Source organism: Zootoca vivipara, chromosome 12 (genome assembly GCF_965207765.1).
Source record: "Zootoca vivipara chromosome 12, rZooViv2.hap1.1, whole genome shotgun sequence".
Taxonomy (NCBI): domain Eukaryota; kingdom Metazoa; phylum Chordata; class Lepidosauria; order Squamata; family Lacertidae; genus Zootoca; species Zootoca vivipara.
This window is the reverse complement of record NC_142595.1, coordinates 45,040,825-45,101,772: the sequence shown is the minus strand read 5'-3', so window position 1 is coordinate 45,101,772 and position 60,948 is coordinate 45,040,825. Positions and strand designations below refer to the sequence as shown.

Below are 60,948 nucleotides of genomic sequence, written 5' to 3'. Positions count from 1 at the left end.
AATCCCGGGGCCGAGCAAGGATGGCACAGCCGGCAAGCCACCTGATCTGCTTGCTGACCCTCCTGTGGCGCAGACCTACCCAGACGGGGGCAGGTAAGGGGCACCAGGTGCTTAGAGGGAGGCTTCGCACGAGGCCACCTGGGCTGCGATCCAGGCACCTCTTACTTACATGCAGCGCCGAGCGCACATCAGACCACGCAATGTAAATGAGCCGGACCGAAGCCCCCCCCCCCCTTAAGAAAGATTGACAACTCTGGGAAACCGGGGGGCGGGGGCGGCTGAGAGATATTTGCACCATGGCACCCGATATGCTTAAGACAGCCCTGAATGGAGTAGACCATTGTGGTTAGGAGCCAATGATAGCCTTATCCTCCATGAATTTGTCTAATTCTCCTTTAAAGCCATTTAAGTTGGTGGCTATCGCTACCTGTCTGAAGAAGGCCGGGTGAAATGTACTCGGAGTCGAGAGTGAATTTCATGCTCTTTATTCAGCTCATAGTCATCAAGGAGAAGAGGAGAAGAAGAATGGCTCTTTTCCCAAAACCATCTGCTTATATACATTATTTACACAATGGGCCTTGCGTGATTGGCTACTTCAGGGCTACACCTGTGGGCCAATTATATTGTGGATTGACTTCTGCCTGCAGCCTGATTGGCTGCTCCAGCAGGCCAATCAGGTTGCGGATTCACTTCCACCTGGAGTTGGATTGGGTAGCTCCCGCTGTTTCTGAATCCTATTGTTCTAGGATTCAGCTCAGTACATAACACCCCTCCCCTCTAAGTTCCAGTCCTGCCCGGGAAGTTGCATTCGTAGTCCCCAAGGTCTGCTGGCCGCCTCCGTGTGCGTTGTGGCCTGGGGTGTTCCTTGGTCAGGGGTTCTGGTTCTGGCTCGTGTTCCGAGGCTGCTGGCTGTGCCGGGGCTGTCTGGTCTGGCGCCACTGAACCACTAGGTTGTGGCTCTGGTTCCGGTGTCCTTCCAGCCTCGGGGCGCCCCTCTGTGCCTACTGCTTCTGCTTCCCCTGCCCACCCCTCTCGCTCTACAGGCCTCACTGCCCTGCTGTCCCCTTGGGACCCCTCTGTCCCGCTCTCCTCCCGGGTTCCTCCTGGGAATCGTCGCCGTAGCTGGTCGCAGTGGCGGCGCCAACATTGCCCCCCTTCCGTTAGTACCTCGTACGACACGGGACCGGTCACCTTGGTGACTGTGGCGGGTACCCATGCTGGGCCTGCCCCAAAATTCTTTGCGTACACTGCGTCCTGGGCCACAAATGTCCGGGGGTTCCTGCCTTTCCCCACCACTACCTCATCCTGAGCTCTGTCGGGGTGAAGTCGGTCCAGTCTAGTTGCAAGGCGCCGGCCCATTAGTAGTTCAGCTGGGCTCCGGCCCGTCGTTGTGCTTGGGGTGCTGTGCTGTGCTAGAAGAAATGCGGCAAGGCGGTATTCCCAGTCCCCTTGTGTCATGCGGCGGAGGCTGTCCTTGGTGGTCCGCACCATGCACTCCGCTTGGCCATTGGTGGCAGGGTGGAATGGTGCTGAGCGGATGTGGCGGATGGCGTTCTGCGCTGTGAAGGTCTGGAACTCCTCTGACGTGAATGCGGTTCCATTGTCCGAGACGAGGGTGTCAGGGAGCCCGTGGGTTGCAAAAAGCTTACGTAGTACCCGGATGGCTGCCGCCGTAGAAGTGGACGGTACCAGTGCGACCTCCAGCCATTTGGTGTAGGAATCCACCACTATGAAGAATGTTTTTCCCTGGAAGGGGCCAGCGAAGTCCACGTGCAAGCGTGACCATGGATGTCGGGCGGACTCCCAGGGCTGGACTGGGGCCCTTGGGGGATCCGGGCGGGATTCTTGGCAGGTCTGGCAGTGTTGGACCCAGGCCTCTATCTCTCTGTCAATCCCCGGCCACCACACATAACTCCTGGCAAGGGCCTTCATCCTCACTACCCCTGGGTGTGTCTCGTGTAGGGCTGTGAGGACCCTTTTGCGGAGGGGCTGGGGAACAACAACCCTGCTTCCCCATAACAGGCACCCCTTGTGGGCCGACAGTTCATGTTTGCGGTTTGTGTAGCCAGCGAATTCTGGCCCGGGTCTGCTGCTGGGCCATCCTCGCCACACCCAGTCCAGGACCCGGGAGATGACCCTATCTTTTGTGGAATGGTGCGCAACTTCTTGTGCCTGAATGGGTCGGTCGGGAAGCAGCTCCAGGGTCATAACCTCTTGCGCAGGCGCTGGGTCGGGGCCTGTTTCTGGTAGTGGTAGCCTGCTGAGGGCGTCTGCGTGGCCCATCGCCTTCCCAGGGCGGTGGATTAGTGCATACTGGTAGCCGGCAAGGAAAATTGACCACCTGAGGACACGTGGAGACAACACTTGGGGGGTCTGCTTCTCGGGGGCAAACAGGCCAAGCAACGGCTTGTGGTCAGTCACTATGGTAAAGGGCCGCCCGTACAAGAAATCATGGAATTTTTTTACGCCCTTCACGATTGCCAGACCCTCCTTGTCAATCTGTGAGTAGTTTCGTTCGGCTGCAGCAAGCGTCTGGGAGAAGTATGCCACCGGCACCTCTCTTCCATCCGGGAGTTGGTGTCCCAGGACAGCGCCGATGCCATAGGGAGAGGCGTCGCATGCCAGCACCACTGGCAGCCTCTCGTCGAAGTGTGCCAAGACCGAGTTCGAGACGAGCAAGTCCTTGACTGCCTGGAATGCGGCCCTTTGTCGCTGGCCCCACACCCAAGGGGCCCTTTTATCTAGGAGTCTGTGTAGGGGCTCCGCTACCGCTGCCTTATGCGGAAGAAAGGCATGGTAAAAGTTCAATAGTCCCAAGAATGACTGAAGTTCGGGCTTGCTCTTGGGCGCTGGGGCCTCACAAATGGCCCGTACCTTGTCACCGGTTGGATGGACCCCTTCTGCGTCCACCTTAAATCCCAGAAAGTCCACCTGCGGCACTCCCAGTAAACACTTTTCCCGCTTCACCTTGAGGCCCGCCGTCTGGAAACGGTGCAGGACGGAGCGGAGGCGGTCCTCAAATTCCTCTGGTGTGGGCCCGGCGATCAGTACATCATCGAAGAAGGGGGTGACGCCAGGAATCCCTTTAAGGAGAGAGTCCATTAGATTCTGGAATATGCCTGGTGCCACGCTAACGCCAAATTGCAGCCGCTTTACTCTGAATGCCCCTCTGTGCGTCACAATCGTCTGAGCCTCTGCTGTGGCTTCGTCCACAGGCAACTGTTGATACGCTTGGGCCAAGTCCAGTTTGCCAAAGATTTTTGACCCAGCCAGGGTGGCGAGGACATGGCTGACCACTGGCACTGGGTATGCATGGGCCGTGAGAGCCTTGTTTATGGTGCATTTGTAGTCTGCACAGATGCGGACCGAACCGTTAGGCTTGACGGGTGTGACAATTGGAGTTTCCCAGGGGGCGTTGGGCACCGGCTCCAGCACTCCTTGCTCCACGAGTCGGTCCAATTCCTCGTCTATGCGGGGTTTCAGGGCGAACGGGACCCGGCGGGCCTTGTGCCTGATGGGTCGTACAGCGGGGTCTAGCTGTAGGGCAATGGGGGGTCCTGTATATCGTCCCAATGCCCCATCGAAAACCCCTGGAAACTCTTTGCATATGGCGTCCACGTCCACTTGTAAGCTAGTGCGGTTCACCCCGGTAACGGCTAGCCCCAGAGGTCCAAACCATGCCAGTCCCAGTAAGCTAACGTAGGGGCCCTTAACTACCAGCAAGTCCAATTGTTGCTTTCGCCCTCGATATTGCACCCTGAAGGTCCCCACCCCCATTGTAGGGACCTTACGTTTCTGGAAGTCCCGGAGGGTGAATGGGGCCGGCCTTAGTTTGGGACCCCCATTAGGGCACAGTTCCCTTAATGTTCGGGCCGAGATTATGGATAGAGTTGAACCCGTGTCCAGCTCCATGCGGCATGGGGCTCCCTCTATCTGTACCTCTATATAAATTTTCTCTGTGCTGGGATGGGGCAACTGGAATACCTGGTAGTCCGTGATCTCCGTCGAGTTGCCTTGGTGCATGGTGCCGTGTGACCTGGGGCTCCTGGGTCGGTCATCTGATGCTTGTCGACGGGTGAGTCGAGCCCGACACACCCGGGCGATGTGTCCCAATTTTCGGCACTGCCTGCACTCTGCGTTGCGGAAACGACAGGTCCTCCTCTCGTGGTTCTCCCCGCAGCTTGCACAGTTCCCTCCTTCTCGTCGAGGCTGCTGTGGTGTGTGTGCTGCTTGAGTGCGCCGCTGTACTCGGTGTACTTCCTCCCTGTCAGATTCGGATTCGTCGGTGAGGTCTTCGTGGTAGACCCTCGGTTGGGATGGCGGGGCCGGTCGTGCCTCTTGCGTTGACCTCTCGGCGGCTTCGGTTGCCAGGGCTTCCTCCAGAGCAATCTGGAACGTGAGGTCTTTTTTGGCGTAGAGGCGTCGTTGCAAAATCTCGTCCCTCAGGCCACCGACGAGGCGGTCACGAAGCATGTTCTCCAACTCTGAGAAGTTGCAAAGCAGGGCGGCTTGGCGGAGGGAGGTCACAAACCCAGTTATGGTTTCCCCCGGGGCTTGCCGCTTTGCATAGAAGGCATTTCGGCAAGCTACCACCGAGGGCTGTGGTGAGAAGTGCTCCTTCAGCCGTTCCATTATTGTTTTGTAAGAGATGGTAGCGACATCTCTAGGTGCAAGGAGAGCCCGGGCGATTTCAAACGTCTCCTCTCCACAGACGCTGAAGAATGTCGCCCTCTAACACCAGCCAAAATTGCGAAAATTTGCAAAAAGAATTCCAACATATGCTGGAAATGTAATAAGGAAATTGGCACCTATTACCACTGCTGGTGGGAATGCGACGAAATTCGGAAGTTTTGGAACAATGTTTATGAAAAACTGAAAAAGATGCTGAAATTAACGTTTGAAAAAAAACCTGAATTATTCCTATTGAATATGGTCCCGAATAACATCCCAGAAGAGAAAAAGAATGTATTGTTGTATGCAATTGTAGCAGCTAGATTACTTATAGCCAGAAATTGGAAAGGAGGGAAAGTACCATCAATCTATGAATGGCAGGAAAAATTAGTAGAGTTTATGAATTTGGCCAAAATGACCGCGGTAATTAGAAACATCCCCAAACAAAAATATATGATTGAATGGAAAGGTGTAGAGGAGTATTTCAAAAAAGAAAAATTTAATATTGATTTGGTGATTTGTCTAAATTGAAAAAGAAGCAGGAAATTTTATTAGATATAATGATGTAATTAATGAAATAAAGAGTGAGAAGTAAGTTAAAGCAAGAACAGAGGGAAAGAAAGAAGGAAAGCGATGCATGAATAGTAGGAAGTATTTTTGCTGTATTTTTATTTTCTTTTTTTGTGTATTTTATGTATTATAAGTAAGTATTTTAGATCTATCCTCGTTCCTTTACTACTTAAGTCTTAATTGAAATATCGAAATTATGGTTTGAGTAAAGGTTCGGATTAAGATAGGTTATGTTATGTTAATTTCTTTATATTATGCTAATTTCTTTATTTTGTTAATTTTGTTAATTTGTTATTTGTTGTTTTGCCAATTTGTTTATTGATTTGTTAATTTGTTAATTGTCTATTTGATTTTGCTTTGTCTATTTTGTATCGTTGTATAATTGAAATAAAGTTTTTTCTTTAAAAAAAAAAATGAAGAATGTCGCCCTCTTCATGGCATCGTTGGTGACTTCTTTCGCTTGCAGGAGGAAGTTGAAACGGGCGGCGTACCCTTCCCAGTCTCCTGATGCTGGTTTGAATGGCGAGAAGCTGCTGTCGGTTGCCATTCTGGGTTCCTTGGGTCCTGGAGCTGAAGCCTGGATGCACGGTGCGATGCAGCGGTGCAGCGGTGCAGCAGGTGGCGGTGCTGCGGTGCAGTGCGTGGTGGCGGTCAGCTCAGCAGGATCCCATCCTCGTCGCCAGTGAAATGTACTCGGAGTCGAGAGTGAATTTCATGCTCTTTATTCAGCTCATAGTCATCAAGGAGAAGAGGAGAAGAAGAATGGCTCTTTTCCCAAAACCATCTGCTTATATACATTATTTACACAATGGGCCTTGCGTGATTGGCTACTTCAGGGCTACACCTGTGGGCCAATTATATTGTGGATTGACTTCTGCCTGCAGCCTGATTGGCTGCTCCTACAGGCCAATCAGGTAGCAGATTCACTTCTGCCAGCCGCCTGATTGGCTGCTCCAGCAGGCCAATCAGGTTGCGGATTCACTTCCACCTGGAGTTGGATTGGGTAGCTCCCGCTGTTTCTGAATCCTATTGTTCTAGGATTCAGCTCAGTACATAACACCGGGTCAACCCATCCATGAGGCACCTGGGGATGGCTGTAGGCAGGATTTCTGAATCAAAGATAGTTGGGACAGGATTACCCTTGAACCCCACAAATCTCTGATCCTCTCAGGTCTCTTGTGAGATCTCGCCAGAGCCTGGAAGCTGCCGCCAAACCCATGTGACACCAGTGAGTGAGGTCCCATCTGCACTATACATTTAATGCCACGCCAGACGTTTGGCTTCCAAAAATTGTTCAAAAACCAGAACACTCACTTCCATAGCTGCTAAGTTTTCCCTTTTCTCTCGAGGAAGCCTATTCAGCATAAGGGAATTTCCCTTAAAAAAGGGAGAACTTGGCAGCTATGCTCACTTCCGGGTTTCGATTGTCCGGGAGCCGATTGGTTTGGGAGTCAAGGCATTCAAGATCCAGGGTACGACTATATACATAGCACATACCATTTACACTAGTCGTGGCTTCCCCCAAAGAATTCTGGGAGCTGTAATTTGTTAAGAGCTGTTAACAGATGTGCGCTCAGCGCTCCCCTCACAAAAACAATTCTCAAGGTTCCCTGTGAAGGGGAATTTGTTTTAAAACTATTGCAACCATTGTAGTTTGGTGAGTGAAATAGGAATAAACTGCCATGTGAAAGCAGCCTTATATTTGGTCACTTAACTGGCTTCAAATTGTCTTTTTGCTTGCAAAGCCTATATTATTATTATTATTATTATTATTATTATTATTATTATTTTATTCACACAATGTACATTCTTTACAACAGACAAATCCAAAATAAAATCATATATAGCAAAATCATAAGTCTCATGTTTTCATTTACACTGATCTCCTCTCCGATACCTTTACTTGATATTTCTTGCTGCTTCTTTCCTTATTTTAAGTCTCTTAAATCCTATGCCAATCTTTAACAATTTCAATTAATTTTTTTAATTTATATTTATTGAAAGGGTTTTTTTGATACAAAATAGAAGAAAAACAATTTTACATAGCCAATACAAATAAAAACAACAACAACAAGAAAAAAAGAAAGAAAACCACAGAAAAAAAACACTTCAAAAAAAGAAAAGAAAAAAGAAATTAACAATTTCAATTAATACCTTCAACTCCCTCCCCCACAACCCAGTACTTCTCTCCACCCGTGTGTGATCTTCTTTGCCTACTATTATTTTTGTTATTGTTGCATTACTCACATTATTTGTTATTCCATCCTTAGTATAATATTATCCTATCTCCTTGCACCTTTTAAACTTTTGCATATTAATTTTTAAGCTTCAGCACCGACTTTTTAAATGTATTCCTTAACACATTCCCACTCTTTATTAATTTTTTTGATTAAAGCAGCCTCTGATTGATGCTGTTAATAATTTGAAAAGTTTAGTTCCCCATTCTAATAATTCTGGTATTTTGTCAGTTTTCCAATTTTTCGCCACTACGAATCTGGCTGCGACGGTTGTGTAAAGGAATACATTTCTTTTATCCTTGGGGATGTCACTCGATCACTAAACCCAGCAAAAATGCCTCTGGTTTTTTAAAGATTGAACTCCTAAATGTCTTTTTAAGCTCTTCATGTATCATAATCCAGAATTGTTTCACCACTTTGCACCCCTACCACATATGGTACATCATCCCCACTTCTGTTTTGATTCTTTTTGGTACATCTTTGATAGTTTTACTGGGGTAAGGTACCAGCGGTGAGGGTGAGGTACCTATCTTAAGGGCATATTTGTATATGAATAAGTATTAACTATCACAAAAGAGACCCAGGTGCTTGCTGATCAGAAGGTCGGCGGTTCGAATCCCTGTGACGGGGTGAGCTCCTGCCAACCTAGCAGTTCGAAAGCACGTCAAAATGCAAGTAGATAAATAGGAACCACTAAAGTGGGAAGGTAAACGGCGTTTCCGTGTGCTGCTCTGGTTCGCCAGAAGTGGCTTTGTCATGCTGGCCACATGACCTGGAAGCTATATGCCGGCTCCCTCGGCCAATAATGCGCGATGAGCGCGCAACCCCAGAGTCGGTCACGACTGGACCTAATGGTCAGGGGTCCCTTTACCTTTATCACAAAAGAATGGTCAGACTGCCCAGGTAATTAAATCAGTGGCCATTATCAGGCATTCTGGCAGGCAGGATTTCTGCTGTAGACTGCCTCCTTCTGTGATATATGTATGATGTTTTTTTTTTGGGGGGGGTGGTCTTGGGCTACAGGGTGAGCAGTTTCAAAAGTCTATATAAGGGCTTGCACACCATTGTTCAGGGTTCTCCTCCCGCACACCATTGTTCAGGGTTCTCCTCCCTCCTGTGTGGGATGAGTGGGGACCCTGTTGCAACAATTATTTGAATAAAGATCAAGCTTGCTAGCTGCATTACTTCTCAATATACTCTCGTTTGCCTCTGTTATTTTCTCTGACCGATAGGGAACCCACTTAAGGACTCTATATGGGCTCTGGAATACCACATAAAGGAAAGGGAGCAGTTTTTCTTATAACAATTATATGACAGTTGGGCCACCCAAGATTTGTTGGTCTGCTAAATTCTGCCTCTGGTCATGCCTCCCACTGGTGTGTGTCCCAAACAAGGTTGCACAAAAGGGGCTGTGGCCCTGTTATTGGAACCAAGTCCAGAACACTGTCCCTCCCAAGCCAATAAAGAAACAGCAGTTGGAAAGTTAAAAAGAGTTTACTCAAGGCTGTAGCAGTGTGTCTTGTGTGTAGAGCACACAAAGCATTCATACAATTGTAGCAAGCACACAACTGCATGATTTCCTGCGTCACTAGTGGCTAGGAATGCATGCTTAAGTCAGGTATTTGTCTACTTGGCTACAGAAAAGTTACTTCCTGATCCTCCCTTATCTCAAGCTCAGGCCTTGTAGCTTCAAATGTGGGGACATCTTGCTGTTCTGACTGTGGGAACGTGTTTCTGCAGGCTCAGCACTGTTGTGCTCCTAAACCTGTGCAGAGCTTATTCGCCCTGTGGAATCTGAATGCCCAAACTATCGTTCCTGAGAAGCGGCATGCCTGTCGAATAATTTCCTCAACGCCTTCTCCACTTCCTTGTTCCGCAGTGTGTATATGAATGGGTTCAACATGGGAGTGATCATGGTTTGGAACACAGCCAGTGCTCCGTAGGTGGAGGCACTTGAAGATGGACGCAAATATATAAAGACTGGAGGCGCATACTGGAGCAGCACCACAGTAAGGTGAGCACTGCAAGTGGAGAAGGCACGGCGCCTTCCCTCTGTTGTTCGGATTTTCAAAATGGCGGATGCGATGTAGGCATAGGAGATACATATGAGCACAAAGCAGCCGGCAGCCACGGCGCCAATGTTAGCCAGTGTGACGACATGATTCACAGCTGTGTCGGCACAGGCTAGCTTGAGCACTGGTGGTATGTCACAAAAGAAGTAGTCCACATGGTTGGGACCACAGTAGGGCAGACGGAACGTCAGGCTGGTATGGATAGCGGCATGAAAGGAACCCGTGAGCCAGGTCCCAGCTGCCAGACCAGAGCAGACCCTCCTGTTCATGAGTGTACTGTAGTTCAGCGGGCGGCAGATGGCAAGGTAGCGGTCATAAGCCATGACGGTGAAAAGGAAGCACTCGGTGCTCGCCAAGAAGTGGTATGAATAGAGCTGGGTGATGCAGCCTCCAAAGGAGATGGTTCTGTAGCTGGACCTTAGGAAGCCCGCCAAGACTTTGGGCACTGTGACAGAGGAGAGGCATGTTTCTATGACAGAGAGGTGGCACAGGAAGAAGTACATGGGGAGACGATGGAGTTGGGGTTCGAACAAGATGGTGATCAGGATGAGGAGGTTCCCCAGGACAGTCAGCATGTAGATGGCCAAGAAGATGAGGAAGAAGAGAAGGGGGAGTTCGGCTGTGTTTGGCAGCACCCCCAGGATAAAGACCATCACAGTGTGGTTGGCAGGGTCCATCTGATAGCACAGGAGGCAAAGAATAAAGCGAGCAATCAGAATCGAAGCGCAAGACAGGATTACAGGTTAACCGAAGGATGCAACAACATGCCCAGACCTTGAACAATTCTTAACTGAAACAGACTGCCTTCTCCTTCTTGACCCAGCCAGGTGGGTGTGCTCAGTCCAAGGTTTGAGGATATTAAATTATCTAGGCAGCAGTTGCAACATGCAATTTAGTGGCTCACTACATGGGACAGCAGCACATATATACTAAGACTGGCAGTCTGAGCCCTGCAGCTCCTAACAAGTAAATTAGTCGTTCAAATGAAGAAAGAAAATAATAATGGTCAGGCTCATTGCATTTTCTCTGTCTTTGTCTCAGCCTCTGCTCTTCACACGTTCCCTCTGTGTGTGGAAATGCCTACAGGTGTTGCATTTAAATGATAGTCTCATAACCTAAAACTTGGAGAGTATGCTATGGGGAGGCCACAAGCAGGACCTGAGTGCAACAGCACTCTTCTCTCCTGCAGCTTCCAGCAACTGGAATTCAGGAAGAGATATTGTTAGGAGTACCTGATCTCCAGGGTTGTTTAGGTATTGAACCATCATCTAGAGCAGTGATGGCAAACCTATGACATGCATGTCAGACATGACACGCAGAGCCCTCACTGCTGGCACATGCCCCACCAGCCCATTCGCGCTGTTATTGTTGTTTTCCCCCCATTTGTTTTCCCATTCCTCCTACAGCTTGTCTCCGCTACAGCTTGTCTCCGCTGTTAAAACCCGGATCCTTTTTGTTGTTGTTGTTGCTGGTAGCCAGAGATTGGTTTTTAACCCTTTCTGTGCTGTTTTTCTGGCACTTTGGCAGACTATGATTGGGTGTAACAGCGTTCATTTTTTAATCCATTCTGTGCTGGGTTTTTTGGCGCTTTGGCAGACGATGTCGGTGCTGCGTGTTAGTTCCAGTGAAGGTATTATTCACCATTTATTTCTGTTCTCTTCCCCCCCCCCAAAAAAAGCGCAGAAGCTTTGGGGCCTCCCCCCCAAAAAAGCAAAGCAACTTTTGCACACACACACACCCAAAAAAACCTCCCAAACTTTGGTCAGCAGCTCCCCCCAAAAGCTCAACAACTCTGGGCACTGTGTAATAAATAAGGGGTTTTTGGTTTGGTTGGGTTAAATAATTAGTTTTTGGTTTATGAAATACAGTTATATATTACAATTATACACTTTTGATATTTAAACTATAAATATCGTAAAATTATGGGTTTTTTCTCAAAGTACACACCACCCGAGTTATGCTCGGTTTTTTGGCGAATTTTGACACACCAAGCTCAAAAGGTTGCCCATCACTGATCTAGAGGGCTTCCCAGAAGGAGAATACATGCATATCTTAATAGAAGCATAGCTTTTGCATTCAGGTACACTCACCTCCAGTAAAGCTGCAGTGCTGTGATGAATGTAGGCATTGTTTTCAATGTGGCACAGTTCTTGAGTGCCCACCATTCTATATACTTGCACAGTCCAAACCACAGGGGGAAGGATAGGCTCCATTGGGGCCTGAGAGGCCTTTGGCTGGTGCCCAGGGGATATCAGGAATGCTCCCTCCTTCACTGGATGGCCCCAAGTACGGTGAGACAGGGAGGAAAACTCCCATTTCAGTGGGTGGGGTTGATGTTGAAGGTTTCACTCACTCATATAATATTTTTTTTAACCATTAAAGGAGAATGTCTAGCCAGCAACTTTCCATCCATGTGCATCAAGCTCTTCGTGGGGCTAAGTAGAGGCAGATCTTGGCACCTTAAATTTCAGCAACACCCTGAGTGATGCCAAAATTCAGTGTGCCCCCCCCTCCACCTCTCCCCTTCCATTCCACATCATAGTTGTGGCGCTCGCAAGGCTCTGTGCCCAGTGCGAAAAACTGTTCATGTTTCCCTAAACCCATCTCTGGTCTGAGGAGCATTCAACACCTGTTCCCCCTCCTCTCAATTTGAAATGATACAACCTTGAAATGAGAGGATGCGGTTTGGTTATATCCAGAATTATACTTGGCAAAACTGCTTGCCCCCCCCCCCCTTGCAGACCAGGAACAATAGAATATGCTGTTGGTTTTCTGAAGACCAGTTTTGAAATCTCAAAATTCCACAGTGCTCCTTATGTGAGGCTCTTAATTTATAAAGCCCTGTGCAAGTTGGGTCTGGAACAGCTTAAGAACTCCCTGAGCTCTTATCTCCCTACCTCAATAATTGAGATTACCCAGAGGGCATGGTTGTCATTCCTTACGCTACAGTGGCCCTGCTGGTTTCAATCAGATGTTGGACATGAAGGCCTCATTTGCACTATACATTTAAAGTGATATCAAAGCACTTTAAACAGCCATGGCTTCACCCAAAGAACCATGGTATTCCTACTTTATTGAAGGTGCTGAGCATTGCTGTTGTTGTTTAGTTGTTTAGTCGTGTCTGACTCTTTGTGACCCCATGGACCAGAGCATGTCAGGCACTCCTGTCTTCCACTGCCTCCTGCAGTTTGGTCAGACTCATGTTGGTAGCTTCGAGAACAGTGTCCAACCATCTCGTCCTCTGTCGTCTGCTTCTCCTTGTGCCCTCAATATTTCCCAACATCAGGGTCTTTTCCAGGGAGTCTTCTCTTCTTATGAGGTGGCCAAAGTATTGGAGTCTCAGCTTCACGACCTGTCCTTCCAGGGAGCACTCAGGGCTGATTTCCTTCAGAATGGATAGGTTTGATCTTCTTGCAGTCCATGGGACTCTCAAGAGTCTCCTCCAGCACCATAATTCAAAAGCATCAATTCTTCGGCGATCAGCCTTCTTTATGGTCCAGCTCTCACTTTCATGCATCAATACTGGGAAAACCATAGCTTTAACTATACGGACCTTTGTTGGCAAGGTGATGTCTCTGCTTTTTAAGATGCTGTCTAGGTTTGTCATCGCTTTTCTCCCAAGAAGCAGTAGTCTTTTTATTTTGTCTCTGCTGTCACCATCTGCAGTGATCATGGAGCCCAATAAAGTAAAATCTCTCACTGCCTCCATTTCTTCCCCTTCTGTTTGCCAGGAGGTGATGGGACCAGTGGCCATGATCTTAGTTTGTTTGATGTTGAACTTCAGATCATATTTTGTGCTCTCCTCTTTCACCCTCATTTTAAGTCCTCCTCACTTTCTGCCATCAAGGTTGTGTCATCTGCATATCTGAGGTTGTTGATATTTTTTTCCGGCAATCTTAATTTCAGTTTGGGATTCATCCAGTCCAGCCTTTTGCAAGATGAATTCTGCATATCAGTTAAATAAGCAGGGAGACAATATACAGCCTTGTCGTACTCATTTCCCAATTTTGAACCAATCAGTTATTCCATGTCCAGTTCTAACTGTAGCTTCTTGTCCCACATTTCTCAGGAGACAGATGAGGTGATCAGGCACTCCCATTTCTTTAAGAACTTGCCATAGTTTGCTGTGGTCGACACAGTCAAAGGCTTTTGCATAGTCAATGAAGCAGAAGTAGATGTTTTTCTGGAACTCTCTAGCTTTCTCCATAATCCAGTGCATGTTTGCTATTTGGTCTCTGGTTCCTCTGCCCCTTCGAAATCCAGCTTGCACTTCTGGGAGTTCTTGGTCCACATACTGCTTAAGCCTGCCTTGTAGAATTTTAAGCATGACCTTGCTAGCATGTGAAATGAGCGCAATTGTGTGGTAGTTGGAGCATTCTTTGGCACTGCCCTTCTTTGGGATTGGGATGTAGACTGATCTCCAATCCTCTGGCCACTGCTGAGTTTTCCAAACTTGCTGGCATATTGAGTGTAGCACCTTAACAGCATCATCTTTTAAAATTTTAAATAGTTCAGCTGGAATACCATCACTTCCACTGGCCTTGTTATTAGCAGTGCTTTCTAAGGCCCATTTGACTTCACTCTCCAGGATGTTTGGCTCAAGGTCAGCAACCACACTACCTGGGGTGTCCAAGACATCCATATCTTTCTGGTAGAAGACTCCTATTACCCCCAGAAAGCTACCATTCCCAGAGTGGTTTAACACACAATCCCTCTTCTCATGGACTACTGAGAATTGTAACTGGGAGAGGAAAGGGGTTTTCCTACCAACTCTCAGTTCCTTAAGGAATTAGAGTTCCCAGGATGCTTTGGAGGAAGGCAAGACAGTTTAAAGTGGTATCATACTGCTTGAAATGTATAGTTTAGATTGAGCTGGCTGCCATTGGATGAAGGAATCAAACTCAGACTATATATCTCAAATCGTAACAGAGTGGAAAGCAGGAAAGTGTTATAAATTAGGTGCCATGCAGGGCTAAACAAGCTAGGATGCATATCCGAACAAGTGACACACACTCTGTTAAGGATAATTGTTTAATTCACACTAAAATAGAAATTGCCTGTACGTCTATTACTAAGGGTTTAACATTGGAAATTCCATTGGAGTATACTAAGCTAGAAGAGTGCTCTCTAAGCTTCTAACTGAGTTGATAATTAACTGTTGGTGTTCTCTGCTAGCTCTCACATGAATGTTTAACCTTAAAACACATGTGATTAACGTATTCAATTGCAAATCTCCATTTTGAAACAGAGTTGCCTCTTGGGTTTTTGTTCCTGGGCAGTCAAAAAGCCTCTTCAGGAACTGCTTAGCTTTAGGCTGGATGCAAGCTATGGAAGAGACAGAGCTTTGATTTATTGCCCTGATCATAATTATGTTATATATTTAAGAAGAGAAACCTATGCTTGGATAAGAATATGCTTTATGGAATTAATTGGATGTATCATTGATTGTTTTTGTACCTATTTTGAAGAAGTTCTGGTTAGTAGAGCTGGACAATTTTTATTCCCAAAGGAATCAGCTTTTATATATCCAGTTGCTTCATGCATGTGCAATATTAAGGAAAGTATAAAATACACGGGAAGGTTCTTACCATCTTTTTTATTCAATAATTACAGAGAGAGGCTAGAGAACCCAGCCTCTGGAATAAATGTGCTGTCCTGATTGAATCTCTACGTGCTGATTCTCCCACTTCTTCATTCGTCACTTCTACAGGTGCTGCTACATGCCCTCTGTCTTTCAGCTCTTTGCTCTCCTACTTTTAAGGCTCACTGGGTTCTGGGAGAGGGGGGTCTGGAAGGCTTTCCAATGGCACCGTGTCCGTCAGGTGATGCCTCACACCCTACTCTCCCATTATCTCCCAACTTTTCCCCTCATTTACCTCTGAGCTGTGACCTCCCGGTTGTACATCTAAACCAGGGGTGTCAAACTCAAATTCATCGGGGGCCGCATCAGCAGTTTGGTCACCCTCAAAGGGCCGGTTGTATCTGTAGGACTATGTGTCCACTCTTTATTATCATAAATTATTGTCACTGCATTCAATTATTACTGTTTTTTTGTAATAATGTAAGTAATAACTAGCTCTGAAAGCAGAAACATAGTCAGAATAATGGCAAGTAGATATTATTGTACAATTTATTGAAAAATGATTTTTGTAACTGCACTGGGTGGTGGAGGCTCGCTAGGGTTTCCTGCAGGAGCTTTGCAGAGCTACTGGTACCTGGAGATGCTGGGGTCCTTCTGCATGCAGGACAGATGTTCTGCCAGTGAGCCACCACCCTTCACCAAAGGGACTGGCTGAGGTTGACTCACTGGAGCTGCTCTCCTGGTTCCAGGGTTTAAGGGCCAGAAGTATAAAGCAGCATCCTATGTTTCTGAAGAGAGGGAGAGGGAGGGGAGGGAGGGAGGGAGAGAGGAAGGAAGGAAGGAAGGAAAGAGGGGAGAGAAAGAAGAGTAGGAAATAAGGAAGGGAATAAAGAAGGAAAGAAAAAGAAAGAGGGAGAAAAGATGGAAAGGGAGAAAGAAGGAAGGAAGTAGAGAGGGAAAGAAAGAATAAGAATGAGGGAGAGGAAGAAAGATGGGAAGGAAGGAAGGAAAGAAGGAAGGAAGGAAGGAAGGAAGGAAGGAAGGAAGGAAGGAAGGAAGGAAGGAAGGAAGGAAGGAAAGAGGGAGCAGGAGGGAGAGAGGAAGGAAAGAGGGGAGAGAAAGAAGAGTAGGAAAGAAGGAAGGGAATAAAGAAGGAAAGAAAAAGAATGACGGAGAGAAGACAGAGATAAAGAAGGAAGGAAGGAGAGGGAAAGAACGAATAAGAACGAGAGAGAGGAAGAAAGAAAGGGAAGGGGGGGAGGTTGCCGCCTTGATTCAGCGCCAGAAAAGAGTGCGAAGGGACCCAGGGGCAAAAAGCATTTCCCGTGCAGCGTGAGGCAGCGGGTGTCCGTTTTAGCAGACGTGCGTGAAGCCTCAGAGTTGCACGTTCATGAGGCTGAGCCGCTGCTGAGCTCACGTTCATGAGGCTGAGCCGCGGCAGGAGGAGGAGGAGGTGAGGCAAGAGGAGGAGGAGGCGGCTTGTCGGGTCGGTGCCTGGCAGCACCGTACGGAGAGTGCCGAGCCTCTGGGACGCAGCAGTGCTCTGTAGCACTTTAAATCCTCATCCTCCTCCACGTGGCGCTGCTGGGTGTTTTGTCTGTGCTTCAGCAGCAGCAGCAACAGCAGCCGTTTCCAGGCACCGAGCCATGGCAGGAGGAGGAGGATTCAAAGTGCTACAGAGCACTGCTGCGTCCCAGAGGCTCGGCACTCTCCGTATGGCGCTGCTGGGCGCTGACCCGGCAAGCTGCCTCTTCCTTCTCCTGCTGTGGCTCGGGGCGCTCCATGCAGCGCTGCTCCGGCCGCCTTTCTACCCCCTCCCCAGGCCCCAGCTGTTTGTCTGCGCTTTGTCGGTGCGGCGCTTCAGCAGCAAGGTCCCGCTGCTGGGTCCCGCTGGCTGGGGCGCTCGGCAGGCCACATGACGAGGTCTGGCGGGCCGGATTTGGCCTGCGGGCCTTGAGTTTTACACCCGTGATCTAAACTGTCTTCCTCTTCCTCCTCCCTGGAAGGGTCAGGCTGAGGAGGTGGTCTCTACCATTCCTCCTCTGCCTAGTCCCCGACACCATGCATTTAAAGCACCATGATACCACTTACACCAGTCATGCCTCTCCCCCCCCCAATATATTCCGGGAGTTGTAGTTTGTTAAGGGTTCTAACCCCTGTTCCTCTCACAAAAGCTACAGTTCCCAGGATTCCCTAGAAAGATAGGTTGTTGTAAAAACCATTGCAACAACTGTAGTTTGGTGAGGGGGATAGGAATATACTGCTGTGTGATTGCAGCCTTAAGCTTGACCACTTAACTGACTTCAAATTAGGCAATTGTGGACATACACATCTCAGGAATCTCACTCTGATGTTTCTGATATGGCTTTTGGTTCAGATCCTAGCAACACCTATAAGAGAGAAAGCATACCACAGCTGAGAGTAAGAGGAAGAACATTTAAATCACTCCCTACTATATTATATGAAAGTTGGACCACTCAGGTTCTGTTGCTCTACGTGTTTCTGCCCCTAGTCATGCCACCACTGGAATGTGTCCCTAAGAAGGTTGCACAGATGGGACTGTGGCCCTCATGTTGAAAATGGTACCCCACCCCCTCTTCCATCCCAGTCCAATAAATCTGCTTCTAAATTTATGCAGAGCCCTGTGGAATCTGACTGCCCAACCTATCATTCCTGAGAAGCAACATGTCTCTTGAATGATTTCCTCAACGCCCTTTTCACTTCCTTGTTCCGCAATGTGTATATGAACGGGTTCAACATAGGAGTGATGATGGTGTAGAATACAGCTAGAGTCCCATAGGTGGAGGCACTTGAAGATGGACGCAAGTATATAAAGTTATATAAAGTATATAAAGTATATAAAGTATATAAAGTATATATGCGCATACTGGAGCAGCACCACGGTAAGGTGAGCACTGCAAGTGGAGAAGGCACGGCGCCTTCCCTCTGTTGTTCGGATTTTCAGAATGGCGGATGTGATGTAGGCATAGGAGATACATATGAGCACAAAGCAGCCGGCAGCCACAGCGCCTATGTTGGCTAGTATGATGGCATGGTTCACCGATGTGTCAGCACAGGCTAGCTTGAGCACTGGTGGTATGTCACAAAAGAAGTAGTCCACTTGGTTGGGACCACAGTAGGGCAGACGGAACGTCAGGCTGGTATGGATAGCGGCATGAAAGGACCCAGTGAGCCAGGTCCCAGCTGTGAGACCAGAGCAGACCCTCCTGTTCATGAGTGTACTGTAGTTCAGCGGGCGGCAGATGGCAAGGTAGCGGTCATAAGCCATGACAGTGTAAAGGAAGCACTCGGTGCTTGCCAAGAAGTGGAAGGTATAGAGCTGGACGATGCAGCCTCCAAAGGAGATGGTTCTGTAGCTGGACCTTAGGAAGCCCGCCAAGACTTTGGGCACTGTGACAGAGGAGAGACAGGTGTCTAGGAAGGAGAGGTGGCAGAGGAAGAAGTACATGGGGAGACGATGGAGTTGGGGTTCTAACAAGATGGTGATCAGGATGAGGAGGTTCCCCAGCACAGTCAGCATGTAGATGGCCAAGAAGATGAGGAAGAAGAGAAGGGGGAGTTCGGCTGTGTTTGGCAGCACCCCCAGGACAAAGACCGTCACAGTGTGGTTGGCAGGGTCCATCTGATAGCACAGGAGGCAAGGAACAAAGTGAGTAATCTGAATGGAAGGGTAAGACAAGATCAAAGGATAACTAAAGGATGTGAAAACATGCAAGTTGCAACATGCAGTTCAGTGGCACTGGCTCACCACAAGGGGAAGTTGCATATATACACAAAGGTTGGCAGTATGAGCCCTGCAGCTCCTAACAGGAAGAATAGTAATTTAGACATTCAAATGATGAAAGAAAATAATTGTCAGGCTTGTTTCATTTTCTCTGTCTCTTTCTTTATCCATTCCTTCTCCCTCTTCCTCTCTCTCCTTCTTTTGCTCTTTTAACTGCCATGGGTATTTATTGCTAACCCTAATGACTATGTTTCACCTTCACTATTGGAGGAAGGATGCTTCTGAATTCCAGTTACTTGGAATCAAAAGTAGGGAGAAGTGCTGCTGCACGGAAGTCCTTGTTTACAGTTTCTCTTAGGCATCTACCAACTTGGCCAACATTATATCAGGATGCAGGACTAGAATTTGACGTTTGGCTATTTTTTTAAAAAACAACCAAACCTCAAACTCAGGCATGCCCTCCCAACAGATGTCAAAGAGAACAACAACTATCAGACTTCTAGAAGACATCTGAAGGCAGCCCTGTTTAGGGAAGCTTTTAATGTTCGATGGATTACTGTATTTTAATATTTTGCGTGGACAGGCAGAGTCCCCCAAAACCCAGGCAACCCCCAAGTGGAATAATGACTCAATACAACTTGCTATGGGATTAAATTTGGCCACAATTTTATTAAGATTCAGATGTAGGGAGATCTTGGCTCAGGCATTGGGCGTTGTAAAATAAAAGTCAATTTTAGAAGAATTAAATTCTCTGAAGTTTTGGAGAGGGACGCTTTCCTCCCTTTGTCACAGCTGCAAGCTCCCAGCACATTTTCTGGACAAGCATACAATGGGAACAAACATTGCTTTCTACTGACCTAGCTTGCGGCTAGTCTGGATTCATTTCCTTTTTCAAAAATTGTTTTAAAACATAAGAACATCCAAAGGCCTATCTGGTCCAGCATTCTGGTCAACTGGATGCCTATGAGACCTGATTGCAACAGCACTCTTCTCTCCTGTAGCTTCCAGCAACTGAAATTCAGAAAGAGATGTTCTAGCAGAACCTGCTCCCCAATGCTGTTTGAGTAATGAACCACCAGCTAGAGAGCTTCCCAGAAGGATATGTGCATATCTTAATAGAAGCATAACTTTTGCATTCAGATATTCTCACCTCCTGTAAACCTGCAGTGCGATGATGTATGTAGGCATTACTTTCAGTGTGGCACAGTTCTTGAGTGTCCGCCAGTCTATATACTTGCACAGTCCAAACCACAGCCTTCTAGAGGAAGGATATGCTCCATGGGGGCCTGAGAGGCCCCTGGCTTATGTCCAGGGAGTATCAGGGATGCTCCCACCATTAAGGAGGCAATCTCGTTGCTCTCTTCCTTTCACCCAACCCGACTGACACAGCAACATTGTGCTGCTGATATCGGCAAGGGCATAACCAGTTAGGACAAACAGAACAGTTTCCTCTGGGTATTCTAGCAGGATCGCTTCATTAATTCCCCCTGTTGAGAGACAGAAGCTTCATTTTCCTAGCAAACACAGGGGAGGGAGAACTTTTACATACCAAAGCTACATTCCCTCTGGGTTTACAGGGGCCATACTCCAGTTGTGGGTGGAGCCAGAGGCAAAGGTAGACACAGTCATGCATGTGAGTTTTACCTTTGTGCAATAAGTTAATTTCTACGCATGCTTGTATGCCTCTCTATACCCTATTAAGCTGTCTGACATTATGATTTTCATTATGCTTTAATCATTGATGCTCTGTAATGTGTTTTTAATGTGGTACACTGCCCTGGGATCTTCTGATAAAGGGTGAAATATAAATTGTAATCATCATCATCAACAACAACATCATCATCAGTACATGCTTAAGCCATGAAACTCACTCCCATAAGACACAGCGATAGACTCCAACTTTGATGACTTTAGATTAGAGAGATTCATAGAGGATAAGGTTATCAGTGGTCACAAACCCTGATGGCTATGTTTTATCTCCACTGTCAGAAGCAGTTGTTGTTGTTGTCGTTTAGTCGTTTAGTCGTGTCCGACTCTTCGTGACCCCATGGACCATAGCACGCCAGGCACTCCTGTCTTCCACTGCCTCCCGCAGTTTGGTCAAACTCATGTTTGTCGCTTCGAGAACACTGTCCAACCATCTCATCCTCTGTCGTCCCCTTCTCGTTGTGCCCTCCATCTTTCCTAACATCAGGGTCTTTTCCAGGGAGTCTTCTCTTCTCATGAGGTGGACAAAGTATTGGAGTCTCAGCTTCACGACCTGTCCTTCCAGTGAGCACTCAGGGCTAATTTCCTTCAGAATGGATAGGTTTGATCTTCTTGCAGTCCATGGGACTCTCAAGAGTCTCCTCCAGCACCATAATTCAAAAGCATCAATTCTTCGGCGATCAGCCTTCTCTATGGTCCAGCTCTCACTTCCATACATCACTACTGGGAAAACCATAGCTTTAACTATACGGACCTTTGTTGGCAAGGTGATGTCTCTGCTTTTTAAGATGCTGTCTAGGTTTGTCATTGCTTTTCTCCCAAGAAGCAGATGTCTTTTAATTTCGTGACTGCTGTCACCATCTGCAATGATCAAGGAGCCCAAGAAAGTAAAATCTCTCACTGCCTCCATTTGTTCCCCTTCTATTTGCCAGGAGGTGATGGGACCAGTGGCCATGATCTTGGTTTTTTTGATGTTGAGCTTCAGACCATATTTTGCGCTCTCCTCTTTCACCCTCCTTAAAAGGTTCTTTAGTTCCTCCTCACTTTCTGCCATCAAGGTCGTGTCATCTGCATATCTGAGGTTGTTGATATTTCTTCCGGCAATCGTCAGAAGCAATATGAGTCTTAATTCCAGCTGCTGGAAAGCACAGGAGGGGAAAATGCTGTTGCACTCAGGCCCTCCTTGAAAATTTCCCATGGGCATCTGGGTGGACACTGTGAGAACAGGATGCTGGACTAGATGAAACTCTGCCTGCCTGAACCAGCAGGGCTCTCATTGTATTCTCCATTCAGGCAAGCAAGGAGCATTATCAGAGCTCCCTGTCACATTCCAACCAGGCAAGGGGAGAGTATGAAGTAGGGCTGATCAGGGGTGTGGCTTGGGAAACGGTGTGTGGCCTAGAGACATGGGTGGAGGAGGGAGGAAGGACACCCACCTGTCCTGTTCCAGAACTGAGCTACCTGCAACACGATTGGTCAGTTCATGGAAGCCACACCTATCACTCAGTCAGGTTGCTAGTTGCATTGCTAGAATGCGCTACAACGTCACCCGAGTGACCCTAGTGAGCATTTCAGTTTCAAATATTCAGATTATTTCTACTTTTATTTAATAAATTTAATAAATTTAATAAATTTAATAAAATTTAAATAAAGTATTTTTTATTTACTTACTTGATTTAAGGGGGTGGTAGATTGCATTTGGTCCCGGGACCCGAGGTTCCCACCCCTACTGTAACATTTACCAGGGAGTAAGTCCTGTACTCGTCTACCTCCACCTCCACACACCCCTTCATTTGTCCTGCTTTGCACATTGAGTTTTTTGCCTAGTGGGAATGTGTCCTCAGACTCTTCATCTTGCTTCTCTGGATGAATCCATCCATCCTGCTTCTCTGGATGGATAAAGAAGTATGTGTACAAAGCTTATTGTATAAGACTAAAATTTACATACATTGCTCCGCTGATTCTCACCAGTCGCCCAAAAGAGTTGCAGCCAGGTTGGGGGACTGGGAAGAATAACGCCCAATGCCTGAGCCAAGGTCTCCCTGCTTCTGAATCTTAATAAAGTTGTGGCCAATTTGAATCCCATAGCACGTTGTCTGGGGTTTGGGGGTTGCCTGGGGTTTGGGGGACTCCACCTGTCCACGCAAAAGTTTGTTGAGTTCTGCCATGGGTGGTGCTTATTCCCATCAGAAGCATGAATCTTGGAAGGCCATCTCCCTTTTACACTTGGCCTGGGAGCACAGGGCCCTGACTGACTTCAGTTACTGTGGCTGCTAAACGGACTATTGGGCTGGGGTATTGTTTATGGGGTTTTGTTTATGGCATTGTTGCTGTTAATGATATACCAAAAAATATATTTACGTTAGCTCTTATTATGTGGAAATTGTTTAATTTGGTTGTGTGTTTTTGTGTATTTTGTGACTCGTTTTGTTATGTCAGAATTGTGTGGGGTTTCCCCCCTAGTTGTAAGTTGCCTTGAACATGGTTTGAAATATGGAAAGGTGGCATACAAATAAAATTTCATATATACATACATGATTTTATGTGTATGCCGCTGTTGCACAGTTAAAACCATGCTCAAGGCAACTTACTTTTTTATAAAAAATATATGTGTAAGTACAACATAACAAAAGTAGTCATAACATTTAATAATACCCAGCCAAATAGAACAATTTCCATATAAATCACAACAAGATCTAGAATAATGATACAGAAAAACCAACAGCACCCTCACAACAAACCCCAGCCCCATATGTACTGTGGTACCTCGACAACCGAACAATTCGACTTCCGAAGATTTCGACTTCTGAAGTCGACAACCCCGGAAGTCTTTTCGCCTGTCTTTGTCTTTGTCTTTTCGACAACCGAAGACTTCAACTTACGAAGATGGCTGCGGAATGGATCGTCTTCGTAAGTCGAGGTACCACTGTATGGGGAAGTTGATTCATTCCACATTCCCTTTCCCCAATGCCCACCTTTAAGAAAATTAATTAGCTAGAAACATTATTTAGATCACCCAAGATTCTTGTTCACCACAGACACCATTGGAAAATGAACACATTTCTATTATGCACCAACATAGTATAAGATAGCATTCCCCATATTGTCTGAGTGAACACAGCTAATGGCCAGTGAAATCCTATTCGCTGCCCAGGTAATCATTCAATTGGTGAAGACATCTTCCTGCTCCACAGCTTTCTTAATGCACACTTCATCTCCTTGTTCCTCAATGTATAAATGACGGGATTCAGGAGTGGGGTTACAGTGGTGTAGAACACAGCCACCACTCCGTCCAGTGGGTCTTCAGATCCTGGCCTCAGATAGATGAACACTAGGGGAACATAGTAAGTTATGACAACTGTGATGTGAGCAGCGCAAGTGGAGAATGCTCGGCGACGTCCCTCAGCGCTACGGATCCTCAGGATTGTAGAGATGATGTACACGTAGGATGTGAGGATGAGGAGGAAACAGGTCATGGCCAAGAAGCCAATGTCTACAAAGGTCACCATCTCGTTGAGTGCCGTGTCAGCACAGGCCAGCTTAAGCACAGCTGGGATGTCACAGAAGATATAGCCCACTTGGTCCCCATGGCCATAGGGCAAGTGGAAGGTGAGAGTGGTCTGTATCATAGAGTGCAAGGAGCCCCCGAACCAGGTTCCGAAGGAGAGGCAGAGGCAAGCTTTATGGCTCATGATAGTGCCATAGCGGAGCGGCTTGCAGATGGCCAAGAAGCGGTCATAGGCCATGACGGTATAGAGGAAACATTCAGTGCAGCCCAGGAAGTGGAAGAAGAAGAGTTGGGTCACGCAGCCACCAAAGGAGATGACCCCACCACCTTCAAGAAACCCAGCGACCACCTTGGGCACCACCACTGAGGAGACAGTCATATCCAAGAAGGACAAGTGGCAAAGGAACCAATACATGGGTTTGTGCAGCCGGGGCTCAAATGCCACTGCCAAGAGGATCATGAGGTTTCCGATGAAGGTGAGCAGGTAGATGAGCAGGAAGAAGAGGAACAATGGGACTCGTAGTTCATGGGGATAAGGAAACCCGACAATGATGAAATGGTACTGTCCCGTTTGGTTTTCACACTCCATGTAACTTAATGTTCACCTTGGTGCTGTTAATGATTTGACTGCAAAATCCAAACAAGGGAGAGAAGGGGTTGGTGTGCCACATCAACTGCTCAATTCTGGGAAAATTACTTGTAACCACTTAGGTTTTTTCTAGGAGATAAAATGAAAGTACAGATAAAATTAATATTGCGGATGGGTGGCAGATTCCAAACCGTACCCTCAATTCTCACATGGAATATCAAAAGTCTAGCCCATTAGATATATTAATTTCAAACTAGGTGTTCAATTTTTAGTTGGACTGCTATGCTCGGAGATTAATTTTGCTGAGAATCATAGTACTGATCTCCAAATAAACAAAGTTATGTTTGAGCTGTAAGAGTAGGTTGTATTTTTTTTGGTAAGGATTTCATCTTTCACTAACAGGTTTTTGCATTATAGCTTTGTACAGTAGCCAAAACATAAGTTAATTTTTTGTAACTCCGATTTCAGAAGACCTTGGCTGCAACTGAAAGCAGAAGTTGTTTCTGAAACTTAGTATCATCTCTGTTTACTCATTCCAGCTATTCTCCAGGAATTACATAAAACAGGTCTCATGTTCAATCCCAGGCAGCTCTAGGTAGGTCTGGGAGAGACCTCCTGCCTGAAACCCTGGATTGCCACCCAGGTTTGACACAGAATATTAAAGCTCTGTAGGATCCTAAGAAACAAAAATGACATTGGCTTGCCATACAAATTGGCTTGGCACACCAATCTTCCAAGCAATGCTGGAATTCAGTCTGGGAGGCAATTCTCAAACAAATATTCCCAGATCCAGAATCTGTAAAACAATTTGAATTCTGAATGTGTCTGTCTTGGTTCCATCTATTTCTTAAAGATGGAAGCAGAATTAATATTCTCTCAGAAACAGAATACCGGTATATCCTTTTGTTCAGACCCTGAAATCTTCACCTGCAGAAATAATCTCAGGAAACAGAGATTATTATTATTTATTAATGGTTTGTCATTGGCTTGTTTCTATTGATAGATAAGAGTAACTACAGTTTGTCCAGTTACAGGTAGGTAGCCGTGTTGGTCTGACGTAGTCAAAACAATACGAAATAAAATAAATCCTTCCAGTAGCACCTTAGAGACCAACTAAATTTGTCATAGGTATGAGCTTTCGTGTGCATGCACACTTCTTCAGATACACCGAAACAGAAGTCACCAGACCCTTATGTATAGCCAGAGGGTGGGGGTGGGGGTATTACTTGGAAGGGTGGTGGGAATGGGTGATTGGCTGATAGGAGTGGTAAACCTGTTGATGACTGTTAACGACTGTTAACGACTGCAATTGGTCTTGCAGGAAAAAGCAAGGGGTGAGGTGCTAAAGAAAGCTTGATCATGTATAATGAGATAAGAATCCAATGTCCTTATTCAGACCAGGTCTCTCCATGGTTTTAAGCTTGGTAATGTCCAAGTTTGTTCAAGCAGGGCCGGCCCTATGGGAAACGGGGCGGGGGGGGCGCTGGAGGGATCCGTCGCACCACGGCACCAGGGGCGCTTAAGACGGCCCTGTGTCCAAGTTTTGATTAACCGCAGTTTGCTGTGCCATCAAAACCTGGACCCAATCAAAACCTAATCAAAACTTCTCCTCACAGTAGCGAAGGAGAGAAGAGCATGCAGAACTGGAGAAAACCAGCAGGATTGGCCAAAGACATTCAGGATAAACAGCAAGTGGCACCCTATAATACCCAGGACCAGTCACGTTATTTTGGCACCTGGAAATCCCTCAAGGACCTCTCCTTTTGTCTGGCAGTAAAAGTGAAAAATTAAACAACGCACCGTTTGCTGTCTTTTTATGACACCCTCAAGCAACTGCTTGAGATGGCTGTCCACTCCACCTGATAGCAGGGCTGGTCCTGGTGCTAGATTATGTCTTATAATGAGCACTCACACTATATTGTGGGTGCCTTTTGTGGGATCGCGTGCGGTGGTACAGTTCCCAGGGAACTTGCTAGTAGAAGGGGGCTGCTCTGCTTCTCAGTGTATTATTCAGAGGTTCATGCCCAGTTTCGTTTCCTGGGAAGTGGGGCCAGACCATTATAAATAGGAGGAGGAGCCGGTATTAGCCAGGCAGGCGGCTCGGGAGCTTCACCCACCCAACCCTCCCTTTGTTAATGTTTCTTGTTTAGAGGTTAACATTTTCTTCCTGTTTAGTGGATGCTGCTATGGTCTTTGACTGGTTGTTGTTGACGGACCGGGAAGAAGTTTTCCTGCATTGGCAGGTTTTGTCTTCCCCGTAGCAATTCATCACAACTTTGGCGGTTATGGCCTTGGGTGGAATCCATTAGCCTTTTCTTCCCTTCTATAATGTGTGTGTGTGTGTGTGTGTGTGTGTGTGTGTGTGTGTGTGTGTGTGTGTGTGAAGTGGTGACTCACCCCCCTGCGGTGGTGATTCCAGGGTCACCACTGGGTGTCACTGGGTGTCACTGGCCATACACTGAAAGGTCGTCAGTGAACTACCCTGCGTGCGGGGATATGGGCTCAGCTGCCTGCCTACACTTATGTCGCGCAGAGCACCCCAATATCCCATTTACCCTGATGTGCCCCAGTTCCCCGGCTGGGGGGCTGGGAGGGATACACGCCCAAGGCCTAAGCCAAGGTCTTCCTACATTTGGAAGTTTAATAAAGTTGTGGCCTAATTTTAATTCTTTATTGTTGTCAGAGTCTTTATTTCCTTTCCTACATTCCCTGGTGTCTGTCATGCCTGGTCACGCAATGCTTAACTATGTCAAACTCATCCAATCATGAAATCTTACCTTTCTGCATGATGTAATGTGAGATGTTCTGTAGCCTGCAGAAACCGAAGCTCTCTTTAATTTACGCCGCAGTCCTTTTCAGTGTTTCCTTAGTCTTCTTCCTCTGCATTTCAAGACAGTCACCACTCTTAAACATGAAGTCAATGCCTAGGTGAGAAAAGAACACCAATCCTTTCTCAACTTAGGCTTGTTCACGTGTTGTTCACATATACAAGTTTCTATGTGAAAGAGTATACACTTGTTGATCTGTACAATTCTACTGTTGTGTACACATGTACACACTGTACACTCATTGAACATTATATGTGAATAGCTGTATGAGCGTATAGCTGAACAATTTGGGTATGCAGGTACACATATTGTACTCTTTTTGACTGCGACATGTGAGCAACCTGCATATCTCTTTAACCTGAAACCATAGAAGAAAAAAATGTTCTCCTGTTCCAGTAAGATAATATCTAATCCAAAGTCACTCCAGAATGCATGCTGCGAGCATAACAATAACCCTCCCTTTGTCTTGGGTTATTTCACCAATGGTTCTGGGATTCACCTAGATGGTAGCATCATGGCAATTTATGTCTTCAGGCTTCATCACCACCAGTTTCCATAACATTAACCTGTTTCCCTCAGGATCACCCACAGCCAACTAGTGGGTGGGGATTTCATTTGTTTTCAAAATAAATCTATAATGATATCTCATGTTGGCAAACTATAATGAGAGGTATTGAAAGGGGGAGGTGGTGGTATGTCATTACTGTTACATTATATATTGCATTTATGAACCACCTTTTCTCCAACTGAATCCAGGGATTGCATCAATGATTTAAAAAAATACAAAAAAATGAGGTCCATAAATAACATGACTCCTTTAAAACACAAGGTCAGTTACATCATTCAGTAGATGTCACGGATTGGACTCAAGGGGACGAGATGGAGGAGGAATGGTAGAGATCACACACTGATGCTGCAGGAGAAGAGGAATGCTGTGTTGATTTACAGCAGGGGTTTGAGGTGTTGGGATTTTCCATTCCACCTTTACTTGTAGACATGGGATTGTTATGTGTCACATGTCTGTTTACATTCCAGCTGGTGTAAGTGGAACTTCCGCGGTATTACTTTTGTTTTCACTCTCTCTCTGAGCAGACAGCAAGGAGAGATGACATGTTTCTTTGTCTTGATTTATGATTAATAAATCCGTAGTTCATAGTATGTATCCACAGCCTCAGCCACTTCCGTTGTGCAGTTTACACTGCTACTGTAAGTATAGTATGCTCAAGTCTGTGAGGCCTGAGTCACTGATTTATGTCGGAGCCAGAGGTCGATGGATCTTTGCAGTGGCACGACTGAGAAGGAGACGATCCAGTTGGGGGCTAGCCAGCTGCCCTTTTGACCCCCAGATACAGACATGAGGAAGGTCACAGCTCAGAGATAGACGAACAGAAGAGTTGGGAAGTGTTAGGATAAGGGGGGGAGGCAGAGCAGCCAGCTAACACGTTGTCACTGGAGAGTATTTCTGACCCCCCCCCTTCTCCCAGAACTCGGCATTTGTTAAGGGTGCAGGAGCAAAGGTCTCACAGACACTTGACCACGAGCTGCCACCGTAAAGGGAAATGCTGTAGCTAGGGAGGAGGGAGGGGGGCTGAGTTGGAGCAACGCCATTGTTAGGGCTTGCTGCACTCTTTTGTCTCTCACTATTATGAATGAGCAAACTCATTAAAAAGGACTCTCCCTTGTTATCTCTACCTCTTGCTATCACAAGGGGAGGAATAGACTTCCCAAACCCTGACAGTAGAGAAGTGGCAACATTCACTCCACAAACTAATGACGTACAGTGGTACCTGTACTTACGAATTTAATGCGTTCTGAATGCACATTCGTAAGTCAAAAAAAAATGTAAGTCGGATCCCATGGGAATGCATTGGGAGGAAAAAATCGTAAGTCGAAGCAACCCTATCTAAAAATTCGTAAGTAGGAAAAATCCTATCTAAACCACATCCAAGATGGCGGACGGAGCTCCGTTCGTAAGTAGAAACATTCGTAAGTAGAGTTATTCGTAAGTTGAGGTACCACTGTAATGGATTTGAAGTAGGGAAATCCTCAAAGACCTATCAGTTTTACATTCCCACCAGCATATGAGATGAAGTCCCATTCAACAGATTCCTCCTGTGTTGGCGCAAGAGGCCCCCAGGGCAAAAATGGTTCTCTCCATAACTAGACATGTCTCGCCTACACATATGGTTTTCCCCCCTCTTTCATAACACTAGAACTCATGGGCATCTAATGAAACTGAATATTGGAAGATACAGGACAAAGAAAATACAGTCGTACCTTAGTTCTCAAATGCCTTGGTACTCGTATGTCTTCACTCCTGAATGTAAGTGTTCCAGTTTGCGAAAAAAAATTGGAAGCTGAATGTCTGATGCGGCTTACACGGCTTCCAATTGAGTGCAGGAAGCTCCTGCAGCCAATCGGAAGCCACACCTTGGTTTTTGTACATTTTCAGAAGTCGTTCGGACTTCCGGAACGGATTACATTGAAGAACCAAGGTACGACTGTGAAGTGATTCTTCACACACCATGCAATTAAAGTGCTGCCATGATCAGAACATGGAATGTATAATTGGCTTTATAAATTGTATTATGGTTCGGCATGATGTGATATTGTAATAATGTGGCCCATATTGGAGTGTTCTCAATGAAAAAATAATAAAAAATATATTTTTTTAAAAAATAAAATGCTGCCACCAGAGGCAGTGATGGCCAACAACTTGGAAGGCTTTGAGAGGATTAGACAAATGTATGGCATATAAGACTATCTATCTCGGCAGCTACTAGCCATCATAGCTATGCTCTTCCTCCATAGTCAGAGCCAGTCATGTTTTTGAATACCAGTCGCCAGACACTGCAGCAGGGGAAAGAGTGCTTGTGTGCTTGGGTCCCATTTGCAGATTTCCTCTGAGCTTCTGCTTAGTCGCTACGAGAACAGGATGCTGGACAAGATGGGCCACGAACCTGATCCAGCAGGCTTTTATGTTCTTACGCATCAAACTACATATAGACCTACAGCACTTTTGCACCTTTATTTAGTTGAAAAAGGTCTAGTGGCTTACATAAAATCAATAATAAACAATATAATTATGGCTCACAGGCTTAAAATCCATAAACAGGGGTGAGCAGAAGGCAAAGGAAGATCTTCTGGTAGATTGGCAAGTTCCTGACTCCTAATAGTTTTCCCATAGCAAACAACCACAAGGAGTTGCTGTTAGCTATCATCTATCTATCTATCTATCTGAATAAAAAATAATAACAGCTGTTTACAACATTACCATTGTTATTATTATTTCAGTTTATTGGTTGGAGACTCCAAGCAACTTGCAGAATTTGAGGGCACAAAACATGACACAAAATAAAAAAGAATGGTACATTACAATAAAAGTCGTACAATAATCTATAAACAGACCCATAAACAGCAGCAAAACTTTCAGCAAGATGGTAAGTGGTGAGCAGAGCAGAGCTGGATTTTTAGCACATATGATACTGTGCCAGGGCCAGCCAAGATGCAATTAGATTGATTAACCAGGCTATTTATTTATTATTTATACCACTTAACTGCAATTGTCTCTAAGCAGTGTACAATAAGCTGAACAAATACAATAGAGATAAACTCCATTACAAGCCAGCTATAAAATCAGAAATGACCTTAAATTCTTACTGAAATAAAAAGTTATCGACTAGACGCCCAAAGTTCCATCAGGGAGTGGCCCTGTCTCATTTCAGTTGGCAGGGGGTTCCACAAAATTGAACCCAGCATATTGAATGCATGATGCTTCATGAATATGAGGTGTGCTGCCAAATTATGGGAGACAAATAGCCGTAACTCCCCTGAAGACCTCAGTGTTCAAGCAGGGGTTTGTAGAAAGAGACAGGTGGAAGATTCAGTTTAAAACAAAAACAAAAAAACGGTGGATGGTTGGGTGGAAGGGATGAAACATCCCACCACCGTTATTCTCACAGCAACCCATGAAGTAGGTCAGGTCAAGAGATTATGATGGAACCAGACAGAAACAGTTTGCTTCCCCTTTCATAGTACTAGAACCAGGGCCGTGGAACGAAGCTGAAAGCAAAGAGATTCAAGACAGAGGAAGGCCATTCATCATCCCATAACACTCCATTAGACTGTGAAATTTGCTACCACAGGATGCGGTGGGAGCCACCAACAAAGGTGGTTTTAGAATAGGATTAGAGAAGTTGATGGAGGATACAGCAATTGAAGGCTACTGGTAATGAGGGCTACGTATTGACCAGTTTACTTGAACTCACCACTTGCCAAGCTCTCTCTCTCTCCCCTTCATTCCTTCCCTTTCATTCAGGAAGATATCTTCCCAAAGACAAGTTTCTTCATTGCCCTTTTGATTTCTTCACTCCTCAAGGAATAGATGATGGGGTTAAGTGCAGGGGTGATAGCTGTGTAGAAAATGGACATCACCTTCTGAACTGAGTTGGTTGTGGCTGGCTGCAAGTATATGAGGACACAAGGGACGTAGAGGGTCAAGACCACGATGAGGTGGGCTGTGCAGGTGGAGAAAGCTTTTCTCTTTCCTTCCTCCGAGCGCATCTTCAGTATGGTGGCAACAATACGTACATAGGAGCCCGTGATCAAGAGGAAGCAACTGAGGGCGACCACGCCAACATTGATCATGATGACAACTTTGTTTATCGATGTGTCAGCACAGGCCACTTTGAGCAAAGGTGGAACATCACAGAAGTAGTGCTCAAGCTCATAAGGGCCACAGTAAGGGAGACGGAAAGTGAGGACAGTCTGAATAGTGGAATGGATGGTCCCGACGAGGCATGTTCCAGCCATGAACTGGGCACATACCATCTTGCTCATAATGGAAGAGTAGCGAAGGGGGTTGCATATGGCCACATAACGATCAAAGGCCATGACAGTGAGAAGGAAGCCCTCTGTGCCCCCAAAGAAGTGGAAGAAGTAAAGCTGAGCCACACAGCTCTGGTAAGAGATGCTTTGAGAGCCACTGATGAACCCAGCCAGCATCTTCGGAACGGTGGAAGTGGAGTAACACACGTCGAGGAGGGACAGTTCAGAGAGGAAGTAGTACATAGGGGAGTGGAGCTGAGGACTGAGGCGGATTGTGAAGAGTATGACGGCATTCCCGAGCAACGTCGAGAGGTAAATGGCAAGAAAGAGAGTGAAAAAGAAGATCTGAAGACCCTGGACTTCAGAGAAACCCAGGAGAGTGAATTTAATCACAAGAGTGAGGTTGACTTTCTCCATCTACCTTCAATTGATTGTTGTGGTCTTTAATGGCACACACCTGAATATAGGAAGAAAATGAGAATTTTGAGGAGGGGAAGAGGTGGAGGAGAAACTAATCAGTCCATTTTGATTCATTGCCATTTCAATCTTGACTTCAGTTTGCCACATTTCCACATCAAATTGGGAGCAATATGCAGATCAGGTGTGCTCTCACCCTGAAATATCTAGGTTGAGGAGATAGCCTTCTTGAAGTCATATGCATGCTGAACATTAATCTATCATTGCTTTCCCTAAATATCCCTTCAGTTTCCCATTATCCCTGACCAACGTTGACTGTGGCTAAAAGAAGTTCTGTATCCAGCATGGTTAGGGAATACTGAGCTATGAGAACATCGATTCTTAACTATGGACCTTTTCAATTGGCAGTATTTGAACTTACCTGAACCACAAATAAGCTGGAAAAAAATCAGTGGCATTGGCCTTCAAATGCACAACATAGTTGTATATCTCTGGCAGAAGATCTCCCTGTCTTATAGAAGCTCTAGGATGACTCCAGACAATGACTCTTGCATCAAAGTCGCATGCGTGATCTACAAGAACATGAGTCCCTCAGCTATGGAAATTTCCAGTTGGAAGGATTTGAACTGTTGGTAAAACTGAATGTCAGATTAGTTGTATTCACATGTCAATGCACAATATTCTTGCATCTTACAAATACTCTGACAAATAGACCTCCCTGTATTTTTAGAGAGGGGTGATCCAAGTCAATGACCCATGCAGCTTCATTAGCTGCATTGAGAAGGAGCCAGTATTTGCATCTTCTTCAGAAGTTGCAAGACGATTAAGGTTGGTTGGAGGAATTATGAACCCTCTTCTCACCATATCTCTGGTTCTTATTCAACATGGGAGACGAGATTTCTCCCCAAGCACATTCTGACATCAGTTTGGTGACTCCAAGGAAAAGAACCCTAAAGGATCTACACACCAAGTATAATGAGCAATTACTGATGTTTGCATCATTAGTGCAGAATAATAACTACGGTACCAGTGTCAGTCAATTTACTAACATGACATGAGATAATGATTTATTGACTTTGTATATACCCCTATACCCAGGGGTCTCAGGGCAGTTCACAGAATAAAATCAAGATATAAAATCACAAAATACATAATAAAAACAAAAACAACAGCCCCCCCACAAGATACATAATAAAAACAAAAACAATAGGCCCCCCATTGCTTTCATCCAGCCTTCCAGGCTGATTTGTCCCCAGTTCTGGTTGCACATATAAATGGGGTGCAAGAAGTAATTCCTTAACTATGGCATGCATGAATACTAAGATTTGTCTACCTCTATACATTGGAATGGCAGAGAGTTATTGAGGGCCAGCACTAAGTCTACTAGCTCATGGAGTTGTGAACAAATAATAATAATAATAATAATAATAATAATAATAATAATAATAATAATTTATTTATACCCTGCCCATCTGGCTGGGTTTCCCCAGCCACTCTGGGCGGCTTCCAACAGACATTAAAATACAATAATCAATTAAACATTAAAAGCTTCCCTAAACAGGGCTGCCTTCAGATGTCTCCTAAAAGTCTGGTAGTTGTTTATCTGGTGGGAGGGCATTCCACAGGGCGGGTGCCACTACCGAGAAGGCCCTCTGCCTGGTTCCCTGTAGCTTGGCTTCTCGTAGCGAGGGAACCACCAGAAGGCCCTCAGCGCTGGACCTCAGTGTCCGGGCAGAATGATGGGGGTGGAGACGCTCCTTCAGGTATACTGGACCGAGGCCATTTAGGGCTTTAAAGGTCTCTTGATGGCCTATTGGAAAAAAAAACCCCTACCAAAATCAGAATTGCATATTTTGGGTCAACTTTTATTTATTACAATTTCTCCGTGCTTATTCATTACATCCATGTGAAGTTGCAGAGAAAAGAATGCAAGCCACCAAGTTGTGGAAGCAGACAGTACAGAGAAAATTTAAGTGTCTGAACCCAGCATGCTGCACTCATTTGCATGTTATCGTAGAGTTGGTAGGAACTCCCAAGGGTCATCTAAGCCCAACCATCTGCAATGCAGAAATCACAGCTACCTTTTGAGGTTGTCTATTCCACTCTTACCATCAGAATATATGTTCAATAGAGTTGCACACTGTGTTTTCTTGTAACTGTTTGAATAAGGGTGCCTAGACTGCTTATGCTGCCTTGTAAGCCAGCTACCCTGCCCTCAGTTAAGAATGACGATTCTGGTTTACACGGAATGTAAGTAGCCTCTGGAGAGCAGGGGTAACAAATCTGATGAGGAAGAGAAAGGGCTTTCTGTTTGTGAAGGAGACAATATTCCAGGTCTGAGCTGGTCTCCTGCAGAATACTTCCATTAGGGCAGTGAGCATCAAAGTAAAGTGTGAAGAAAAGGTCAGTGTGGTATAGTGCATAGAGTGTTGGACTGGGGCCTGGGTTCAAATCTCCATCCTCCTGTAACGGATTAGCCCCGGGATGGAAGATTTATTACACCCTGGATTAGAAAGAGTTAATCCACCTACAGTTTAACTGACAGCACATCTTTAGGAGGCGGGACGGTGACTGGTTTAAAAATGAGGGAATAACGGTTTTGGCAGTTGGAAGAGGGGGAGTGTGGTGATGAAGAGGGAAGAAGAAGGTTGTGGGGGTCAGGATAGTGTTGGTTTAGGTTAGGCTTAGGATAACTTGAAGTTAAAGTCTGACAGAGTTAATGTATAACTGTAACAAAGATTGTTATCTTATGCACCATTAAGAAAAGAAAAACCTATGTTCTCAAAAAAATAAAATTCATCTTCTTTTTGTGCCAAAGAGTATCGTCTTGGTTATTCCAGCTGCGTATTAAAACTCACAGAGGTGGAGACTCAGGAAAGGGCAAAACTTACCTAAGGAAAAAGGGATAGTTTGTGTCCTAGAGTCACACAGGAAGGGCAGTATGGTGAAAACCTAGAGTGCCACAAGTTTGCCAGGGTGATATGGCAGACTGATACAGGAGGGATCTGAGTTGAGGGAGTCCCTGTTCTGTAGGCAAGAGGTTATTCATTCAAACAGCCCTGAGTGTTTGTGAGATCAGGCCATGAAAGCTGTAATTAGACTCTCTTTACTGAGAAGCCCAGAATTGAGGGGTTTATTTTAAGGCGTAAGGAATTGTGTGAGGATTGCTTTACCCCTGTACCCTTTCATCTCATAATCTATCGGCAACGTCGGGGAGGGGGTTCGTTGCACCTGCCAAAGAAGCTTAGTTGGTCAGCTTTGGCCAGTCACTATCTTTCAGCCTAACCTACCTCATAGGATTGTTGTGAAAATAAAAATGGGGGTGGGGAGAATCGTCTGTACCAACTTGAGCTCCTTGGAGGAAAGATGGGATTTAAATGTGATAAAGAAAGAAATCAGAGTTTTCAATGTAAGGGTGGTTGTATTTGTTTCCATGCAGTATTTTATCTCTCCTCAGGACTTCTAATTTCATCAGACACCAGGTCTTACTACATTCGGTCATGAAATACAACAAATAACATTTTAGAATGAGAACAGGTTTTAAAGCAGAAAAATAAAGTCTTGATAAATTTGCACTTCTCCAAATTGTGCAATATAGGTTTCCAACAAAAAAATGTATATTGGGACAAAGTATTATAAAAATGCAAATTGCTTGCAAAAATTTGTATATCTGGAGAAATGTGCTCCAAAGTGCTGATGATGTTTAGTGAGCACATTATTCCTGCAAACTGGTGCAGAAATGTAGCAAATTCAAACTAAGATTTGAAATATGTGAAATTGAGAGAAACCAACACTGACAGTTTTAAGGATTCCTAAGTGTTACTGTCAAGGGAGAGAGATATAGTGGGGAGATGTAGTGCTGGACCAACTCTGGGAAATTCAGGGGGAACCTTTCAGTCTTATGTTCACAGAGGATTAGAATCTTCTAACCATGGTTCAACTTGTCAGTTTGCATTTCTTGGTACAGAAAGAATTGATCTAATGTGTAGAGATCTTTCCTATTCTAATTAATTCAAGAGGGTTCTGGAAGCTTCTCTCTGTGAAAGAAACTGGTGCAAGCTGGATGTTTAGATGACAGGAAATTTCTAGAAACAAGCAGAAGGTTCATGATGTTTGGGTTATTCCTTCATAGAAGCTGAGTACGGCTGGACAGTGCCAATCCTGAATGTATTGGATTTGTGACCATTATGCTCATTTGCCTTCAGTAGCCATAAAGCTCTGCTGAATCAAATATTAATTGCCTCTCTGGTCATTTTTTGAGGAATCCTGCAACTAACCTTTTACTCTGCTAACTATATGTTGGAGTTCTGCTCTGGATCAATATGAGTAGAATTCATGGCACAACTATCCCCCACAAATAGACATAGGATTGTATCTAACAAAGTTATGCTCAAAATAGACACATCGAAAATATTGGAGCAAATATAGTCATGCCCATTAAGAACATAACATCGGAAGAGCACTACTGGATCATGCCCAAGGCCCAGCTAGTCCAACATCCTGTTCTCACAATGGCAAACCTATAACCCACACGAAGATCTGTGTGCAACAGCAACTCTTCCCAGTGATTCCCAGCAACTGGCATTCAGAGGGTCTACTCTGAGCAGGAGTAGCAGTGGACACAACTCATAGAGGTACAATTCATCCCAACTCATGGTCTTCTATCTACAGAATCTGCTGTCCTTCAAGAAAACACCTTCTTGAATGCCAGTTTCTTCACCATCTTCTTGATTTCTTCATTTCTCAAGGTGTAGATGATGGGGTTCAGGGCAGGTGTTACAGATGTGTAAAAGAGGGCCACAATGGTCAGGGCAGAGTGGTCGGTGGATGGCTGCATGTAAATGAATATGCAAGGGCCATAGAGGAGGAGGACTACAGTGAGGTGAGATGCGCAGGTGGAGAAGGCCTTCCTCTTCCCTTCCTCAGAGCGCATCTTGTGAATTGTGATGGCAATGCGGATGTAAGAACCAAGGATCAAAGCAAAGCTACTCAGTGCCACAACACCAATGTTCACTGTGACCACGGTCTCATTCAGAGAGGTTTCTGCACAAGCTACCTTCAGTAAGGGCGGGACATCACAGAAATAGTGGTCAAGTTTGTAAGGCCCACAGTAAGGGAGGCGAAAGGTGAGCACAGTCTGAAGAGTCGAATGAAGTGCCCCCACCAGGCAGGTTGCAGCCACCAGTCTGATGCAAGTCATGTTGCTCATGATCCCAGAGTAGTGGAGAGGGTCACATATGGCTACATAGCGGTCATATGCCATGACAGTGAGCAGGAAACACTCGGTGCCTCCAAAGAAGTGGAAGGCATAGAGCTGAGCCACACAGCCCTCAAAGGAAATGGCTTGGGAACCAGTCAGGAAGCTGGTCAGCATCTTGGGCACGGTGGTGCTGGAATAAAGCACATCCAGGATGGAAAGCTCGCCAAGGAAATAGTACATGGGGGAATGGAGCACAGGGCTGGAGCAGATGGTGAGGAATATGAGGATGTTTCCAAGAAGAGTCAACATGTAGATGAAAAGGAAGAGCAGGAAAAAAAGGAGCTGGAGCTCCAGAACATCAGAAAACCCAGAGAGGGTGAACTGAATCCCCACAGTCAGGTTGGGTTTCTTCATCTAATCGTGGTTGTGTTCCAGATCATGGGAGCCTAAGTAAGAAGGTGTAGCACCTAAGCAAGAAGATCAAACAAAAGCAGAAATTCTTCTCTACCCCACAGCTGCCATTAGAAAAAACGGAGAAAGAAATGTTAAACACATGTCACTATGCCATCCCTTTGCTGGGCACTGGGAAGAACACAACGAGCAGGATTTAATAAGCAGAAATATTAGATGTACATTTGAGGGATGAGATGGGGTGGAGGCAAGCCTGAGGATGGAAGTGGATTGGGTGTTCGGTGCCAGTAGAGGTGCTGGCAAGTTGAGGATAGGCTCCTTCTAGGGATGGAGGAGAAATTTGGTTCAGTTCACATCTGAAGGCAAACCTACCTAATTTACATTTCCCAGCCCAACTCACAAACCAAAATGCAGCCATTCATTCAAAGTTCTCACTTCTCTGAATTTTGCAATCCAATTAGGCTCGCCATGCATCAGAAAAATTCCTGACATGTCCTAGTTTCCAGGTGTAAAAATGGTGCCAGGGGGGATTTTTGCAGAATTGGGAAAATGTGATGGAAAAAGCAGCGGTAAGAGCTCTAAAAGCTTAAAATAACTATTTTGGAGGAAGGTTTCCTCAACAATGTGGGTTTCTTCCCCCAAAAAATCCAACAACTTTGTGAGTGTCAGGAATTTTACTTTTGGAAATATGGCAACCCTAAATACAGTTGTCCTGCCATGTAATGTGTACGACAATGAACGAACATTAGTTTTGCACCCCTATGTTAACGCAAAAACAAACTTGAATCTGATTTACGTTTGCCAGAGTAAAACAAAACAAAGCAAAACAAAAAAAACATTTTGAAGACTCATCCAAGCTACCTTTCCTCCGAAGGGCTACAGAAATCAAACCATGGGTACGCCTGATGTCAAGGCTTTTGAAAGTCCCTTCTAAATTTTAATCCATTGCAGTTGATTGCTTTATCGTCACGAAGGAATTTATGGAGACTCTCCTGTTGTGCATCTTGAACATGGGCTGGATGGAAAGAGAAAACATTTTATAAACATTCTGTAACCCCAGGGAGACAACCAAATAATTCCCCTAAGAGTGAAGGTGCTGAGACGCAGGCAAACATGTGTTCATAAAATATATTGATTTATTTCCCTTGCTATTTCCTAAGCAAGGCACAAGATTAATGTTGCATTAAGAGGGGGTTCATAAGGAGTGGACTGTAGGTTCATTCCTTATCTAAGATTCTATAGTGCGACAAATATGATTACATTGGCAGTTCCCCTTCTGCTAGTGCTTTTCTTCTAGAAAAACAGTGCCAGTACTCACTATGAAGTTGTTACACTAAGCGCCACATTTTTAACCAGTGCTTTTCACCTGGGAAAACAGGTGCCGGTACTACATAACCTTGAGTACCATCAGAAAAAAGCACTGCCTACTGTTTATATGCCATAGACTCCAAAAGCACTGCACAATTGATATTCTTCCCTGTAATTATTAAAATTACAATAATCAATTCACATGGCCAAGGCTCCAGAAGTCAGAGTGGAAAAAGGCTCAACAAGCAAGTCTGAAATGGTTATAAGCTCCCCAGTGCTTCATAGGCAGCTATGGTAAGGGAGGAGAGAGAGAGGCTGGGCTTTGTTACCTATCCGTTATCAGTTTCCCCCTTTCATATCAAATCACTACGTCCTATTTGGCATCCAAGGCATTCTGTTGTGACAGTCTTTAAGTTGACAATAAGGTGGATACGCGTCCCTTAAAGTGACAAATTGACAGAGTCAGCTGCCACCCAATTTGTCTTGTTGAGATCAGGTGGAGGAGAGTAAGAATACTCTAGAGAGAACCAGGGGAGTCCATGCACACAAGAGTATTTGCCATCAGGATGTTGCTCCTGCTGCTCCTGCTGCTCCCCAATCTGGTGTCCCAAGTACAAAGTGTTAAATGCACAACTAATAATCCTGTCCATGTTCCACACGAGTGGCATGAGCCAGGTGACCTGGTCATTGGGGCAATGGCATCTCATATCTGTTATATAGTCCCTGAATTATCCTTCGATACACACCCTTCCCAAGTCTTCACTGATACCCCAATGTAAGTAACGAGTATTTATTTTTATTTCATTTATTTCTGAAATGTTGTATCTGACTTAAAATAACTTTGATTGATTCGGAATAAAAGCTTTAGAACTGTGTTTTTTTAGAAATCTCCAGGCACACAGGCGCTTTAATATATTCTTCTGAAACAGCGGTATAATACTATTCTCAAAAAAAATAAATAAACCTTTCTGGTTGTGTCCTCTCTTTACAGAAAGGCAAGTGAATCTCTCATATCTAGATTATGCACACTCTGTAATTTTCCCACTAAACAGTAACTCAATTCATTTGCAGAGTGATGACAAAGTTTTACCAGCACATCCTTGCTTTGGTGTTTGCTGTCGATGAGATCAACGAGAATCCCAGGATGTTGCCCAATGTCTCTGTGGGATTCCACATCTACGATAACTATTATGATTCAAAGATGAGCTACCGAGCCACCCTAGACCTGATCTTTAAAGCACATCACTTTATTCCCAACTACAGGTGTGGCGTCCAGAAAAATGTAATAGGAGTCATTGGGGGACTTAGCTCTGATACCTCCTGGTGCATGGCAAACATCTTAGATCTTTTCAAGATTCCACAGGTAGAATATGGGTTTTGAAAAGAAAAGAAAAATTTTCATGCCATAATTCACTTTTCCTTTCCCTGCTCTCGAAACCTATCGATCATAGCTGCCAAGTTTTCCTTTTTCTCGCGAGGAAGCCTATTCAGCATAAGGGAAAATCCCTTTAAAAAAGGGATAACTTGGCAGCTATGCTATCGATTCATAAATATGGAGTGGTAAAATGGAAAAAGTAAAAGGGGCTGCAATTGGGGTGGGGAAATAATATGCATATCCAACAATGTTTATGAGAGGGACAATTTGTAGATGTAATAGAATATTGCTGTAAAGGTGCATGGTTCATAAATGAGGTGTCTAATCTCAATTTTTGATGTTAGCACAGGCTTACAAATGCATAAATAAACACTGCTCCAAAGCCCACAAAACCCCTTTGACGCGATCAAAAAATAATGGGGGGATAATATATGCTCCAAAATTAACCCCACACAATGGACTAGAACATGGTCTAAATGTCCCTTTAAATCCATATCAGTGAAAAGAAAAGAATTCACTCTGAAAGTCACTTACCAATGGCACCTAACACCATGGAACCTGGCAATGATATGCCCAGTAACCTCACCAAAATGCTTGAGAGGCTGCACTTCCACAGGCCCATATGTCCACATGTGGTGGGAATGCCCCCAAACCCAATTCTTCTGGACAATAGTCACACAAGATATAAGCAAAATAACTAAACAGGTACTAGAGGCCACCCCAGAACTGACCCCACTGAACATCTTCCAAGATAACAAGGTCCACTCACACTATAAAGAGCTTGTAACCCACCTACTCTCAGCAGCCACAAACATCATAGCCAGACACTGGAGGGACCTGTCAGGAACAAACATGGAACATTGGTATCAAGTAGTATGGGAAACAGCCTTCCTAGAAAAGCTAGCCAATAGACTGAAACTGACACGGGGAGAAATAGAAGAGGATGTCTTCATTCTGGTATCTCCCCTTGATCACATACACAGCCCAATAAGACAACAACACAAACACACCGACAGTATACGATTCAATAGGACTAACTTAAAACCAACAACCCGCGCTCACACACATGCAAACAAATCCCACTGCAGCCAACTAAAGACAATCAACCACACCCTAGACAACGCCAACCTCACTCACCACCACGAAAACATAACAAGTGAATAGAAAAATAACTTACCCAAGTGATGCTGAAACAAAAACCCCACGCATACACTAAGTAAAAGAACATGTTTGACCACCCCACACCCTCTCTCCTCTCCCCGCCTATTTTCTTCCCAACCCTATACTGCATATAACACCAATATCTCACAACAAACGTAACTGATCTGTAGAAAACACAACATGGAGAAAGAGACAGTGTGTGTGCTTTTGTAAATGAGGAAAATCTTTAATAAAAAAAGACAAATGCATAAATAATTCACGACACGTTACCTAATAAAGTCCCTCCCATTAAAAATCAAGATTTTCCATTCGTAGGGATGTAGGATGTTATTCGGCATTATTAATTTTCCGAGGCTAATTGAAAACACTATTTATAGTTACTGTTACGGCATTTGGCATTTAGCATAGTTATATAGTAGTGTCAGTACTGGGCTGTTCTCCTGCATTGTTGGATTTCATTCTTTGTTGTTATAACCTTGGCTGAAAGTTTTTGGTATGATATTTCTGTATTTCACTGATATTTTATATGGTGTGGTTGATTGTGCTCAGAGAATAATAACATATACAGTCTAATGGAGATCTTCAGGATTCCCCAAGATATCTTCCCGAGAGAGTTCTTAGTAGATAGAGAACCAACCTCTCCCAACAATCGCTATAAAGGTTAGAGAGCAAAAGTGCATGGTCAACCATTTCTATTGCTCTGCCTTCACCTTGGACTTTTGTTGAGTCACCCACCTAGCAGTATATTAACATGAGCCATGATAAATGCTCCCCTGTTCTTGGAGACTATCAATGTGTACAAGTATGAAGATCTGATGATGCCACAATGACAATAACAAATATACAGAAACCATTGAGCAATATTGTCTTTGTTATCTATGCAAATTGAGGTTGGTGCGGTCACCAAACTTTGTACAGTAGGGATACAGAGGTTTTCTATTTATATTCAAAGAAATTTGAATAACATGAGTACTTTTTTGCACTTGGCTATGGTTGGCTTTTTCCTTCTTTAGATTTCATATGGTTCATTTGAACAAGCCATAAATGATCAAACCAAGATCCCTTCTTTCTACCGCATGGTCCCCAATGAAGACCTTCAGTATCAGGGAATTATCCAGTTATTTCTGCATTTCGGATGGAAATGGGTTGGGCTCGTGACTACAGCTGATGAAGCTGGTGAACATTTCTTACAGACAATGGAACCCATGTTTTTCAAGAATGGAATCTGTTCGGCATTCACAGAAAGAGTTGAACTCAATCTGCATTATAATGGTAACTTACTAGAAATGCTGGGTAACTCAAGGATTTTGTTACCAACTTTCAAAACCAGCAGAGCCAGTGCAGTTCTTGTATATGGAGAAAGTAGATTTAATATATGGTTGTCAAGTGCTTTAAGCATAATGGAGTTCACTCAGCTACTATTTCCTCAAAAGAAGTCACGTGAAGGAAAAGTATGGATTACAACAGCACAACTTGATTTCATATTATATAGCCTTCAAAGAAAATTGAATGTTAATATCCAAATGCTCCATGGTGCTATATCATTTGCAATTCACTCCATGGAAATTCACAAATTTCAAGACTTTCTTCAGAATATACATCCCCATTGGAGAGACACAGATGGTTTTATCAAAGATTTCTGGGAAGATGCATTCGGTTGTTCACTTTCAAATTCCACTATGTCAGCAGACATTAGAGAATGTACTGGAGAGGAGATGCTGGAGAGCCTTCCTGCACCATTTTTTGAAATGAGCATGACCGGGCAAAGCTACAGTATCTATAATGCTGTCTATGCTTTGGCACATGCCTTAAATAGCAAGCACTGGGCTGGAGCGATCCGCAAGAGCAGAGATGCTAAGGAAAAACTCTCTCCTCAATATGTAGAACCTTGGCAGGTAACGTTCTCTCTTACAAAGCATTTGCTGCATTGATCCATTACGTTAGTAAGCATTTAATTATCAGTAAAGAAATAACAGAAAAGGACTTGAGAAATTAGAAAGCAACCTTGAGTCATTTTCTTGTATAAAGCATGAGAATTAGAATATTTCCTTAGAGACCAACTAAGTTTGTCATTGGTATGAGCTTTTGTGTGCATGCACACTTCTTCAGATACACTGAAACCAATGACAAACTTAGTTGGTCTCTAAGGTGCTAATGGAAGGAATTTTTTAATTTTGTTTCGACTATGGCAGACCAACACGGCTACCTACCTGTAACTAGAATATTTCCAATCAAGATACTAAACAGATTTTAGATGGCACAGATTTTCATAAGCAACAAACTTAGAGATGACACACATTTTACAGGGAGCAGTTGCACGTACAGGCAACATCATTTAAAGCCAGAATAACCTCTAGAAAACCATTTAAAAAAAACATCTTAAGAATTGCTGTACTTACTGGCAAGGGACAAGTGTGGCTCTTCCTCTTCCTCCTCCGCTCCCTCACTGAATGATGCTTCAGATGCTACAAGGACCAAAGAGTTTGAGATTGTGCAGCTTTGAAGTCAGTGAGGCCACAGTCACACCGTTCTCCTTCTCAGACATCTTAACAACAGAAACTAATGAAAGGTCCAGTCAGATGTTCACATGTTCCATTCCTATGCTTAGAGAGCATGATGTTTGAGAACATGAACAAATTCCTTCCCTTTCTTGGATCTCGACAATGGCAGGTCTCAATCAAAAATGTCTATATACTTAACTCTTTCACATTTATTTATGGAAGTCTGTCAACTGTTGAATTTACACTGATTCATATTTTCCTAGTCTTCCCATATGAGAAATTGAAACAAGTATGCTCTCCATTGTAAACTGAAGTGTTTAACTCTTAGAGGAAAGGGATTTAATACCATCTAGGAAAGCTATTCAACCATCATAATCAGACTATGACAATGCTGTATTGAACTTTTGATTCTCTTTCCACCTAGCTACACTCATACCTGCAGAGAATCTCATTCAACAACAGTGCTGGAGATGAAATTAAATTCAATGAATATGGAGAGTTGGCAGCTAGCTTGGATATTACAAACTTGGTCACATTCCCAAATACATCGTACATCAGAGTCAAAGTGGGAAGGTGGGATCCTCATGCCCCTCCCGGCAAAGAATTCACCATTAATGAGGACAGAATCAAATGGCACAGAGGCTTCACTGAGGTACAGAAATAACTGCACAGGATCTGAAATTCCATAATTAAGACTCCAGTCTTAGAATCAAGGAGTAGAATCAAGGAGTAGCCCAGACTTAAGAAGTTCTTGCTGGTCAAATGTAGGAACCACCCACCCAAAGCATTTCTTTTCTATAAGGATTCATCCCCCATCCCATCCCATCCATCACTGTCTTCAGCCACCTGTCCAGCACCTTCACTACCTCCTCTGAGTCCAATGGAATGAAGAGATAGAGCTAACATCATCAGCAAACAGATGACACCATGAGCCAGATCCAAGGATATTATTCCTAACAGTTTTGTAGAGATAATAAAAAGCACAGGAAACAGAATGGCATAAAATAGGATACTACAACCCCAAAGCATTGCAGTGGTTTCCTCGTACTAGTTTCTCAAATGACCCGCCAAGTAGGAACAGAAATAAATCCCCCGAAATATTGTCTTCGTATTAACCTCTTCCTATCTCTTTGAATAGGTGCCACCGCTTTCTATATGCAATGACAACTGCTGTCCTGGTTATGGGAAGAAAAGGAAGGAGGGAAAGAAGTTTTGCTGTTATGATTGTGATTCATGTCCAGAAGGAATGATCTCAAATGAGAAAGGTGGGAGATGTCATCTTAGGCTATACCAATTTTTTTTAATAAGCTCTGAACTCTTTGTCATTAAATTGATGGAGGAGGGAAGCCTTAACTTAAACAGATGTGTTGTTCTCATTGTTTATAGTTAATATCAATTTAATTCTATCCTAAAAACACATTAAAAATATTTTTAAAAAGAGGTAATATATTTTACCTCCAACTTCTACAAAGTTACAGTGGAAAAGAAGTGGTAGTTTCTCCTGTAAGACTTCGGTTGTTTGACAGGAGGGTGAAAGTCTCATTAATCTTGCCTTTCTGAGCTCCAAAGATTTCTGCTGTAATGTATTTCTCATTTTGCTATCACTACATGTCGTTACAACAAAAAGGGAAGGGGACCAGTAAAAAGAGATGTCACCCATGTAGAAAATTGCAGATTTGATACAAAAGTTTTGATTTTCATGCATCTAGGGCAAAAGAAGGTGGGCCAGAAGTTCTTAAACATTTTGAGATAGAAAACTCTATCCTAAAATTTCAGTGAGGAAATTCTTAAGAATAGTATTGGATGCTTCAAAATGTCATGCATTCTTTATTTGTTTTCAGACATGGAAACATGTGTCAGTTGCCCAGCAGATCAGTATCCAAACAATGACCAGGATCTATGCATAGCTAAAATTCCAAACTTCCTAGCCTTTGATGAAACCCTGGCCATTGTTTCAACTTCTTCTGCGCTTCTGTTCTCTCTGATCACAATTTTGGTGCTTGGCGTCTTCATTAAGCATCGTGATACAGTCATAGTCAAAGCCAACAACAGAAGCCTGACCTACGGTCTCCTTATCTCCCTCCTCTTGTGTTTCCTCTCGTCTTTGTTGTTCATCGGAAAACCTAATATGGTGACCTGCCCTCTCCGACAAAATGCTTTTGGCATTGTCTTCTCTGTGGCCCTCTCCAGCATCTTAGCCAAAACCATATTGGTGGTTTTGGCATTCGTGGCTACCAAACCAGGATCCAGGATCAGGAGATGGGTAGGCAAAAAACTGGCTTATTCCATTGTCCTTTCCTGCTCTGTGATTCAAGTAGGAATCTGTGTCTTCTGGCTGGCAACCTCTGCCCCATTCCCAGATGTGGACATGCACTCAATGACAGAAGAAATCATATTTCTATGTAATGAAGGGTCAGACCACATGTTCTATTGTGTTTTTGGCTACATGGGCTTCCTGGCCACTGTCAGCTTCACGGTGGCCTTCCTAGCCAGAAAGTTGCCTGACACTTTCAACGAAGCCAAGTTCATCACCTTCAGCATGCTGGTCTTCTGCAGCGTTTGGCTCACCTTCATTCCAACGTATCTGAGCACCAGAGGAAAATACATGGTGGCTGTGGAGATCTTCTCCATCCTGGCTTCCAGTGCTGGCCTGTTGGGTTGCATCTTTTCCCCTAAATGCTACATTATTGTGGTGAGGCCAGATCTGAACAACAGAGAGCAGCTAACACATAGAAAGTTATAAAAGACAGAAAAATTTGTGGTTCCTTTAGGTCTGAGGCTTAATGGACTTGCTGGCAGGTATCACTTTCCCTGTATTTTCTCAACCAAGACCCTACCAGAAAATTTACTTTCCCTTCTTACCCTTCTCCTGAATGCCCATGGGTACCCCACATTTCTTCTCAAGAGGTTCTGTGCCTTTCCTGGGGAGACCATAGGAAGCTGCAGAGAAAGAAGAGAAAGTGAAACACAGGAATACTGCAAACAGCCTAATTCTGAGTCAGAGCAGTTGTCTATCCAGTGGGACTGTGCACTGGATTTGGCATAGTCCTGAGCTAGGTTGAGAATATTTTGAAAACACTGGGCATCAGTTAAGTCAAGTTAGAGCAGCTATGTATTACTCAAGGTGTCACGAACACATCTACCCCAAGTAGAGAAACACAGCATGAGTTAGGAAGCAGTCAAGCAGCTGGGAGCAGTCCCCTTCCCCTCCCTGTGACATGGATTGGAATGTAGATAAGGTGTTAGAAGAGAGTGGGAGGTAGAGAAGCCACATCACTGACGAACAGGCAGCCTTGGAAAGCAGGAGGGGTAGCATTTCCTCAGCGTAAGAGGAGGCAATCAATCCCATGAGCCCAAAGAAACGAAACGAACCCAGAAATGTAATGGTCATAGGTTCATGATATTCTGCAGAACCAGGGGCACTCCTCAGAAGGGTCAACTGACTCGTAAGACACAGAAGCTTGGTTAGATGTCTGAGGTTAATTGTATTATAATAAATTAAATATTATAATTACGGCATGCGTGCTGTGTTATCAAGATGGCAGCCCAGGCTCCTGACACAAGGTAAAGATAGATGCCTCAGAATATTCTAGGGTTTTCAGGCAGTGGTGCATCAGGCAGGAACTAAACTCAGGTATTAAGCTGGATAACCTGTGAAATAAACTAAACCTAACTGAGCTCTGGGTGTGTCTTCCCATGATAATGTAGGAGATTGGCTGAATGATTCTCCTTCCTACCTGATGCCCCACCCCATATCATCTTTGCCTTCACTGGCTTCATCCAGTGTACCTTGGACTTTTTGGAGGGCACTGGATTGCTTTTCATGGGATATGAAACACATAGCAGTTGAATACAACACTCCTAGAATGGACATGTTGGGGGATGCTTTGTACCACTCAGGAGAAAACTTCCTGTTTCCTCCTGAGGTAGGACAAACTTCCTCTGCATGTGACTAAATGTGGGTGTGGCCTGACCTGAGGATGAGACCACACCTCCTCCTTCTGCTCTCTCCTCCATTTTCAGAAGTGACTGCCTGTTCACAGTCACTTGGGAATAACTCCCTTATGGGATAGTTCCACATGTATATATACTTTTGTAACCCAAGTCTGCCTTCAAGGAACCAACTCTGAACTGAATGATTGTGAGTAAACTACTTTTATATTGACTTTAACGAAATTGTCGTGTCTATTCTTTTTAAGAGGGACAAGAAGGAATCTTTTGTGTTTCTCCAAAAATAAGACACCATCTAATATTTTTTTTCTCAAAACAAACAAACACGGTGGCTTATTTTTTAAATTTATTTTTTTAAAATTAAGTATGGTACAGTTTAACCTACAAGGTTAAACTGCCTATCACTATGGCTTATTTTCGGGGTATGGCTTATTTTCGGAGAAGCACGGCACCTCGGGTTAAGTACTTAATTGGTTCCGGAAGTCATTACTTAACCCAGTGTTTCTCAACCTTTTTTGGGCCACGGCACACTTGTTCTATGAAAAAAAATCCCGCGGCACACCAACTCTGTGCCGCCCTATATTTAGTTTAGTTTGGAGGGGGAAAGCATGCCACTGAAGAACTGCTGCGCGGTAGCCAGGCGGACCCACCAGGTGCTCTCACCTGGATTGGGGGGTGGCGAGGGGCCCTCTCCTCCCTATCTTTCCCTTTTTCCCTCACATGGGGGGGCCTCCCTCCTTTTCCTCTTCTCCTGGTGCGGCTGGGGTGGCGACGGCTGCGGCGACGAGGCAGGGCCGTCGCGTCGTGGGAGGTCCCGGGCTTCAGAGCTTTTCCCGGCCGCAGGCGGGCTCGCTGGGGGGCTTTAGCGGCTCCCCGCTTGATCCGCCGGGCGATTCTGACGCCCACGCGGCAGCCGCGGAGCCCAGGGGTCCGTCGATCCTCCAGCCGGGCGCTTTCAGTGTCGCTCCGGTGGGGTCACGGGGGGGGGGCTCCAGCGGCTCCCCGGTCGATCCGCCGGGCTCACTTGGCGCCCGCGTACCGGCGGCAGCGGTTCCAGCGGTCCGGAGGCTAGGCTGGCGGCACGGGCATGCTGGTTGCTCTCAGGAGCTTCGCGCTGCCGTGCCGCGCGCCATCTTGCCTCGCCGGAAGTCCGTCAGCAATGCAAAGCGCCCTTTTCCTCGTCGCACGTCGCGGCACACAAGCCGGTTTCTCGTGGCACACTACTGTGCCGCGGAACACCGGTTGAGAAACGCTGACTTTACCTGAAGTGTGCTTAACCTGAAGTGAATTTCCCATTGAAAGTAATGGAAAGTGGATTGCAGCGAAGCGATATTCAAGAGTACAGTTCATATAGTATCAAAATAAAATTCATCCAGTGATATAATTTGAATGCTTAGTGATAAAAATAGTTTTATGACCACTGCTCCTTAGAAGTTGACGGTATACATTTCTGAGTTGAACGCTGAGGAAGACCACGTCGAAACAGTGTCATTATCCGGATCACTGTCAATTATTTGCTATTATTTGCATCGATAGATATCGCTAAGCATTCAAATTATATCACTGGATGAATTTTAATTTGATACTATATGGAGTGTACTCTTGAATATCGCTTCACTGCAACTTACAAAGATATACATTTATGCCCTCATTTTTCATTCGGTCCATGTGTTGACGCTGTTGTCTTTAGTCTGGAGTTTGCAACACAGGGGTTAGTTGATTTAGTGTTTACTCAGAAAAGGTTGTCTCAACTCTATAAAAAATTTAGGAAGAGTATTGATTTCTGCTAAACAGTGGTTTCAAAAAACAACAAAGACTTGTGGATATTCTGCATTGCCAAGGAGTTAACTGGTTGACCTTCTAGGTCAATCCTAATCTCTGATTCTGTAATGTCACAAATATGATTACTTTTGGCAGTTTCCTTAGTGCTGGTGTGCCATAGACTCCAAAAGCACTAGAAAAGTAATTCTCTCTCCTGAAATTATTTAAATTACTATAATCAATTCAACCGGCTGAACTCCAGATGTCAGAGTGTAAAAAAATAATAATCAAAACACAAGTCTGAAATGATTATAAGCTCCTTGATGCTCCATAGACAGCTATGGTAAAGGAGGAGAGAGAGGCTGGGCTCTGTTACCTGTCTGTTTTCAGTTTCCCTCTGTCATATCAAATAACTGCATCTTATTTGGCATCCAAGACATTCTGTTGTGACAGTTTCCAAGTTAACAATAAGGTGGATATGTGTCCCTTTAAGTGCCACATTGACAGAGTCAACGACCACCCAATCTCTCTTGTTCAAATCAGGAGGAGGACAGCAATAACATTGTAGAGAGAAACAGGAGTGTCTATGCAGAGAAGGACATTTGCCATCAGGATGTGGGTTCTGCTTTTGCTGCTCCCCAAAATGGGGTCCCAAGTACAAAGTGTTAAATGCACCACAAATCACCCTGTTCATGTTCCACATGAGTGGTATGAGCCAGCGGACCTTGTCATTGGTGCAACGGTATCTTATATGTATTACATATTACCCCAAATATCTTTCAATAAACACCCTTCCCTGGTCTCCATTGATCACCCTCTGTAAGTAACTGGTACTTAATATTATTTTATTTAATCTTTATATGTCATGGCTGATGGGAAGAAAACTTTTGATTGGTTTGTAGAATAAAGCTTTAGAACTTTTATTTAGAAAAAGAATGGAAATATTTTCTACACACACACACAATTTTATTAGAAATCTGCATGCACATAGGCTACGCATATACTGTCAATGAACGCTGAGCTTTATTTATCTAATTCTATAAAGGCAGAGAGAAAAGAGAGTAAGAGCAAGAGAAAAGGGATGACATAAAAACGTAAGAAGAACAAATGGGAAAGCAGTGAGGTCCTTAACTTTGCTGATGATACCAAAATGTCCAGTGGAGAAAACAATCGTGGGTTGCAAAGAGCAATAAAATGATCTCTTTAAAGGGAATGCATGGGCAGGAAAATGGCAAATTCAATTCACTGTAAGCAAGTGCAATATGATGAGCAAAAAATTAATTTCACTTCTACTGTCATGGGGTCTCAACGGGTTGTAAGAAATCATCAATGAGATGTTGTGGTCTTAGTAGATAGTTTGATGCAGACTTCAATGAAGCTTGCTGCAGCTGTAGAAAACACTTTAATATATTTTTATTGACACAGTACTATATAAAGGTTGTCCAAATAAATAAATAAATAAACTTTACTGGCTGTGTCCTCTCTTTATGGGCAGGTGGGTGAATCTCTGCTATATCTAGATAATATGTACTGTTTAATTTTCCCATTAAACATTAAATCAGTTCATTTGCAGGGTGATGACAAAGTTCTACCAGCACATCCTGGCTTTGGTCTTTGCTATTGATGAGATCAATGAGAATCCCAAGATGTTGCCCAATGTCTCTCTTGGATTCCACATCTATGACAGCTATTATGATTCAAAGATGGCCTACCGAACAACTCTGGACCTGATCTTTAAATCACATCACTTTTTTCCAAACTACAGATGTGGCATCCAGAAAAATGTAATAGGAGTCATTGGGGGACTTAGCTCTGATACTTCCTGGTGCATGGCAAACGTCTTAGGTCTTTTCAAGATTCCACAGGTAGAATATGGATTTTGAAAAACAGAATTCATGCTTTCCTTCAGTAGGAATATACTGATTCATATATATGGAGTTGTAAAATGGACAAAGTAAAAGGGCCATAATATCCATATCCAACAATGTTTGTAAGAAGGTACAATTTGTGTTTAATAGATGTAATAGAAGATTGCTGCAAAGCTGCCAGGTTTGTAAAGGAGGCACCTAGACTGGTTCATTTACATCATTCCTGAAATCACTGCACTGGCTTCGTGTGAGCTACTCAATTTATGAAATTGACAATGGCTTCAAAGGTATGAATGACTCTGGACACATTAATTAAAAATGTTCCTCCCCTTAAAAATCAAGATAGCCTTTCCCAAAGTATGATGTTAATCAACATTGTGTGGCAATGTCCCTCCTTCCCTGTGACAAATAAGACACAAGACACAAATGAATAGATTTTAAGTGGGCGAAAAGGCCACAACTTTATTGGTTACGGATGTTGACTTGGCTTAGGCATTGGAACCTAACTGACTATATCCGACTCCAGCCCGTGTGTTGGAGTCTGGGACCAAGCCCCACCCCCGGAAACCTTTAACGGAATACTTCTCCATTTCTTGCGCAGTTGATGACGCAACCTGACCCCCCACCATCTTTTTATGCAAATTTCCAATGCCTAACCGCCAAACCAAAAGTTGTGACGAATTGCTACGAGGTAGGTGAAAAAACCATCTTGGCTAGCCCAAGTGGGAAAAGTCCTACCAGGCCCCTGGCCAACCAGGCAACCAACCGAAGTCCATAGCAGCATCAGCCTAGCCTAAAGGGTGGGTGGGCAGGCGAACCGATCACGCTGACGAGCGAGAAGGCAAGAGGCAGAGTTCCCGTCTCTAGGATGTTTAAAGACTGCAAGTCCCACCGCCCGACCAACCTCATTGGTCGGCCCTGGACCGACGGAGGTGGGAACAGCCAATCGAGAGGGTCTGAGCTCTCAGCCCCATCGTGAGAGTTCAGTCATGATGCCCACAACACCACCTCCGTTGCAGGCCCGGATGTGGTTTTGTTTACTTTCAGAGGCTAATTGAAAACACTTTTCTTGACATTTTTCTGGCATTTGGCACCTGTCCTTTCAGAAGGTTATATAGCAGGCATCCCCAAATTTCGGCCCTCCAGATGTTTTGGACTACAATTCCCATCACCCCTGACCACTGGTCCTGTTAGCTAGGGGTCATGGGAGTTGTAGGCCAAAACATCTGGAGGGCCGCAGTTTGGGGATGCCTGTTATATAGTGAATTGTGCTGTTCTGCTTCATTGTTGGATTTCAATTTACAGGTAGTTGTTTTAATTAGTGTTGGTACACTGATTTGCATTTTACTGATATTTTATATGTTGTGGTTTATTGTAGTCAGAGAACAATAACATATATAATCTTTTGGAGCTCTTCATGATTTCCCAGGAAACCTTCCTGAGAGAGTTTTTAGTAGATAGAGAATCAACCTCTCTCTACAACTGCTGTAAAGATTACGGAGCATAAGTACACGATCCACCTCCACTTTGGAGTTTTGTTCAATCATCCACTTACATGAGCGATGATAAATGTTCCCCTATTCTTGGATATAATCTGTGTGTACAAGTATAAAGCTGTGGTGATGCCATAAGAATAAATATATATATATAGAAACCATTGAGCAGGGCTGTCTTACCCATAGGTGCTAGGGGTGTGGGGTACCCAGGCACAGGGCTCTCAGGGGCATCAGGCCAAGAGTCCGGGGCCTGAGAGTTCAGTCTGGGGAAGAGCCTTCCCATCGGTCAGAGCGACGTGGTGGGTTCTTTTGCGCCGCGAGTTCAAGGGTGACCGAGCCAGGGGGACGCTGAGGCGGCCAGCCAGCTCCCCGCTCCTGCGCCTCTAGGACTGGGGGAGAGGCCCCGGGCGGATCTTTGCACCCCGGAACCGCATATGCTTAAGACAGCCCTGCCATTGAGCAAGATTATCTGTGTTTTCCTCTATGAGATGAGGTTGGTGCTGTCCCTAAACTTGGTACATTTGGGGTATATATTCCATTTATATTGTGTGTGTGTGTGTGTGTGTGTGTGTGTGTGTGTGTGTGTTTATATTTAAATTAATAGGAATATCATGAGTTCTTGTTTCCACCTGGAAACATTTGGCTTTTGCTTTTTCCAGATTTCATATGGTTTATTTGAACCAGCCATAAATGATGGAACCAAGTTCCCTTCCTTTTACCGCATGGTCCCCAATGAAGACCTTCAGTATCAGGGAATTATCCAGTTACTTCTGCATTTCAGATGGAAATGGGTTGGGCTTGTGACTACAGCTAATGAAGCCGGCGAACATTTCTTACAGACAATTGAAGCCAAGTTTTTCAAGAATGGAATCTGTTCAGCATTCACAGAAAGAGTTGAACTCAATCTGCACTTTAATGGTAACTTTCTAGAAATGGTGGATGACACAAAGATATTGCTACCAACTTTCACAACCAGCAAAGCCAATGCGGTTCTTGTATTCGGAGAAAGCAGATTTATTCTGTGGTTGGCAAATGCTTTAACGGTGATGGAGTTATCCCAGCTACTATTTTCTCATATGAAGTCACGTGAAGGAAAAGTATGGATTACAACAGCCCAACTTGATTTCATATTACATAGCCTTCAAAAAAAAGTTTATGTTAATATACGAATGTTCCATGGTGCTACCTCCTTTGCGATTCACTCCAAGGAGATTCACAAATTTCAAGACTTTCTGGAGAGTATATATCCCCATTGGACAGACACAGATGGTTTTATCAAAGATTTCTGGGAAGACGCATTTGATTGTTCACTTTCAAATTCCACTGTGTTACCAGGCATTCGCAAATGTACTGGAGAGGAGTTGCTGGAGAGCCTTCCTGCACCATTTTTTGAAATGAGCATGACTGGGCAAAGCTACAGTATCTATAATGCTGTCTATGCTTTGGCACATGCCTTAAATAGCAAGCACTGGGCTGGAGTCATTCGCAAGAGAAGAGATGCCAAGGGCAAAATCTCTTCACGATATGTAGAACCTTGGCAGGTACTGTTCCCTTTTACAAAGCACTCACTGCATTGATAAATTATGTGAGATGACTTGTAGTTATCAGTAAAGAAAAAAAAGAATAGAACTTAAGAAATTAAAAAGAAATCTAAGGAACTTTTATTGAATCAAAGATGGGAATTAGAATATTTCCTATGATACTGAACAGACATTAGATGACACAGACTTTCATAAGCAAGAGACTACCAACAACTACACGTAAGTAAAGCTGTTGCCAGCCGCTTCCTCCACACTGCACAACCCCTCAGTTTACTCCCCATATCCCTCCAGAATTCTCTCTGGCTCTCTATCCTGTCCAGTTACCCAGTGGTGTAAAGTTGGAGGCCAGGGTCCATGGCCCCAGGCCCATAATTCTGAGGGAGCAAAACCAGGATGCCAACACAGGCACTGGCTTCTGCAAGGATCCTCAGCCTATCCAAGAGAAAACAGGAAGGCAGGTCCCTGTCCCTGACTCATCTTTCCCTGCCTTCCCTCCAAAAGGGGTTTCTGAACCACGAAGCCTAAACCCAGAAGAGGCTAACAACTGTGCGATCTCTGTCTCCAGACCCTGCTTCTCTCCATCCTCCTCTTCTGCCTCAGAGACTGGATTGCTGTCTGCCACAGCCTCTTCCTTCTCACTTAACCCTGTTGCTTCTTTGGTTTCTGACACTTCCTCCTCCCAATCAGGACCCTCTTCTACCTCTGAACACTCATTGTCATCCCACCACTAATCCCCTGTCTTTGAGCCTCCTTTCCTTGGGGTGTCCCTTGGGGGTTCCCCAGCTCCTGCTTCCTGCCACTCCTCTGCATTCAGCAATTCCATGATACCATGCTCAAATCCATTCTATAGACAAAGGAAAGGCCCAGTCAGATGTTCTCATGTTGCATTCCTATCCTTTCAGAACATGAGCTCCCATAGCTTCTCTTACAGGACTTCTCCAATTCTGTCCCTTTCTTGGATCTTGACAAAGGCAGGTCCCAAGCAAGCAGGTCTATGGGCTCAACTCTCCTTCATGATATCTTTATGGAAGTCTGGCAAATGTTGAATTGACACTGATTCATGATTTTCCCCTCCTCCTGTATGTGCAACTGAAATATGGATACCCCCCATTGTGAACTTAATTCATTGTTTACCTCCTAGAGGAAAATGAATTAATTCCATCTTGGAAAGCTATTTAACACTTTTAATTAGACTATTAAAATGCTTTATACACCTTTTTATTCCCTTTCCACTTAGCTCCACTCATTCCTGCAGAGAATCTCATTCAACAACAGTGTTGGGGATGAAATTACATTAAATGAATATGGAGAATTAGCAGCTGGCTTCGATATGATTAACTTGGTCACGTTCCGAAATGGATCATATGTCAGGGTCAAAGTGGGAAGGTTGGATCCTCAGGCCCCTCCTGGCAAAGAGTTCACCATTAATGAGGACAGAATCAAATGGCACAGAGACTTCACTAAGGTATGGGAATAACGGCAGAGTCCGTGAAATGCCATAAATTGTGGTTATTCACAAAATGTGATGTAACAAAAGCACTTCATACATTATTAACTTTGAAATTCACAATTAAATATGGGTTAAAATATGAAGTTTTCATATCTAGATGGAGAGTACATTAATTGAGAGATACTCTATTTGAAAGAGTGACGTTTCCTTTAGGTTTGCACCTAAAGCTTCTGAGGCCATGCTTGTTGGCCTTCAATTTTGCTAATGGCACTTTTCTTTGTACATAATGTTACATTACATGGCATAGTGGCATTCCTTTTTTATTTATAGCATGCTAATAAGCCATCTAAGAAAACATATTGTCCTGTACATAAACAAATGAGCCACCATACTGGAATGAGCAACATGCACAGAAGACATCTCACACTAAGAAGAGCAATTTCTATCACAGAGTCTGGCAATGTTCACCATATTTGTTTATGAAATTTCTGAAGCAAATCTCCAGTTCGTGGCATTAGATTGAAGACTAAGCTAGCTGTATCAGTATTTGAGTTGAGAATGAACAACATAATTTTCTTGAGTTTGTATGAATCTACATTTAGGACATATGCATCTAGGAGAAGTTGTAGCTGGTGAAAAGGTCTAAGCAGGGGATAAGCTCAGCACCTGGAACAGGTCAGGCCTTGGAACCACCCACCCAAAACATTTTTCTCTGATAAGGATTCAGCCCCCATCCCTTCCATCCCTTCCATCACTGCCTCCAGACACCTGTCCAGCACCTTCACCACCCCCTCTTGTTCCAATGGAATGGAAAGGTAGAAAGGTAGAACTTCACACCATCAGCATCCAGATGACACCATGTGCCAGATCCTAGGATATTATTTCTAAGAGTTTCATATAGATGATGAATACCATAGGAGACAGAATGGGCCCTAACAGGACACCACAACACAAAGGTCATGGACCGATTTCCTAGTACAGTGGTACCTCTACTTACGAATTTAATGCGTTCCGAACGCACATTTGTAAGTCGAATCCCGTAGGAATGCATTGGGAGAAAAAATTCGCAAGTCAAAGCAACCCTATCTAAAAATTCGTAAGTAGAAAAAATCCTATCTAAACCGCATCCAAGATGGCAGACAGAGCTCCATTCGTCAGTAGAAAAATTCGTAAGTAGAGTTATTCATAAGTAGAGGTACCACTGTACTGTTGGGATATCACCATTGGGAGGTCCAGCCGGCAGCCCCCTCTTCTCCTCAGTCCCAGTGATTCCCATGGAACATGACTCAGGGTCTCAGTGACCTGAGCACGCAATCAGCAGAGATGCCCACGCAGTTTCAGCGGAGATGATAAGGCAGCAGAAAGACATTTTAAAGCGGTTTATTTACAGCGTATCTGAAGAGAGAGCGAAATGATGCTTTATCTCATCCATCAGTTCAAACAGTACAGTAAAGAAAAAGTACAAACGGAAATGCCTAGACATGTGACATACATCAGCAGCAACATGCCTAAGCCTTAAGGTGGAACTGAATCTCCTGACATGTACTAGTTTGTTTAATGACTCTGCAGGTTGGAGCAGAACAACTATAATGGGGTACCTTTAATTCCTGCCTCCGTGAGCTACCACAAAAGAACACCCAATGGGATTTGCCACTTGTGTACATATGGATCATTTCACACTATTCGTCCCCCTATTTTCTGAAATAGGATATTGGATAAATTTCAAAAAACAATATCATAATATTAAACTATTCCTATCTCTTTGTAAAGGTGCCACCACTTTCTATATGTAATGCCAACTGCCGTCCTGGTTATGGGAAGAAAAAGAAGGAGGGAAAGAAGTTTTGCTGCTATGATTGTGATCAATGTCCAGAAGGAATGATTTCAAATGAGAAAGGTGGGATATGATATCTTAAGATAATACAAAAGCTTTGGGCTCTTGGGAAATTTGTTGACATAAAACTGTTGCAGGACAGAAGGCTTAAATTATTAGACGTGCTGTTTAAATTGTTTATAGATACCATCAAAATATGCTTCAAATTGTCATGTATTGTTTGTTTCAGATATGGGAACATGTGTCAGTTGCCCAGGAGATCAATATCCAAACAAAGACCAGGATCTATGCATTCCCAAAATTCCAAACTTCCTGGGCTTTGATGAAACCTTGGCCATTGTTTCAACTTCTTTTGCGCTTCTGTTCTCTCTTATCACAATTCTGGTCCTTGGCATCTTCATTAAGCATCGCAATACAGCCATAGTCAAAGCCAACAACAGAAGCCTCACCTACGGTCTCCTTATCTCCCTCCTCTTGTGTTTTCTCTCTTCTTTGTTGTTCATTGGAAAACCTAATAAGGTGACTTGCCTTCTCCGACAAACTGCTTTTGGCATTGTCTTCTCTGTGGCCCTCTCCAGCATCTTAGCCAAAACCATATTGGTGGTTTTGGCATTCATGGCTACCAAACCAGGAACCAATATGAGGAAATGGGTAGGCAAAGAACTGGCTTATTCCATTGTCTTTTCCTGCTCCATTGTTCAAGTAGGGATCTGTGTCCTCTGGCTGGCAACCTCTCCCCCATTCCCAGACATGGACATGCACTCAATGACGGGAGAAATCATATTTCTTTGTAATGAAGGGTCAGTCCCCATGTTCTATTGTGTTTTGGGCTACATGGGCTTCCTGGCCACTGTGAGCCTCACGGTGGCCTTCCTAGCCAGGAAGTTGCCTGACACTTTCAACGAAGCCAAGTTCATCACCTTCAGCATGCTGGTCTTCTGCAGTGTTTGGCTCTCCTTCATCCCAACTTATCTGAGCACTAGAGGAAAATACATGGTGGCTGTGGAGATCTTCTCCATCTTTGCTTCTGGTGCTGGGTTACTGGTTTCCATTTTTGCCCCTAAATGCTACATTATTGTGGTGAGGCCTGACCTGAACAACAGAGAGCAGTTAACACAAAGAAAGTTATAAATGACAAAATAATTTGAGGTTCCTTTAGGTCTGAGGCTTAATGGACTTGCTGGCAGGTATCACTTTCCCTGTATTTTCTCCACCAAGACCTTACCAGAAAATTTACTTTCCCTTCCTACTCTTCTCCTGCATGCCCATGGGTGCCCCACGTTTCTTCTCAAGAGCTTCTGTGCCTTTCCTGGGGAGACCATAGGAAGCTGCAGAGAAAGAAGAGAAAGTGAAACACAGGAATACTGCAAACAGCCTAATTCTGAGTCAGAGCATTTGTCTATCCAGTGGGACTGTGCACTGGATTTGGCACAGTCCTGAGCTAGGTTGAGAATATTTTGAAAACACTGGGCATCAGTTTAGGCAAGTTAGAGCACCTATGTATCACTCTAGGTGTCATGAACATATCTGCCCCAAGTAGAGAAACACAGCATGAGTTAGGAAGCAGTCAGGCAGCTGGGAGCAGTCCCCTTCCCCTCCCTGTGACATAGAATGGAATGTAGATAAGGTGTTAGAAGAGAGTGGGAGGGAGAGAAGTCACCTCACTGAAGAAGAAAACCAGGCAGCCTCAAAAAGCAGGAGGGGTAGCATTTCCTTAGCGTAAGAGGGGGCAATCAATCCTCTGAGCCCAAAGAGTAGATATATGGGAAAGGAAACAAACCCAGCAACGTAATTTTCATAGATTCAGGATATTCTGCAGAACCAGGGGCACTCCTCAGAAGGGTCAACTGACTCGTAAGGCACAGAAGCTTGGTTAGATGTCCAAGGTTAATTGTTTGTATTGTAATAAATCTTCAAACTAATTATGACTTGCGTGCTGTGTTATCAAGATGGCAGCCCGGGCTCCTGACACAAGGTAAAGATAGATACCTCAGAATTTTCTAGGGTTGTCAGGCAGTGGTGCATCAGGCAGGGACTAAACTCAGGTATTAAGTTGGATAACCTGTGAAATAAACTAAACCTAACTGAGCTCTGGGTGTGTCTTCCCAGGATAATGTAGGAGATTGACTGACTTATTCTCCTTCCTACCTGATGCCCCACCCCATATCATATCATCCTTGCCTTCACTGGCTTCATCCAGTGTACATTGGACTTTTTGGAGGGCACTGGATTGCTTTTCACCCCTGTTTTTGTGGGATCTGAAACACATAGCATCAAGTACAACATTCCTAGAATTGACATGCTGGGGGATGCTTTGTACCACTCAGGTGAAAACTTCC

The 60,948-nt window shown here is 44.5% G+C and overlaps 7 protein-coding genes across 7 annotated transcripts; 2 read left to right on the top strand and 5 right to left on the bottom strand.

Annotated features, from left to right (window-relative positions):
• Positions 1-9,216: 9,216 nt before the first annotated feature.
• On the bottom strand, positions 9,217-10,227 carry LOC118095047 (olfactory receptor 10S1-like). Its single transcript, XM_035135925.2, has one exon. The coding sequence runs from the start codon at positions 10,225-10,227 to the stop codon at positions 9,286-9,288; it is 942 nt and encodes a 313-aa protein (XP_034991816.1). The 3' UTR covers positions 9,217-9,285.
• Positions 10,228-17,757: 7,530 nt separating this feature from the next.
• LOC118094990 (olfactory receptor 10S1-like) lies at positions 17,758-19,473 on the bottom strand. Its single transcript, XM_088655039.1, has 2 exons — positions 18,008-19,473; positions 17,758-17,976 (listed from the first exon to the last, which is right to left on the bottom strand). The coding sequence occupies exons 1-2, from the start codon at positions 18,772-18,774 to the stop codon at positions 17,799-17,801; spliced, it is 945 nt and encodes a 314-aa protein (XP_088511165.1). The 5' UTR covers positions 18,775-19,473; the 3' UTR covers positions 17,758-17,798.
• A 3,845-nt stretch (positions 19,474-23,318) lies between these two features.
• On the bottom strand, positions 23,319-24,803 carry LOC118095728 (olfactory receptor 10G6-like). The gene has a single exon (XM_035136967.2). It carries the CDS (start codon positions 24,678-24,680, stop codon positions 23,742-23,744), a length of 939 nt encoding a protein of 312 aa, XP_034992858.2. The 5' UTR covers positions 24,681-24,803; the 3' UTR covers positions 23,319-23,741.
• A 6,550-nt stretch (positions 24,804-31,353) lies between these two features.
• LOC118095729 (olfactory receptor 10G4-like) lies at positions 31,354-32,752 on the bottom strand. The gene has a single exon (XM_035136968.2). The coding sequence runs from the start codon at positions 32,750-32,752 to the stop codon at positions 31,823-31,825; it is 930 nt and encodes a 309-aa protein (XP_034992859.2). The 3' UTR covers positions 31,354-31,822.
• A 4,684-nt stretch (positions 32,753-37,436) lies between these two features.
• Positions 37,437-38,366, bottom strand: LOC118095016 (olfactory receptor 10G7-like). The gene has a single exon (XM_035135861.2). It carries the CDS (start codon positions 38,364-38,366, stop codon positions 37,437-37,439), a length of 930 nt encoding a protein of 309 aa, XP_034991752.2.
• Positions 38,367-43,283: 4,917 nt separating this feature from the next.
• LOC118095730 (vomeronasal type-2 receptor 26-like) lies at positions 43,284-47,451 on the top strand. Its single transcript, XM_088654828.1, has 4 exons — positions 43,284-44,102; positions 45,133-45,360; positions 45,847-45,973; positions 46,550-47,451. The coding sequence occupies exons 1-4, from the start codon at positions 43,284-43,286 to the stop codon at positions 47,449-47,451; spliced, it is 2,076 nt and encodes a 691-aa protein (XP_088510954.1).
• A 4,546-nt stretch (positions 47,452-51,997) lies between these two features.
• Positions 51,998-59,740, top strand: LOC118095731 (vomeronasal type-2 receptor 26-like). The gene is made up of 4 exons (XM_088654827.1): positions 51,998-52,285; positions 56,563-56,790; positions 58,546-58,672; positions 58,839-59,740. Exons 1-4 carry the CDS (start codon positions 51,998-52,000, stop codon positions 59,738-59,740), a joined length of 1,545 nt encoding a protein of 514 aa, XP_088510953.1.
• Positions 59,741-60,948: the final 1,208 nt, after the last annotated feature.

Bases quoted from the DNA above. Each gene is read 5' to 3' on its own strand.
- LOC118095729 (XM_035136968.2), bottom strand. From the start codon at position 32,752: ATGGAGAAAGTCAACCTCACTCTTGTGATTAAATTCACTCTCCTGGGT.
- LOC118095047 (XM_035135925.2), bottom strand. From the start codon at position 10,227: ATGGACCCTGCCAACCACACTGTGATGGTCTTTATCCTGGGGGTGCTG.
- LOC118095731 (XM_088654827.1), top strand. From the start codon at position 51,998: ATGACAAAGTTCTACCAGCACATCCTGGCTTTGGTCTTTGCTATTGAT. The intron at 52,286-56,562 runs GTAGAATATGGA...CTTTCCACTTAG, and splicing joins GTCTTTTCAAGATTCCACAG to CTCCACTCATTCCTGCAGAG. The intron at 56,791-58,545 runs GTATGGGAATAA...CTCTTTGTAAAG, and splicing joins GGCACAGAGACTTCACTAAG to GTGCCACCACTTTCTATATG.
- LOC118095728 (XM_035136967.2), bottom strand. From the start codon at position 24,680: ATGGAGTGTGAAAACCAAACGGGACAGTACCATTTCATCATTGTCGGG.
- LOC118095016 (XM_035135861.2), bottom strand. From the start codon at position 38,366: ATGAAGAAACCCAACCTGACTGTGGGGATTCAGTTCACCCTCTCTGGG.
- LOC118095730 (XM_088654828.1), top strand. From the start codon at position 43,284: ATGGTCCCCAATGAAGACCTTCAGTATCAGGGAATTATCCAGTTATTT. The intron at 44,103-45,132 runs GTAACGTTCTCT...CTTTCCACCTAG, and splicing joins AATATGTAGAACCTTGGCAG to CTACACTCATACCTGCAGAG. The intron at 45,361-45,846 runs GTACAGAAATAA...CTCTTTGAATAG, and splicing joins GGCACAGAGGCTTCACTGAG to GTGCCACCGCTTTCTATATG.
- LOC118094990 (XM_088655039.1), bottom strand. From the start codon at position 18,774: ATGGACCCTGCCAACCACACTGTGACGGTCTTTGTCCTGGGGGTGCTG. The intron at 17,977-18,007 runs ATACTTTATATA...TACTTTATATAC, and splicing joins CTGCTCCAGTATGCGCATAT to TTTATATAACTTTATATACT.